Below are 72,089 nucleotides of genomic sequence, written 5' to 3' on the forward strand. Positions count from 1 at the left end.
GAAACATTTTGAATTGTGTGTGGTTCAAGTCCTGCAAAACCTTGGAACTTTTTCCATAGATCACCTTACAAAAGTTTGAGTTCATCCATGTGAAAGGTTAGGGTGTTGAGAGGGAGTACTACCCTCCCCGAGGGACGCCATATTACATGCCCCACTGTCAGGTGCGGCCTATCATGTGGCAGTGGGACATGAACAATCAAGTTCCTATTCTCTGTGCGTTTGCGTTGAAAGTAGAAAACAAGCAGAAAAACCTGTACACCTTTCTTGGGCTCTGCAGGGTTCGAGAAAGTAGACCATGGGGATCAGTTTGGGGATGAGGAGTTGTTGATTTTCATCCCAAAATTCACCTGCAAAATATCAAAGGATGACCCACATACTTCAAAGGTTGCTTTTGAGGTGTTTACACAGAAGTACTGATAAACTCCCTAGGAAGCCTGCTTAGCTAGTAGCACTGAAGCAATCTGTAAGACCTGCTTTCTAGCTCCTGTATAGATGTGGAGGGGACAACAATGGGAGCGTGTTCTGCTTAGAAAGGTCCATTTTGGGAAGTGTGCTGTAAAGCGAGAATTGGCCAGTCATTTGCATCTGTTGTATTCATCGTCAAAGCACTGGCAGAAACATGGTGACGAAAACAAATCTGTGTTTGTTAGTATGAATTTGTGCCCACTTTTAATGTGTTGCTGGCAACAATCTGTGGAGCTTTATTGTTCACACAAGTACACCTACGTCTAAGCAACTGTGTAGTCATTATAATCATATCCATCACACAGTTTCTCCCAGAGCCTGTACGGAGGAAGACAAGCAGATTTGACAACAGTATTGTCCTACAGTTAAACCATATGTTCCCCTTCTACAGCAGTTTTTCTTTTTTAGACAAGATGGAGATCACTGTGCCACTTGTTCTACTAACATTTGAACTGTTTCAAATTGACAATGACCATTGATCTCTTGTTTAACAATGAAATATGTGGAACTTGTCATATTAACATTGACAATGTAGGAAACATATCATTGGTTCCCTCCTCAGCACGTTTACTACAACGTGTAGAATTAGAAATCTCTACTAGCATCTAAATTTAAACTTAAATTGGTTTTGACCGAAGAGAACACACCAAAAAAGGACATTGAAGGTGGACCCATTGCTATCATCCATCCCACCCACTTGGCTGTCTACCTGTTCCAAGCTCAAATCATTTTTTAATCTATTTATTTCAATAGTTGTATAAAGAAAGAACCAGAGCCGGAAGGGGGTCAGAGTGCTGTACAAGGAAAGTGAAAACAATTTACAGAGAAGGGCTTCCAAGTTGATGATAACAACCATTGCCATTCCAAGTGCCTGACCCACCGCTCATGGCCCCCCATGACAGCCCCACATCCCTTCTGCTCCCAATTCTGCTACTTGTTTTGTTAAACATCTATCTCCCATCACTCCCAAATACTCCCATCAAAGGTGCACTCATTAATACCAGATCACTAATGGCACATGCCTTATATATTGCTGACCTTATCATTACTAATCAGCTTGACTTCCTGGCCGTAACAGAGACCTTGCTACATACATCAGCGGGACCTACACTTTCTCTGGTTCCATGACATTTCATCGCGGGATGTTTTTTCATGTTTTTTTTTACCACAAATGTTTTAATGAAAAAACCATAGAATGTTCTTTTTTTGGGGGGGTCTCACCCAAACCCCCATCCCCTTTCAATTTTTATCTATTCCCAAATACCCACATCCCATATATATAATTTTCTAACCCCCCAAAAAAATTAGATGGGTTTTTTCGTAAAAAGAATTTGCGGTAAAAAAAACAGCAAAAAAAGTCACGCGATGAAAGGACGTTGTACCATTTCTCTAACCATTCCAGACAATTACACCATTACCAGACTTGACAGAGAAGCTTCTAAAGGTAGAGGAATTGCTATCATCTCTAAGACTGACCTAGGCCTAAGAGCATTGCCACATATCCCTTTCCCATCAGCTGAACTATTATCCCTGAAACGTCCACTCTTAGAATCATGCACTCTAAAAAGTCACGACCTATACAGGCCTGCAGGTCCTATTCTAACCTTTGAGGACGAACTCCTCTCTACGAATATTAAACCAAGCTCACAAAACTTACTCCTTGGTGACTTCCACCTAGGTTTCTTAGATCCTAATGATAACTCCGCCACAACTATTGCCACATCTACTGCTGAACTAGGTTTCTCTCATCGCATAACCAAACCCACACATAATCAAGGCAGAATCCTAAATTGGATTGCCGACCTCAACTGCGAGATACATATTCTCACTTATCTCATCATGTGTTTGGTGCAACCACCACTTTGTCTCATTCACCCTACTTCTAGTACTAATCTAAACCGCTTTGCTGTTATAGCACCACAGGCACTAACTAGGAACAAAAAAAAATAACAGAGAATGTACTTCCTCTCATACGACCCATCCTTAACTACCCAACGACCAAGATCGACCCATCAACATTTGTAGACCTTTACAACTCTACCCTGATCCAAGTGATTGACACCTTAGCTCCTTTTAAACCACGCAAAGCCAAGCCTCAAGCACACCTCAATTCTTTGTTTACACTGAGTCTTAAAACTCTATGGAACAATAAATGAAAAGAAGAAAATGCCTGGAAAAACATCCTGTGAGCTAACAATAAAGACCTTTACGTTAATACTGCTAACTGCTACAAATCTGCCATCGTCCAAACAAAAAGTGACACTTACAACAGTAGAATTTCTAATGCCAAATCTGGCACCAGAGAACTGTTCACTATCCTCAGAGAACTTGAGTCACCTACACCCTCCTCTGAAACCTGCTCCAAAGAAAAGGCTTGCTGTACTAAGATCCAAGCTGCACTACTAGCTAAAATATCGATGCTACAATCCAAAATCGAAAAGAAAAAATCCAGTATCGCCTCTAATCTTCCCCCTCCCAAGCCTGACCTCTTATCTCCCAAATCTAATCGCCTATTTAACTTCACCCCTGTGTCCATTAAAGAGGTTGAAAACATAATATCAAACCTCAAACCCTCTCGTTGTCATAGCAACATCTGCCCAGCTAACATTATTAAAGACGCAGCCATAAAATTTGCACCACCCATTACCACCTTCATGAACACCTCTTTCGTAACAAGCACAGTCCCTTCCAATTTAGAGGATGCCTGGGTACTTCCGTTGCTAAAGAAATAAACCCTTGACCCCGACATCCCTACCAATTAAAGACCCATCACCAAGCTGAAAATATTCCTGTCTTTTTCTGCGCCCTGATACCCTTGGGTATGGTGCACATTGTAAATAATAAAAACAAACAAACAAACAAACTGTGCCTTTTTGTTGAAGATTCTAGATTGGGCTGCTTATTTACAATACAAGCACATGTACAAACCAAAAATCTCCTGGGCCTGCGTCAATCTGGGTTCAGGCCTACACATGGCACTGAAACTGCTGTATTAGACCTAAAAACTCAAATAGAGTACCAAACGAACAAAGACAATATATTGCTTCTCCATCTGCTAGCACTATCAGCCGCTTTTGACCTTGTAAGCCACAAAGTTCTCTGTAACCACCTTATCTCATCAGCCCACTTCTCAGACAAAGCTATGGCCTGGATTCAATCGTTCCTGGACAGTAGATCAATGCAATTTTTCTCCCCTACAGCTTTGGTGGATCCAGCACCAGTAACTTGTGGAGTCCCAGAAGGGTCTTGCATATCCCCAATGCAGTACAACATTTCTACTAAGCCTCTGTTTGATGATCTGGACCAATTGGGTGTGACCTACAATAACTATGTAGATGACACCCAAATCCCCTTACCTATCATGGAAAACTACGACCAGGTCATAAATCTACTAAATAAAATATACTTCCTCATTCAGGCATGGAAGGCCACTCATGGCCTCTGTCTCAATGGTGAGAAGACAGACCTACTTCACATTGGCTCCCAAGCTAAACTCAACAAACTAGATACCAGGTACAAATCCTTTATCATCAACAGCATTAACATCCCAGTACCGAAGGAAATTAAGACATTTAGGATTCTATCTTGACTCTACTTTAACATTGACCAAGCAAGTAAATGCAACTGCCTGCGCTACAGCCTACACTTGCAAGCTCATAAATCCCAGTAGGCGTTTCCTTTCAACAACAAGCTGCTCCATTCTAGCTGGGGCACTTATCCTATCTAAACTGGACTATTGTAACGCACTTTACATAGGTACCAACAAGCAAAACTTGAACAAATTTCAAGTATTGCAAAACAATGCATTGAAATCTGCCTATAATATCCCTAGATCACACCACATATCAGAAACTAGACGCAATGCCGGCTGGCTTGCGGTCAAGAATAGAATACATTTTAAAACTCTCACTCTTACTCACAAGTGCATGTCCAATTCAGCACCAAAATACCTGCCAGACAGATTCACCAAAAGCCAATCAGACTGCCCTACCAGAGCTGCCCAACTACACTGCCTTAGAGTCCCAAGATTTAATTAACAAAAATCTGGAGGCAGTAGCTTACCTGTCCTAGCCTCCAAACTATGGAACTCCCTACCCACAGTTCTAAGAACTGAACCTTCATTCTCCCTATTCAGGATGCAGGTAAAAAATTGGTTTAACTCTCAGGAGATCCGATAAATCTCATATCCTACTTAGGACCTCCAACTGCTCCTCACTGCTTACTCCTTTATATGTATAGTTCTGTAAATTGCTGCTGCCTTGATGTATTGCTCTGTATATAACTGATATCCCTGCCATTTCAGGGTGATTATCACCATCTCTGTACCCTTTATATATGTACAGCTTGTGTTTATTACTATTTCTGTAACCTTGTTATGTATCTAAAGTAATGCGCCGAGTTACCGGAGGGTCCGATGCGCTATACAAATAAACAATATAAATAAAACCAGCTTCTGCATAAGACACTGTACCAGGTGAGTACTTGGCTGAGTCTGTACTTGGATTGCCTACAGAGGTCTGGGGTTCTATATTATAATAGGCCAGGAATAATAGTCCAGACTCAAAATGAACCAGTAAAAAATGAAAAGTACAAATAAATATGTTTTACACTCAAAGTAATGTAAACAGTAAGAAACGTAAAAATAAAAATATGTTAAATGATAGATGTGAAAATAACTAATTGTATTATTTGGACTACTCAAAAATCAGGCTTCTGGAGTGCCAAAGTAGATTAATTTTATAGAGGAGACATGGGGCCTCATTCCGACTTTGGAGGTAACCACGCCTCTATTTGCGGCATGGCTGCCTCCAAAATCGTTCCGACTCCGCCCTGGTGAATGGAGTAATTTCCGGTCCATTCCAAGGTTGGAGGGACCGGTAATTCCCCATTCACCAGGGCCCTTCCCCATTCCCATTTGAGCCCACATAGGGCTCAATGGGAATGGGGAAGGCGCTAATAACGGTACCGTAAATTACGGTACCGTTATTAGCACTAAAGTCCCTTTGCATGCGTTAAGGAAGGACCCGCAAAGGGAACTCGTAGTAGGGCGGTAAGGGTTTAACGGCACCGGCCTTGTTACCGGTGACCGTTAACCCTATCGCCCTACTCGGAATGAGGCCCATGGTGTTACATTACATTTCACAGACAGAAGCACAGGGATGATTAGCTACACTCTTCAGTGCAGGATTATGGGGTCACCACATAGTAGAAAACTTGGTGCAGTGTGAAAGTAGCTTTTTAATGCATCTATTTTCGATTCACACTGATGCACCCAATATAGACCTTAAAATGGAAATACGACTTACTGCTATTGGTTATGGGGCTCATTATAAGGTCGTTTTATGCAGGCTTAACCTGCGGCATGTAGACGAACTGGATGTCCACAGGCAAGCGCTCATGGATGTGATAATGAGCCAGGTAGGACTTCCCAAGCTGCATATTTTTTATTTACTTCCCCATCACACTGCCCCCAGATTATCATATGACCCCATTATTTTCTATCACCTATTTCATGCCTTTAGGAATCAGTTCAAAATGGAGGGGCAGACCCATATTGCTGAAGGACATGACCATCCCTCCTTTGTCCTCCTCACTTGCACACAACCTCACTCAGGAATTCTTGGCTTGTTATGTTGATCTATTTTACATTTTTAAATTAAATATTAAAGTTGGGAACTTGTTGGTTTCTTCATTTTTACCATTCATTTTAGGTCATCATTATCTTTGCATGCCTTTTTCTAATCGTTCTACCAGATGTCTGTGCCTTGAGACTGTGCCCCAATTGACTCTTGCAGAAAGAAAGGGGCACAGCATGCATTTTTGGAATGAGCTGTCAAGTATCTTCAGTGGCACCCGCACAATTAAAAGGACAAAACGCTATTTTTTCCTGAAGGCCCAGGCTGCACCTGTGCGTTGATGCCACAGCCAAACAATAACAGGTAGTTGCACTCTTCTCCATTCTATCCATGATGCGTCCATAAACCACTACCATCCTCGGAAGTTCTTCTCATCAAAGAAGTCTTGTTTGTTGTGTGGGCGTGCATGCAAGTGTAATTGTATACCTACGTTGTCCTAAGGTGAAATGAGCTAAATAGAAATAGCCTTTCTATTTATTCGTTTTTTTAGGACATTATATTTTATAACTCTGAGTTATTTTGCTTAATATCCAGATTTTGTAATTTGATAAGAGTCCTTGGCGCGGGTGTGGTGCAACAGTTCAATTATGATGAGAACAGTTTACAATAAATTAATTTAAACATAGTCAATTCTTTGGTAATTTGTGATAACCAAGGGGTAGTGGCATAGCACAAAAGGTGGGCCAATCCTGCGAGCCATGCTGCGGGCCCACCCCCAAGCTCCTTAACAAAGCACAGGGCACGCCACATCCCAGGCCTGCCCAGACCACCACGGTGCGCAATTTCCATTATGATTATGCCACTGCAGGGGCATGCACTACTCCAAGTGAAAGAAGTAACTATGTTTTTTAATCAAAGATGAAATGTTTCGCCTAGCGTAGAAAGAAGGGGACTATGCCTGGTCTCCAAATCTACTAGCCACCAGTGTTGGTTGGTGAGTTGTTTTATTGTAGTGTGTAGATATTTGCCACAAATATGTGATTGCGACCAAGCGTGGTGAGGGAGCACACACTAACAAAAACAGGTTTGGGGGAATTGGGGGTGTTCTCCCCCCCCTTGAAAAAATGTTCTTAATAATGGGTTAAAATGGTGCATTACACAACACACTTTCTGCGAACATTTGGGAAAAAGGCCAGACAGTCTGCTGTCAGTTTTGGAGGGTTTAGGGTGATTCGTGAAAAAAGTGCAATAGATGCAAGTCACCAAAAGTGCACAGGTTGCATTTCCCAATGCCTTGTCATGCAGGTCCCTGCAATGTATGCCCGTATAAAAAAAAGAATATCATGCTGGCTGTGCCCATACATTTCCATGCTAGCTCCACCAATATATGCTAGTATTCCCATATAAGAACATACTCAAGTTTGCTTTGAGGTGTTTTTATAGTATCATCACTGGCAAAAGGCACAAAGTTGGCTCTGCCAATATATGCCAGTACTCATATGTAAGAACATACTCCTCTTGGTTTGGCCATTAAAAGTGACATGTCACAATAAGAAAACATGTCCAAACTGGTTCCAATGTAAGCCAGTCTAGACGCATAAGTACACACATCATGCATGCTTCATAGTATACGTTCATTTAATAAAAGGTCATACTACAGTAAGAAATATACAGGCGGCTACTCCAAAACGTCAGTCTAGCAAGGTAATACTACTTATCATGCTTACTTTATCAAAGATGTTAAGTGATAAATGACATGCCACAGTAAGCAATGGCTAGACTGGCTGCACCAAAATGCCACTCTAGCCTGGTAAAGACACACATGAACTTGGTTTTGCCCGAAAATACCTGTAAAACATGCAAAGTCAATAAAGGATGTGTCAAAAATGCTCTAGTGATCCCCAGTTTCCCAGAGCCTTACACACACAAACACACACACACACACACACACACACACACACACACATGCATCACTTTTCACCCACCAGTCACTCACCCATATATCTCCTCTCCTCACATTCATTCACAGTGCATTCACCCCACAGGCATGCACCCACCAGCACCCACCCAGAACAATCACACACACAATCACATTAATACCCATCACCCACCAGTCACTCACCGATTTAAATTCTCTCACATACACTCACACTGGCACATACCCAGAACATAAACACATACACACACATTCACATTCCTACTCACTGACCCACCATTCACTCACCCACCCATAAACCTCTCACGTCCACTTGAACTGCATTCTCCACACAGGCACAAACCCATCCACAACATTCAAACACACTATCACATGCATACCCATTCAGCCACCAGTCACTCATTCATACACCTTATCTCACATCCACTCAAACTGTATTATACACTCAAACTGTATGTACCCACCCAGAACATTCAAACTCACACTATCACATTCCGACTCATTCACCTACTAGTCATTCACCCATAAACCTTCTCTTGCATCCACTCACACTGCATTATACACACATGCATGTACCCACCCAGAACATTCAAACACACACTATCACATTCCGACTGATTCACCCACCAGTCACTCACTCATGCACCTTCTCTTACATCCACTCTCTCTGCATTCTCTACACATGCACACACACCCACCTACCCAGAACTTTCAAACACACACTATCACATTCCGACTCATTCACCCGCCAGTCACTCAATCATACACCTACTCTCACATCAACTCATACTGCAATCTCCACAAAGGCAGGCACCCGCCCAGAACATTCATACACACACTATCACATTCATAGTAACTCACCCTCAAATCACTCACTCACACACCTTCTCTTACATCCACTCTCACTGCATTATATACATAGACACATACCCAGAACATTCAAAAACACACTATCACATTCCTACTCATTTACCCAGCAGTCACTCTCTCATACACCTTCTCTTACATCCACTCTCAATGCATTATCTACAAAGGCACACACTCGCTCACCCACCCAGAACATTCAAACACACACTATCACATTCATACTCATTCACCCCCCCCATTCACTCACTCATACACCTACTCATACATCTACTATCACTACACTATCTACACAGGCACACACACACACACCCAGAACATTCATAAACACACTGTCACATTCCTATTCATTCACCCACCAGTCACTCACTCATACACCTTCTCTTACATCCATTCTGACTGTATTATCCACACAGACACACACCCACCCACCCAGTACATTCAAACATACACACACTATCACCTTTCTTCTTAGTCACCCTCTACTCACTGACCTATAGCACATGCATACAAATGGCATGCACTTCACACATGCAAAATACACATCACATTAAAAAACAAATCAAAGCCTTCTTACCTGTTTTTCCAGCTTCGGTCTGTCCCTCCAAACCACCATCAGCTCCTCTGTGCTGCTCACAAACAGGAACCAGGAAGCTGGAAGAGGTTCCTGCTTCCTGTATATGAGCCGCAAGAAAGCCGCAGGAGAAGGGGTTGGAGGTGAACATGTCCTGTGACATGTGCAACATGTCACAGTCAGCTCCAACCCCTACCTAGCACATCCTTCTCATGCTGCAAGCCCCAGCCATGCCTTCAAATTGATGGGTGAGGACTGAGCCGGGGTGCCCCTAGACCTGGTGTAATGCCCCCCACTGCAGGGGGTGCGAGGGCCCCCACTACGCCAGTGCCAAGCGGTAAAGACTCCCAGCCCTAATGCATCCTGACCACTTCCACAGCCTCTGGGACACAAGAACAGATAAGTATGGACTAACACATGCTCAGCAACGGATCTCTTTTACAGGCTGTCCACAGTGTGGGATCCCCACGTAGTTGAGCCTGTCATACACTAGTTTTGGGACTGCACTCCCAACACTCATGTATGCAAGGGGGCTGGGCAGCGCATCTTTTTGCTACTGTGCAACCCTCTTCAGAAATGCTCAGGTCACCTTTGAGAATAAGTTGACCTGAGAATTTTACCAATAAGTGCACATATAAGTAGTGCAACTTTCATTTGTGCTCATTTTTGAAAATCTGACCTCATGTTTTCAAAGCCTCTAAGTGTGAAGAATAATCTACTGTAATATTGTGCTGTGCATTCATTTCTACCACAGCTGTCAGATGAATGTAAAAAGCTTATAATATTAGGATGTATTTTAAAAAATATTTTACAATGTAAATGAAGGACAAAGCAATGGTTCTGTATTGGTTATGAATACAAGTTATATTCCTGTAAGGTTTATATTGTGCTGACTTTAAGTTTAGCCAGGTTTCACCTATGAATAAACTGGCCCCACCTTTGGGAGTCTTCAAAGGCATATTCTTATAAACAAAAAACGGAGCATGCCAAGAAAATGAAATCTACGGTCTTTACAATGAATTAAAATCTGGAGTGTCCTGATGGCCTGATTCATCACCAAACCTTAAAAGCAAATTCACCCGTTAGCTAGCATCTTTCTACCTTGCTCAACGATAAATAAATAAGCCATCTTTTGTGACTAATGCGAGCAGGACAAAGTGGACAGTCATAATTGTCTGATTAAACATTGACTAAAGGTTTCACAGAGCGTTCTCTGGAAAGATATTGCATGACTCGTCCTGGAAAGCACACGACCCTGTTTGGCTCATAACTGTGGAACCATTCCACACAGATATATGTGACTGATTTTGTTTCAAATCTTTAATTTAACACCAAATTCACAATGTATACAATTTGTAATAATTAATACAATTAATACTATTCATCGCAGACAATAATGTTTCATAAGCAGGTATGGGTCTACTATGACAGATTTCTGAAATTCATATCTCATTAATGTGGCAGGTTGCTACCAGTAATAATTCTGAAAGAAAAACAATGTATAATGCAAAGTCTTATAAGCAGATTGGGCCCTCAGCTTTGTTTAAATCACAAATATGGAAATTATAATTATTCAATGAAACTTTTGGGGGTAGTAAATGAGGTAGGCGAATAAATGAAAGGACCAATCGCTTAGTGTGACAGAATTTTGGCATAAGTATTTGAATATTGGACACTTTAAAAAGTGTAAGCAAGAGGGGATAGGACTCTGACATTAGAAAAAGCTGCAGGAAAGAACACCATCTGGGATTGTGATTCTGGATGGATGAATCAGAGAGAGAGACCCATTTAAGGGCTGCAGAAAGGAAGATTCTTTCTACATGGGATTATTTTTGTCAACAGGAATCTTAGGTCCTAATTTCATAGAAGCAGATCAGGAGGGGCCCTGCTGACTGGCAGATGTTCAAATCTAAATGGTACTGGCCGTTCATAGAACTGAAAGCATGTTTGCAATATGGAGCATGGAATTTCCCAAAAGAAATGATATATGCTCTCTATAACTATTGTCCTGCTAAGTCCCAGTAATGGGGTGTTTCGGAGGGTGTTATCAAAATGCCTTCATTGAAATGAAAAATAAACAGAACAACCTTACTGCATGTAAAATATATATATATATATATATATATATATATATATATATATATATATATATATATATATATATATATATATATTCAGTGAAAAAACTTTGTTTAAGGGACGTTATGGTTAAGTTGTGCTACTAAAAACCTATGAAATTCAGTGAAAAAACTTTGTTAAAGGGACGTTATGGTTCCAAGTAAAACCGAAAAACCCTTGAAATTCGCCAGTTATGGTAAGCTAAGCAACCATAACTCGCGCCACCACCGTGCACTGCTAAGACTAACACCCAGGACATCAAAGATGACATCACAAATGTCATTGACGACATTACTGCTTGAGTTTAAACTTAACCATAACGTCCCTTTAACAAAGTTTTTTTCACTGAATTTCATAGGTTTTTAGTAGCACAACTTAACCATAACGTCCCTTTTACAAAGTTTTTTTCACTGAATTTCATAGGTTTTTAGTAGCACAACTTAACCATAACGTCCCTTTTACAAAGTTTTTTTCACTGAATTTCATAGGTTTTTAGTAGCTCTAGTAGTAATATGGAACATACTGAACCACTTCTACTGAATGTAATGTCCACGAACATTTTTGATGTCCGCGGACAAATTCAGACAACAGTACCACTACCTAAAAAGTCTGGGGGGGGGGCATGTTTCATTGTTATATTACAACATAATAACATTAAAAAAATTCGCAGAGTAGTACACATACATATTATGAGGCCGATTCATGGAATAATTAGCGTGGCGCAAGTGGGCAAAAACGTGCGAATCGCAGTGGAATAGCGAAAATCGCAGTGCAAGTGCGAAAATCGCACCAAAAGCAGCGCACATCGATTCATGGAAGGCCGTGCGCGAGAAAACCAGCGGATGTGCGATAAAACAGTGCGCGGCGCACGTTGGCGCACAGGCCATCTAACAGCGTGCGCCAGGTCACAGCGAAAATCGCACAGGCCACAGCGAAATTCGCACATAGCGCGGAGCACGCAACAAAAGTAGGCGGAACACGGGCGTAACACTCGGAATGGGGAACAACTTTCCAAAACGTGGGCGTCACGGGGGAAGTACAGGGCACAAGTGCGCGGAACGCCCACACGCTCGCCTACAACACGTATTCATGGAATAGAATAGGGCAAAAAAGCGCACGCTCAAACCAGCGCACAGGCACAAACACGACCGCCACAAGAAAGCAGGCGGTAGCGTCTCTGCGGCTGTAAGAAATGTGCGCCAAAAGGTGCGCCAACAAATAGCACCTATATACTGCCATGATGAATGTCCTATACTGTGGCCCTCCAGGACAAATGACTTGCAAAGGGGTACCCACAAACACGGACACCCGCTGACAAAAAATACATGTGCGTGTATACCGGGGTGCGCGGGAAGTCTCACACGCGATTTCAGCAGGGTACGTGTATTTCAGGGGTGCGCGGGAAGTTACACACGCGATTTCAGCAGGGTACGTGTATTTCAGGGGTGCGCGGGAAGTTACACACGTGATTCCAGCAAGGTATGTGTATTTCAGGGGTGCGCGGGAAGTCACACACGCGATTTCAGCAGGGTACGTGTATTTCAGGGGTGCGCGGGAAGTTCCACACACGATTGGCCCAGTGCGAGCAGGATACGTGTATTTCAGGGGTGCGCGGGAAGTTACACACGCGATTCCAGCAAGGTATGTGTATTTCAGGGGTGCGCGGGAAGTTACACACGCGATTTCAGCAGGGTACGTGTATTTCAGGGGTGCGCGGGAAGTTCCACACACGATTGGCCCAGTGCGAGCAGGGTACGTGCATTTCAGGGGTGCGCGGGAAGTTACACACACGATTGGGCCAGTGCGAGCAGGGTACGTGCATTTCAGGGGTGCGCGGGAAGTTACACACGCGATTTCAGCAGGGTACGTGTATTTCAGGGGTGCGCGGGAAGTTCCACACACGATTGGCCCAGTGCGAGCAGGGTACGTGTATTTCAGGGGTGCGCGGGAAGTTACACACGCAATTCCAGCAAGGTATGTGTATTTCAGGGGTGCGCGGGAAGTCACACACGCGATTTCAGCAGGGTACGTGTATTTCAGGGGTGCGCGGGAAGTTCCACACACGATTGGCCCAGTGCGAGCAGGGTACGTGTATTTCAGGGGTGCGCGGGAAGTTACACACGCGATTCCAGCAAGGTATGTGTATTTCAGGGGTGCGCGGGAAGTTACACACGCAATTTCAGCAGGGTACGTGTATTTCAGGGGTGCGCGGGAAGTTCCACACACGATTGGCCCAGTGCGAGCAGGGTACGTGCATTTCAGGGGTGCGCGGGAAGTTACACACACGATTGGGCCAGTGCGAGCAGGGTACGTGCATTTCAGGGGTGCGCGGGAAGTTACACACGCGATTTCAGCAGGGTACGTGTATTTCAGGGGTCCGCGGGAAGTTCCACACACGATTGGCCCAGTGTGAGCAGGGTACGTGTATTTCAGGGGTGCGCGGGAAGTTACACACGCGATTTCAGCAGGGTACGTGTATTTCAGGGGTGCGCGGGAAGTTACACACGCAATTTCAGCAGGGTATGTGTATTTCAGGGGTGCGCGGGAAGTTCCACACACGATTGGCCCAGTGCGAGCAGGGTACGTGCATTTCAGGGGTGCGCGGGAAGTTACACACACGATTGGGCCAGTGCGAGCAGGGTACGTGCATTTCAGGGGTGCGCGGGAAGTTACACACGCGATTTCAGCAGGGTACGTGTATTTCAGGGGTGCGCGGGAAGTTACACACGCGATTTCAGCAGGGTACGTGTATTTCAGGGGTGCGCAGGAAGTTCCACACGCGATTTCAGCAGGGTATGTTTTTTTCAGGGGTTCTGGAGAGTACCACACGTGAATTGGCCGTGTGGGCCCTCCCAGGTGTACGCTCCACAACCTCCACGGACCCTGCAGCCAGCCCACACCACGGGGGACTACCCTGCACCCCTGCCCATGTCCCGCAGGCAGCCCATTCACCATGGGCATGCCCCCCAGCCAACCCACATGTCACCTTCCACTACTGATCAACAATGCATGTCTACCACCACCCCCACCCCCCAGCAGTGCAGGGGCAGCCTCCACCAGGCCCCCACTCATGTCCCCCTGCACCCCCACCCCCCAGCAGTGCAGGGGCAGCCTCCACCAGGCCCCCACTCATGTCTCCCACAACCCCCACCCCCCAGCCACCAGGGGCAGCCTCCACCAGGCCCCCACTCATGTCTCCCACCACCCCCACCCCCCTGCCACCATGGGCAGCCTCCACCAGGCCCCCACTCATGTCCCCCTGCACCCCCACCCCCCAGCAGTGCAGGGGCAGCCTCCACCAGGTCCCCACTCATGTCTCCCACCACCCCCACCCCCCAGCCACCAGGGGCAGCCTCCAGCAGGCCCCCACTCATGTCTCCCACCACCCCCACCCCCCTGCCACCATGGGCAGCCTCCAGCAGGCCCCCACTCATGTCCCCCTGCACCCCCACCCCCCAGCAGTGCAGGGGCAGCCTCCACCAGGCCCCCACTCATGTCCCCCTGCACCCCCACCCCCCAGCAGTGCAGGGGCAGCCTCCACCAGGTCCCCACTCATGTCTCCCACCACCCCCACCCCCCAGCCACCAGGGGCAGCCTCCAGCAGGCCCCCACTCATGTCCCCCTGCACCCCCACCCCCCAGCAGTGCAGGGGCAGCCTCCACCAGGCCCCCACTCATGTCTCCCACCACCCACACCCCCCAGCCACCAGGGGCAGCCTCCACCAGGCCCCCACTCATGTCTCCCACCACCCCCACCCCCCAGCAGTGCAGGGGCAGCCTCCAGCAGGCCCCCACTCATGTCCCCCTGCACCCCCACCCCCCAGCAGTGCAGGGGCAGCCTCCACCAGGCCCCCACTCATGTCTCCCACCACCCCCACCCCCCAGCAGTGCAGGGGCAGCCTCCAGCAGGCCCCCACTCATGTCTCCCACCACCCCCACCCCCCTGCCACCATGGGCAGCCTCGACCAGGCCCCCACTCATGTCTCCCACCACTCCCACCCCCCTGCCACCAGGGGCAGCCTCCAGCAGGCCCCCAAACATGTCCCCCTGCACCCCCACCCCCCAGCAGTGCAGGGGCAGCCTCCACCAGGCCCCCACTCATGTCCCCCTGCACCCCCACCCCCCAGCAGTGCAGGGGCAGCCTCCACCAGGCCCCCACTCATGTCCCCCTGCCCCCCCACCCCCCAGCAGTGCAGGGGCAGCCTCCAGCAGGCCCCCACTCATGTCCCCCTGCACCCCCAACCCCCAGCAGTGCAGGGGCAGCCTCCACCAGGCCCCCACTCATGTCCCCCTGCACCCCCACCCCCCAGCAGTGCAGGGGCAGCCTCCACCAGGCCCCCACTCATGTCTCCCACCACCCCCACCCCCCGGCAGTGCAGGGGCAGCCTCCAGCAGGCCCCCACTCATGTCCCCCTGCACCCCCACCCCCCAGCAGTGCAGGGGCAGCCTCCAGCAGGCCCCCACTCATGTCTCCCACCACCCCCACCCCCCTGCCACCATGGGCAGCCTCCACCAGGCCCCCACTCATGTCTCCCACCACTCCCACCCCCCTGCCACCAGGGGCAGCCTCCAGCAGGCCCCCAAACATGTCCCCCTGCACCCCCACCCCCCAGCAGTGCAGGGGCAGCCTCCACCAGGCCCCCACTCATGTCCCCCTGCACCCCCACCCCCCAGCAGTGCAGGGGCAGCCTCCACCAGGTGCTCATAATCCCCAATCATGTGCGTAATGGACAGCCTCCACAGCCAAAAAGCCCTACCAAGTAACCCATTCACCCACATGGAAATGGAAATCACATGTTACACCCCCAATGTTCATGAAGCTAATGAACCCATGTCCGTCACACACAATGGTTGCAATTGAATGAGAAAACACACAACATGACATGCATGAAACCAATGAGATGATACCACACAGTGAAGTATGCAAACAAAATTGTATTGAAAAAAATAAAGAATGCTAAAGAAAGAAAACAAACTACAATGTGAAAGAGAAAAAAAAAACATGCATGTCCGTATAAAAAACTACCAAGGCTCCATGAGCCCAACTGAACAAAGGAAACCTACTAAAAAACCTACCTAAAAATCAACTATATACAAAAAGTGGAGCAGTGTCCGTCGACTCCAAATCATAATAATAAAGAAAGGAAACCTAAAACTAAAGAACTATATACAAAGGCGGCGGCCTAGTCCAGCGGCTCACTCCGTGGTGTCCCGGGCCAGGGCATCATCGAACTCCTGTTCCATGTCCCGGAGGCGGTCCAGTTCCATGGCCCCGAGGGTCCGCAGGGACGACGCTGTGTCCTCCTCCAACCCCCTGCGGATTGCCTCGAGGCACTCGGCCCGCCTCAGGGCCCTCCGCATGGAGTTCTCCGCCCTGACCATTGTGAGCCGCGCCTCTTCCACCCGCCGCCGCTCCGCACCTATGGCGTGGCCCAACCGCTGCCACACGGAAGACACTCTCTGTCCTGGGTCCCCCTGCCCTCCGGCCGATGCCTGCCCCTCCGATGTCGAAAGCCCTGAGCCTGCATGTCTCCCACCATGTTGCTGCTGCTGCTGCTCTGCCTCTGCCCGTGCACTGCCTCCTGCTGCCTGCACATCCTCCGCCGGCTGGGGTGCACTTGTTGATGTGGCCACCCCTGCTGGACCTCCGACTCCCGACTGTGGCAGGGATGCCTCCTCCACCAGCCTGGCCGCACCGTCAGAGGCAGCTCCACAGGGCACCCAGGTGACTGATGGGTGGGAAGATGGCACAGAGGACGACTGGCGCGTAGGGGGTCCAGTTGAGGAGGGGGTCGGAGCAAGCCCCATCAGACGGAGGAATCCGGCCTGGGTGACCTGTCCCAGCAGGCTGACGTGGTCAACGAGCCATTCGAGATGACGTGCAGTCTCTCCATGAAAAGACTGCAGGTCACCTCGCATGGCCCGTTGACGCAACGCCACACCAGCCAGGACAGGCTCAACCCAGATCTGGATGGCCACGTCCGCAGGCAGAGGAAGGCCAGTTGATGTCAGCTCATCCCCTGCCTGAAAACGGGTCTGGACGTAGGCATCCCTGCTGGTGCAAGATGATGCAGGGACAGGATCGGGGACAGGATTGCACACAGGCACCTCCGCGGCCGCCTGTGCTGCCTCCTGTCCCTGGTCCTGCACTGCACCACTAGCACCAGTGGGATCCCCACCTCCAGACCCCGTCTCTGGTGCTTGCGCGGCCCCCTCCTCCACCAAACCCCCCACCAACCTGGATGACTCCGTGCCATCTTCCCCCGTTGGGCCCTGTGTGGTCCCAGCTGCCCCTTCTGCTGCCGAGGAGTCCAACTGCAACCTCCGCCTCTTGGACCTCCCCCCGGCAGCTGCGGCCTGGGACGCGGCACCGGACTCCTCACTCCCCAACGAGATGATAACACGGGAGGGGAGCCGGGCCTTGCGTCTCCGGCTGGCGGTCGGATCCCCGCCGCTGTGCTCCACAGCACCTTCTCCGCCCTCTTCATCAGTTGACGCTGCAGACAGGGAGAAACAAAACACAGGCATCAGGGCACTGTACAATGGACACATACACGCATGACAGTTGCACAGGAGTGGCATTGTCAAACCTCAGACATGTCATCACAATCCCCAACACACATGTCATTGCAACTGGCACACATGAGCCATACCACAGCCATATCGCAACTGCCACCACCATCCCTACACATACAACAGCATCAGCAGCCAAAGGGGAGCCAGACATCACATGCAACACAGGAAGTGCACCACACATGTACACACACCACCACACTTGCATGCATGTCTACACCTCTGCCAAGTGTCGCACTGTTCAGACGGGCATCCATGTCACATCTGCCAATCAGGCTTCCACATACCGCTGTCACATGCATCCATGTTGCATCACTTTTGCACCCTTGTCAAATACACACACATGCACATGTACACAGTGCTCATACATGCAGCCGAAAACAACATACATGCCTGACATCACGGACATGTCTACTTACATACACATTCATCCAAACATGTGTGCACGCACAACTGCATTTGCCATGCAAGCCCACACACACAAGCACCATCCATGTCTCACACATTACAGCCCTCGCATGTGTCAGCCCCATGGCCCTGTACACCCCCACCCATACTCGACCCCATACAAACAGATGTGCAACCGGCACAATGGCGAATGATCACCACACGCACTGCTCACAATCAGGATGCATGTACACTCACCGCTCGACTCCAGACGGGTCTGCTTCTCTAGGACCTGGACGTGGAGCGCTGGGGATATGCGTTCCAGGACCCCCATCTGTTCTTCCGACAAGTGGCCCCGGCGCCCCTTGGCATCCGCTGCCTTCAAGAGGCGCCGGGCCTTGTTCAGGGTCCTGGACCTGAAGTCCTCCCAGCGCTTCCTGACATGTTGTAAGTCCCGGACTGCCACCCCCTCCGCGTTGATGGCAGTCACGATGTCAGTCCAGATCCGAGTCCGTCCTTCCTTGTCGGCGCGGGAACTTCCAAAGAGGGCATCATACTGCCCCAGGACTTGCTCCACCAGGACACCAACTTCGGTGGCACTGAAGCTGGTGCCCCTCTGCCTCTCTGGCCGGGGGTTGTCAGTGGTCACAGATGGTGTTTGCCCCGACATGACAACCCCAGAGACAGGAGTGGGTGGGCAACTGGGGCTGGGCTGTGGAGCGATGGAATTCCAGTCGGGAGTCTTCGGTTCCAGCAGGGGTGGTCACAGCAACAGCACCCCTGGCTGATGTGCAGGCAGCAAATGGCAGTGCACGTGGGCAGCAGGCAGTCAGGCAGCAGCAGATGGCAGGTGGGAGCGTGCTCGGGGCTCTGGGGGGCAGTAGTTCGGCCTTCTGGGCAGGAGCGTGGTCTTCCGTGTGCTTACGCGTGGCCAGCTTGGTACGGAGTGATTTGGCACGTGAAAATCCTGCACGTCAGCGTGAAAACCGAGGAAAGGCCCTTAGCGCATAAGCGCGTCAGCACGCATACGCGAATCTATTGGACCAAAGGCCCTCAGCGCGTAAGCGCGTCTGTGACGTGAGCCGCACGGGTGTTTCCCACACAGCACGTGATGACAGAGCACACGTGGAAAGACTGCACGTCAGAGTCTCATCGCGTGTAATTGGACAGCACGTCAGAGTCTCATCGCGTGTAATTGGACAGCACGTCAGAGTCTCATCGCGTGTAATTGGACAAAAGTGCGCGTACACGCGATTGGGCTATGTACGTGTATATCAGGTGTGCGCGGACACTTACACACGCAAGTACGTCAGTGCACCTGTATCCCGGTGTGCGGGCAATTTCCACACGCTATTGGACTGTGCACTGGATTTCAGGGGTGCGCGGGTCACACGCTCGCCTACAACACGCGCAACGCATTAATTTGCGCGCTAACAAAATAACTAGCTCAGACCCAGGATGAACATACCGTTCCTAGCAGCAGTGGCCGTGGCCTACCAAAGGAGGAGGAGGAGGATAGTCAGGGCCAGAATATTCACACCCAGAACCAGCCTTTTCGGGATGCCTGATGACCAGGTGCATGGGAGGTACAGGTTTCCACCACACATCATACTGGACCTGGTGAGTGAGTGGGAGGACGACCTCACATCACCCACCCTGTGCTCCCAAGCACTCAGCCCCCTGGAGAAGGTCCTCAATGTACTGCACTTCTTAGCCACTGGATCATTTCAGCGGACAAGTGCCATTGTGGGTGGTGTATCACAGGCCACCCAGTCACGCTGCCTACACCAGGTCTTGAACATCATCACTGCCCGCCCATCAGTCCGCAGGCACATATACCTGCCCAGAACCCCTGCAGAAAGGCATGCTGCCGCCCTGGATTTTTACGCTGTGGCACGATTCCCCAAAGTGCTAGGTGCCATCGACTGCACCCATGTGGCTCTACGTCCCCCCAGGGCATCTGAGCACATCTATAGGAACCGCAAGCACTGGCATTCCATCAACGTGCAGGTAGTATGTAATGCCAAGGGAATCATCACCTCAGTATATGCCAACTATCCCGGGTCAACCCACGACAGCTTCATTTACCGAATGTCCACCCTAAGCCGGGACCTAGAAGCTGGCCGGCATGGCGATACATGTCTGCTTGGGGAGTATGAATGCCACTGCACATGCATGCATGTCAGATACTGAGCAAGGTCACAACCCCACCAATGATACCAATCACCACCTCCACAGGGGACAGTGCCTACCCTCTCAGCCCCCACATGATGACGCCAATTCGGAACCCCACCACGCCACCCCAGGTAAGATATAACGCTGCCCACATTACAACCCGGGGCATAGTGGAGCGCACATTCGGAGTGCTGAAGTCACGCTTTCGCTCCCTTGACCGTTCTGGCGGGCAGCTGTTGTACGCTCCCCCAGTAGTGTGCAGGATCATAGTGGCAGCATGTGTCCTGCACAACGTTGCAACACGCCGGGGCCTGGCCGTGGACATGGTGGTGCCCCCCCATCCCCAACCACATGCACAGCCGCTGCGCATGGGAGGGGAAAGGGCACGGGGGGAGGCAGCCCGTACACAGCTAGTGGCTAATTACTTCACATAGAAATCACACCCCTGTGGAGTGCACACTGCCCTGGCACATTCCATTAGACAATCAATGATGACTCAACCTGACACTGATCCTGAATGTCTGGAGAAAGAACCGTGAAAACCATATCAGCCTGAGATTGTTCACCTGGAAGTGTCACAATGTGTGCATCCCTACCCACACTGACACCACCAATGCAGTTTTGTGAAGTTACACATTCAAGCAGCTCAAATTAATACCCACTTGCAAAATGCAACAAGAGGACAGTGCCATGTCAGCCAACCCAACCCCAGCACCGCCACACGACACACCGTGCCATGTCATGCTATTTGCAGGTAAACAAAGTAATCCCCACAACATGACACTACTGTCACAATGTACAGTGTCCCTATTAGAAACTTGCAACACGTGAAATGCTCACAGTAATGGCGGACCAACAACAAACTTGAGCACGTACTACCATTAACTTGACATCACTAATGTTTAATATTAGTAGTCTCACCACCTGGAAATGCCTGCACTCCCACCACTACCAACTGTGCAGTGTTGGCGCCTGTAGAGTTGTAGGTGCACTGCTGCCAACATGGACCACATCTCCAGACTAGAGGTCCTTGTGTAGACATGAGGAAGGGACCTGCAAATTGGGAGGTAGACACAGAAGATGAGTTACACATCAATGCAACATGCAGTGTACAACACAACAGCAATATGCACTAGGAATGTATACACAGTATTGACTACAGACTGCCCACACAGCTCATGGGAGTCCAACGTCACTGTGTAATTCACTGTCACTTGGGCACACCCTTTGCAAGCCCATGGAAACGGGAAGCAGGAGGGGTGTGTGTGACTCAAACCCAAGCATCTGAACCAAAAACATTACAAGCCTGCATGTGCCCAGCCACAATGCAGCGTATGCCCACAGGAACCACGGAAGCCAACAAATCGTCCCAAAAAAATTGGGAATAAAAGAAATAAAAATAAAAACAAAAATAAAAATAAAAAAAAATAAAAAATGGCCATTGAAGGGCCCGGGGGGGTTGGGGAGGCCACCCAGGAGGTCCGAGGACAGGATGCACACCAGAACCCACCTGCGTGGATCCTGGGAAAAAAAAAACACCTCCATGGGCTCATGGCCCACACGGCTACCCTATTGTGGGAGTATCACTGCTGTCGCTATTATCACCCTGTGCAGCTGCATCGGGAGGTGGTTGCACTATGGGAGGCAGCCCACGCAAGGCCCTAGTCTGCTCCTCCATGGCTGCAAGCATGCGGGTGTGGTAGGTTTGGTTCTGGAGGATGAGTGTGCGGAGGTCCCCATGCAACAACTCACGGGATGCCCGGACCTCCGCCCTCGTTGCCTGCATCTCAGCTGAGAGCGTACGGGTGAGACGCTCCAGCTGCTGTTCTGTCCTTTGGTGTGTAGAAGCCTCAAGCTCAACAAGAGTCGTCCTGAGGTGAAGGAGTTCCTGCCTCAGGGCTTCCCTGTGGCCCTGGGACTCAATGGAGATGGCCTCCTGCAGAGTCGCCAGTGCCGCCCGCCTGTCCCTGTTGGACCCCAACATGTCCTCCCTGTGTGACTGGCAGATGGAGTCGGTTGCCTGCTCTAGTCGCTCCATCAGCCTTTCAGGGGGGACAATGGAAGTGGCCACCCTATCCATGGCCTGAGCCATCATCTCGGATGATGCTGCCTGTTGGGTTGCCATACCGTAAATGGATTGCTCCCATGCAGTATTGCCAGGTGGCGTACGGCCACCACGTCGGCGGGCACCACACCTGTCTGGGGCAAGGCGAACTGCGCCTTGCTGTGCCGGCACTGCCTGAGGCTGCAGGACTGCATTCCCCCTCTGATCTGCTGGCCCAGGAACAGGATCAGATGTCACAGAGTGTGACCCTGCATCCGTAACCACCAAAGGCGTAGCTGCCAACACTGACATCCCCATTGAGGGTTCTGACCCTGGTGCAGGTGGGTGAGACAGAACAGAATCCCTCCCTGGAACACTCACCTGCGACGGCACGTAGGTCTCATCCGAATCAACACCTGAGTACAGCTCGGGGGAGGTGCAGCCAGAGACACCCCTTGAGAGCACGCCCTGCAGCACTTGTGGGTTCTCACCCACCACCACACCACGTCCCTCACTGGTGGTTGGTCGGCCCTCGGACCCCTCCTGGGTCTGCACCATCTCCACAACCCCAGCAGTATCAGGTGCGTCTTCCCCTGCAAAGACATAAAAACAAAGAAATGGAAACAGGCATTAGCACCATGGCACACAATGAGGGCTGAGAAGCAAGAGAACCAGTACTTGTTTGACACATGTCCCACATGACTAAAACCCTCCCATGCATGCACCCTCACTGCGTATGAAGGGCAGGCAAATGGCACACACTGATGACACCAAGATTGAAGATGAACAAATTTTCTGCATGCTGCCTGGCAGTGGCATCACACATTGGCCTGTGATTGGCAGGTGAAACACACATGCCATCACACAGATGGCATGTACCATTGCTATTGAGTGAAGATGGAGAGGAGGGCAGCACCTATTCATTCTGTCCAGTTCCCGCATGTAATAGCTTTTCTAATTCAAACAGGTCAGATTCTTCACCTGGAGCTGCCAGTCCGAAATGGTCCAATTGCACAGGGACATGTTTGAACAAATGATATCCAGGTAACAAAGTCACTCCACTTTACCATAGCCATGTCAGACATGTGACTAGAGGACTGCGACATGCCTAGTAAAAGTGGTGGAATGTAAAAAATCTGACTAAATGAACAGTGGAAAATTTTGCAACAATGTTGTGGCAAGGTGACACTTCAAGGGCAACTGGCGTGCAGTTGGGCTAGATGTCTACTGTTGGCAGAAGGGATACAGCTATGGGCAAATGCAGCTGCGCAGGATGTATTGCATGAAGCACATGGCTGACCCATACGACTCAGGCGCACACACCCTCACCTGGCACACAAACAGAAGCCCTCACACACACCATGCACATGGATGACACACACATGCATGTGCACTCACCGGACAATGCCTCGTAATCAGCCAAATCTCCCACGCCTTGGATCTGTTCCTCCGTGACGTAGGTCCCAGCGACTGACTCATGTGGAGTGAGTTCCATGTCTACTACTGGAGACCCACCTCCAGTCACTAGAGTTGCGGCATGACTTGAGGCCAGCTTACTCTTTGCCCTGCGCTTTAGGTCATTCCAGCGCTTATAGCAATCATTGGCTGTGCGCCTCACGATTCCAAGGGCACTTACGATGTCCGCAACGGTCTGCCAGTGTGCCTGGCGTTGTGCAGGTGTGGTCTTGGATCCTGCAACAATGACCATCTCGTTGTCATGTGCGGACACATACTCGACAAGTGCATTCAGTTCGTCATCCGTGAAGCTGGGCTTCCTGGACGGGCCGGACTGTGTAGCCGTGTCTGGGGCATCAGCCTGTGCCGGACGAGCACTCTTCCTCTTCCGCTTGGAAGGTGGTGGTGATCCTGATTGTCCTGCGCCGCTCTGGACACTAGGGGCAGGAGCCCTGGTGGACTCTGAATCAGGAGTGTGGGATTGCACACTCAGCATGGGAGTTGGTGCAGGCATTGGCTCTAGTGTGATGGTGTCAGGGGGTATATCAGCAGCATGGACTAGGACCGACACTGTCCGGGCTGGGTGTGTGAGGGCTGGGGTGGATGGAGCCGCAGCTGCCCCTCCAGCCTCTCCGCCCTGCCTACTTGGTGCAGCAGATGACCTTGCTGCCACAGATGCACGTGGCATGGTGACATCAACGTGCACCAGCGCACGTGTCATAGGCCTGCTGACCTGGAAGTCAGCCATGGAGTCAGCCAGGTCTGGTGCCACAATGGGCTGGTCCAACAAGGGCTGAGCATGGATGGTGTCAGCCACATCAGCCTCAACGGGAGGGGGGGGGATTATGGGTGCCCTTGACTGGTCCTCCACACATGGGGGGACAGGCTCACCCTGCAAGTAACGACCACGTCCCCTACCGGATCCACCACGGCCACCACTTGTGGCTCTTCCACCTTTGCCACCCTTACGGAATCCTCGCCTCCCAGCCATGGCACTGATGTTAATGTGCGTATGGGAGTGGCAGTAAAATATAGTCCTGGGCAATTGGGGGTTAAAGGGGTTGGGTACCAGATGGTAATTGTACCCTAGTGCTCTTGCAAGGCTGATTGTAACCCCTGGGGAAAGATGACGGGTCACGCTACGCACAGGAGCCCCAAAAAAGGGAGATGACGTGCACGCAACCCCTCCTAGACCACGTGTGCAGAAAGAAAAACCTGCCCTATGCTGTGGCACCCAGTAACACAAGAATGAACGTATGCGTGTCACACGCAGCCTAGAATGACCTCTGAAGGGGTAGGCTACACACGGGGCAAGCACAGATGTTAGATACGTGCGTGACTCACCGTCTGCCAGGTAAAAGAGCGTGAAAAAGGAGCGTGTTTGGTTGGCAACACCCCCGCCAAAAGAAGATTTGTACGCTGTCTGAGGAGACAGGACAACAGTAGAAGGGAACACTGTTTGAGGGAACAGGCCCAGGTAAACCAGTAAAAGAGTAAAAGGAGAAAAATCTGTCAGAGGTAACAGGGAATACGAACTTGAAACTCTGTGAAGTAAATCGCGTGTGAACCGACAAGAAGTACAGAATTCACCCACTCGCTCTCCACGAAAAGCACATACAAGGAAATGGTGTTCTACGCGTACCTTTTATACAGGCCCACACGTCCAGCGTCACTTACGCGGCGTCTACGCGCTAGGGCCATTTCCACCAATTACACGCTTTGTGACTTATGCGTGCACGGCCATTTCCACCAATTACACGCTTTGTCACTTCTGCGTGTACGGCCATTTCCACCAATTACACGCTTTGTCACTTCTGCGTGTACGGCCATTTCCACCAATCACACGCGATGAGACTCTGACGTGCAGTCTTTCCACGTGTGCTCTGTCATCACGTGCTGTGTGGGAAACACCCGTGCGGCTCACGTCACAGACGTGCTTACGCGCTGAGGGCCTTTGGTCCAATAGATTCGCGTATGCGTGCTGACGCGCTTACGCGCTAAGGGCCTTTCCTCGGTTTTCACGCTGACGTGCAGGATTTTCACGTGCCAAATCACTCCGTACCAAGCTGGCCACGCGTAAGCACACGGAAGACCACGCTCCTGCCCAGAAGGCCGAACTACTGCCCCCCAGAGCCCCGAGCACGCTCCCACCTGCCATCTGCTGCTGCCTGACTGCCTGCTGCCCACGTGCACTGCCATTTGCTGCCTGCACATCAGCCAGGGGTGCTGTTGCTGTGACCACCCCTGCTGGAACCGAAGACTCCCGACTGGAATTCCATCGCTCCACAGCCCAGCCCCAGGACCCAGTTGCCCACCCACTCCTGTCTCTGGGGTTGTCATGTCGGGGCAAACACCATCTGTGACCACTGACAACCCCCGGCCAGAGAGGCAGAGGGGCACCAGCTTCAGTGCCACCGAAGTTGGTGTCCTGGTGGAGCAAGTCCTGGGGCAGTATGATGCCCTCTTTGGAAGTTCCCGCGCCGACAAGGAAGGACGGACTCGGATCTGGACTGACATCGTGACTGCCATCAATGCGGAGGGGGTGGCAGTCCGGGACTTACAACATGTCAGGAAGCGCTGGGAGGACTTCAGGTCCAGGACCCTGAACAAGGCCCGGCGCCTCTTGAAGGCAGCGGATGCCAAGGGGCGCCGGGGCCACTTGTCGGAAGAACAGATGGGGGTCCTGGAACGCATATCCCCAGCACTCCACGTCCAGGTCCTAGAGAAGCAGACCCGTCTGGAGTCGAGCGGTGAGTGTACATGCATCCTGATTGTGAGCAGTGCGTGTGGTGATCATTCGCCATTGTGCCGGTTGCACATCTGTTTGTATGGGGTCGAGTATGGGTGGGGGTGTACAGGGCCGTGGGGCTGACACATGCGAGGGCTGTAATGTGTGAGACATGGATGGTGCTTGTGTGTGTGGGCTTGCATGGCAAATGCAGTTGTGCGTGCACACATGTTTGGATGAATGTGTATGTAAGTAGACATGTCCGTGATGTCAGGCATGTATGTTGTTTTCGGCTGCATGTATGAGCACTGTGTACATGTGCATGTGTGTGTATTTGACAAGGGTGCAAAAGTGATGCAACATGGATGCATGTGACAGCGGTATGTGGAAGCCTGATTGGCAGATGTGACATGGATGCCCGTCTGAACAGTGCGACACTTGGCAGAGGTGTAGACATGCATGCAAGTGTGGTGGTGTGTGTACATGTGTGGTGCACTTCCTGTGTTGCATGTGATGTCTGGCTCCCCTTTGGCTGCTGATGCTGTTGTATGTGTAGGGATGGTGGGGGCAGTTGCGATATGGGTGTGGTATGGCTCATGTGTGCCAGTTGCAATGACATGTGTGTTGGGGATTGTGATGACATGTCTGAGGTTTGACAATGCCACTCCTGTGCAACTGTCATGTGTGTATGTGTCCATTGTAAAGTGCCCTGATGCCTGTGTTTTGTTTCTCCCTGTCTGCAGTGTCAACTGATGAAGAGGGCGGAGAAGGTGCTGTGGAGCACAGCGGCGGGGATCCGACCGCCAGCCGGAGACGCAAGGCCCGGCTCCCCTCCCGTGTTGTCATCTCGTCGGGGAGTGAGGAGTCCGGTGCCGCGTCCCAGGCCGCAGCTGCCGGGGGGAGGTCCAAGAGGCGGAGGTTGCAGTTGGACTCCTCGGCAGCAGAAGGGGCAGCTGGGACCCCACAGGGCCCAACGGGGGAAGATGGCACGGAGTCATCCAGGTTGGTGGGGGGTTTGGTGGAGGAGGGGGCCGCGCAAGCACCAGAGACGGGGTCTGGAGGTGGGGATCCCACTGGTGCTAGTGGTGCAGTGCAGGACCAGGGACAGGAGGCAGCACAGGCGGCCGCGGAGGTGCCTGTGTGCAATCCTGTCACCGATCCTGTCCCTGCATCATCTTGCACCAGCAGGGATGCCTACGTCCAGACCCGTTTTCAGGCAGGGGATGAGCTGACGTCAACTGGCCTTCCTCTGCCTGCGGACGTGGCCATCCAGGTCCGGGTTGAGCCTGTCCTGGCTGGTGTGGCGTTGCGTCAACGGGCCATGCGAGGTGACCTGCAGTCTTTTCATGGAGAGACTGCACGTCATCTCGAATGGCTCGTTGACCACGTCAGCCTGCTGGGACAGGTCACCCAGGCCGGATTCCGCTGTCTGATGGGGCTTACTCCGACCCCCTCCTCAACTGGACCCCCTACCCGCCAGTCGTCCTCTGTGCCATCTTCCCACCCATCAGTCACCTGGGTGCCCTGTGGAGCTGCCTCTGACGGTGCGGCCAAGCTGGTGGAGGAGGCATCCCTGCCACAGTCGGGAGTCGGAGGTCCAGCAGGGGTGGCCACATCAACAAGTGCACCCCAGCCGGCGGAGGATGTGCAGGCAGCAGGAGGCAGTGCACGGGCAGAGGCAGAGCAGCAGCAGCAGCAACATGGTGGGAGACATGAAGGCTCGGGGCTTTCGACATCGGAGGGGCAGGCATCGGCCGGAGGGCAGGGGGACCCAGGACAGAGAGTGTCTTCCGTGTGGCAGCGGTTGGGCCACGCCATAGGTGCGGAGCGGCGGCGGGCGGAAGAGGCGCGGCTCACAATGGTCAGGGCGGAGAACTCCATGCGGAGGGCCCTGAGGCGGGCCGAGTGCCTCGAGGCAATCCGCAGGGGGTTGGAGGAGGACACAGCGTCGTCCCTGCGGACCCTCGGGGCCATGGAACTGGACCGCCTCCGGGACATCGAACAGGAGTTCGATGATGCCCTGGCCCGGGACACCACGGAGTGAGCCGCTGGACTTGCCCGCCGCCTTTGTATATAGTTCTTTAGTTTTAGGTTTCCTTTCTTTCGTATTATGATTTGGAGTCGACGGACACTGCTCCACTTTTTGTATATAGTTGATTTTTAGGTAGGTTTTTTAGTAGGTTTCCTTTGTTCAGTTGGGCTCATGGACCCTTGTTATTTTTGTACATAGTTCTTTATTGCATGGAGATTTTTTTACATTTCACTTTGGACAACATTTTTTTCTATTTGGATTTCAAGTTTTTTTTTTTCATACGGACATGCAGCTTATTTTTTCGTATTCACATTGTAGTTTGTTTTCTTTCTTTAGCATTCTTTATTTTTTTCAATACAATTTTGTTTGCATACTTCACTGTGTGGTATCATCTCATTGGTTTCATGCATGTCATGTTGTGTGTTTTCCCATTCAATTGCAACAATTGTGTGTGACGGACATGGCTTCATTAGCTTCATGAACATTGGGGGTGTAACATGTGATTTCCATTTCCATGTGGGTGAATGGGTTACTTGGTAGGGCTTTTTGGCTGTGGAGGCTGACCATTACGCACATGATTGGGGATTGTGAGGACCTGGTGGGGGCTGCCCATGGTGGCAGGGGGGTGGGGGGTGGTGGGAGACATGAGTGGGGGCCTGGTGGAGGCTGCCCCTGCACTGCTGGGGGGTGGGGGTGGTGGGAGACATGAGTGGGGGCCTGGTGGAGGATGCCCATGGTGGCAGGGGGGTGGGGGTGGTGGGAGACATGAGTGGGGGCCTGGTGGAGGATGCCCATGGTGGCAGGGGGGTGGGGGTGGTGGGAGACATGAGTGGGGGCCTGGTGGAGGGTGACCCTGGATGCTGGGGGGTGGGGGTGGTGGGAGACATGAGTGGGGGCCTGGTGGAGGATGCCCATGGTGGCAGGGGGGTGGGGGTGGTGGGAGACATGAGTGGGGGCCTGGTGGAGGATGCCCATGGTGGCAGGGGGGTGGGGGTGGTGGGAGACATGAGTGGGGGCCTGGTGGAGGATGCCCATGGTGGCAGGGGGGTGGGGGTGGTGGGAGACATGAGTGGGGGCCTGGTGGAGGCTGCCCCTGCACTGCTGGGGGGTGGGGGTGCAGGGGGACATGAGTGGGGGCCTGGTGGAGGCTGCTCCTGCACTGCTGGGGGGTGGGGGTGCAGGGGGACATGAGTGGGGGCCTGGTGGAGGCTGCCCCTGGTGGCTGGGGGGTGGGGGTGGTGGGAGACATGAGTGGGGGCCTGGTGGAGAATGCCCATGGTGGCAGGGGGGTGGGGGTGGTGGGAGACATGAGTGGGGGCCTGGTGGAGGGTGACCCTGGATGCTGGGGGGTGGGGGTGGTGGGAGACATGATTGGGGGCCTGGTGGAGGATGCCCCTGGTGGCTGGGGGGTGGGGGTGGTGGGAGACATGAGTGGGGGCCTGGTGGAGGCTGCCCCTGAACTGCTGGGGGGTGGGGGTGCAGGGGGACATGAGTGGGGGCCTGGTGGAGGCTGCCCCTGCACTGCTGGGGGGTGGGGGTGCAGGGGGACATGAGTGGGGGCCTGGTGGAGGCTGCCCCTGTTGGCTGGGGGGTGGGGGTGGTGGGAGACATGAGTGGGGGCCTGGTGGAGGATGCCCCTGCACTGCTGGGGGGTGGGGGTGCAGGGGGACATGAGTGGGGGCCTGGTGGAGGCTGCCCCTGCACTGCTGGGGGGTGGGGGTGGTGGGAGACATGAGTGGGGGCCTGGTGGAGGATGCCCATGGTGGCAGGGGGGTGGGGGTGGTGGGAGACATGAGTGGGGGCCTGGTGGAGGGTGACCCTGGATGCATGGGGGTGGGGGTGCAGGGGGACATGAGTGGGGGCCTGGTGGAGGCTGCCCCTGCACTGCTGGGGGGTGGGGGTGGTGGGAGACATGAGTGGGGGCCTGGTGGAGGATGCCCATGGTTGCAGGGGGGTGGGGGTGGTGGGAGACATGAGTGGGGGCCTGGTGGAGGGTGACCCTGGATGCTGGGGGGTGGGGGTGGTGGGAGACATGATTGGGGGCCTGGTGGAGGATGCCCCTGGTGGCTGGGGGGTGGGGGTGGTGGGAGACATGAGTGGGGGCCTGGTGGAGGATGCCCATGGTGGCAGGGGGGTGGGGGTGGTGGGAGACATGAGTGGGGGCCTGGTGGAGGGTGACCCTGGATGCTGGGGGGTGGGGGTGGTGGGAGACATGATTGGGGGCCTGGTGGAGGATGCCCCTGGTGGCTGGGGGGTGGGGGTGGTGGGAGACATGGGTGGGGGCCTGGTGGAGGCTGCCCCTGCACTGTTGGGGGGTGGGGGTGCAGGGGGACATGAGTGGGGGCCTGGTGGAGGCTGCCCCTGCACTGCTGGGGGGTGGGGGTGGTGGGAGACATGAGTGGGGGCCTGGTGGAGGCTGCCCCTGCACTGCTGGGGGGTGGGGGTGCAGGGGGACATGAGTGGGGGCATGGTGGAGGCTGCCCCTGCACTGCTGGGGGGTGGGGGTGGTGACAGACATGATTGGGGGCCTGGTGGAGGATGCCCCTGGTGGCTGGGGGGTGGGGGTGGTGGGAGACTTGAGTGGGGGCCTGGTGTAGAGTGACCCAGGATGCTGGGGGGTGGGGGTGCAGGGGGACATGAGTGGGGGCCTGGTGGAGGCTGCCCCTGCACTGCTGGGGGGTGGGGGTGGTGGGAGACATGCATTGTTGATCAGTAGTGCAAGGTGACATGTGGGTTGGCTGGGGGGCATGCCCATGGTGAATGGGCTGCTTGCGGGACATGGGCAGGGGTGCAGGGTAGTCCCCCGTGGTGTGGGCTGCCTGCAGGGGCCGTGGAGGTTGTGGAGCGTACACCTGGGAGGACCCACGCGGCCAATTCACGTGTAGTACTCCCCAGAACCCCTGAAATACACATTCCCTGCTGGTATCGCGTGTGCAACTTCCCGCGCACCCCTGAAATACATGTACCCTGCTCGCACTGGCCCAATCGTGTGTGTGACTTCCCGCGCACCCCTGAAATACACGTACCCTGCTCGCACTGGGACAATCGCGTGTGCAACTTCCCGCGCACCCCTGAAATACACGTACCCTTCTCGCACTGGGACTATCGCGTGTGTAACTTCCCGCGCACCCCTGAAATACACGTACCCTGCTCGCACTGGGCCAATCGCGTGTGTAACTTCCCGCGCACCCCTGAAATACACGTACCCTGCTCGCACTGGGACAATCGCGTGTGCAACTTCCCGCGCACCCCTGAAATACACGTTCCCTGCTCGCACTGGGACTATCGCGTGTGGAACTTCCCGCGCACCCCTGAAATACACGTACCCTGCTCGCACTGGGACAATCGCGTGTGCAACTTCCCGCGCACCCCTGAAATACACATACCTTGCTAAAATCGCGTGTGGAACTTGCCGCGCACCCCTGAAATACACATACCTTGCTGAAATCGCGTGTGGAACTTGCCGCGCACCCCTGAAATACACGTACCCTGCTGCAATCGCGTATGCAACTTCCCGCGCACCCCTGAAATACACGTACCCTGCTCGCACTGGGACAATCGCGTGTGCAACTTCCCGCGCACCCCTGAAATACACATACCTTGCTGAAATCGCGTGTGGAACTTGCCGCGCACCCCTGAAATACACATACCTTGCTGAAATCGCGTGTGGAACTTGCCGCGCACCCCTGAAATACACATGCCTTGCTGAAATCGCGTGTGGAACTTGCCGCGCACCCCTGAAATACACATACCTTGCTGAAATCGCGTGTGGAACTTGCCGCGCACCCCTGAAATACACGTACCCTGCTGCAATCGCGTATGCAACTTCCCGCGCACCCCTGAAATACACGTTCCCCGCTTGGCGTTTGCTGTTTGGCAGCCCGGTGAACTGGTGTCATTATGTTATATATATTTAACATATATATTTCTTTTTGTATGGAGCACACCAAAATAGAAAATATGTCTGAAGAAACTGTTATGGAAAACACGCTTGACAGCTTAAAAGAAAAAATGGATTTATTATTGAGCAATTTTAATAATTTCAAAACTTTTGTTGAGGATTATTTTAAAACAAAAACCTCATGCCATTGTCCCACATGTACTTGTACCCCCTCACCATATCCCAGTCAATTATCCCCAAACCCTCTCCATAATCCAAAACGTTTTGATGAGACTTCCATCCCTTCTTCACCTGATATCAATCATGTTGAAACCCCTAATTCTCCTGTTTTTGTTTCTGTTTCTGCCTCACCTTCTCTGTCATAAATTATTAATATATGTGAAATAAAGTTAAATTTTTATATTGTGTTGTAATTACTTCCCATTTTTTATTTTTTTCAAAACAATGTAGATGTCCGCGGACAGCGCGGGTGTCCTGAAATTTTCATAAATAAACGAAAATGGAGGTGTCCTCATAAAGAACACTATACCTGTCCGTACTGTTCGCTACCAAGTTGGAACTGTTCTAAGAACACAAGCGGTGTCCTGAAATGTTCGTAAATAAACGAAAACGGAGGTGTCCTGAAGAACACTATACCTGTCCGTATTGTTCGCTAGAAAGTTGAAACTGTTCTAAGAACCCAATTGGTGTCCTGAAATGTTCGTAATTAAACGAAAATGGAGGTGTCCTAATTAAGAACACTATACCTGTCCGTACTGTTCGCTACCAAGTTGAAACTGTTCTAAGAACACAAGCGGTGTCCTGAAATGTTCGTAAATAAACAAAAATGGAGGTGTCCTAAAGAACACTATACCTGTCCGTACTATTCGCTAGCAAGTTGAAACTGTTCAAAGAACACAAGCGGTGTCCTGAAATGTTTGTAATTAAACAAAAATTGAGGTGTCCTAAAGAACACTATACCTGTCCGTACTGTTCGCTAGCAAGTTGAAACTGTTTTAAGAACACAAGCAGTGTCCTAAAATGTTCGTAATTAAACGAAAATGGAGGTGTCCTAAAGAACACTATACCTGTACGTAATGTTCGCTAGCAAGTTAAATGTTCTAAGAACACAATTGATGTCCTGAAAAGTTTGTAATCAAACGAAAATGGAAGTGTCCTAAAGAACACTATATCTGTCCGTAGTGTTCGCTAGCAAGTTTAAACTGTTCTAGAACATACGCGATGTCCAGAAATGTTCGTTTGATTTGTGACGCACTTTTAATTAAATCAGGACCTGAACACTGTCCATAGAACATAAACGCGCATGCGCAAACCAATGTCCGTGCATTTGGTGTCCTGCGGACAGGAGCTTCCTTCGCGGACCTGTTCGCGAAGGGATCATGTGACCGCGCCCATGCTGATTGCATGTTCTGAATGCGGACACTGTTCGTGTCCTCGAACAATTTAAAAGTACATTTTCGAGTAATCCACAATATTTTTCCATAAAAACTCATCATGGCACAAGTCCCACATAGTAATCCTGAGTTTCTACATATCTTTTGAAACTTTTTGAACCCTTTTTTGTGTTCGATCTGTCCACGGACAGCGCGTATGTCCACAAACCGCGTACAAGCACCCCTATGAAAGACCACGCCCTAGAGCTTATTCTCATTGTGTTTCTGGCTATTCTTCAGAGCACAGCTATTTCTCCAGCAACTTGCTGATTCCACCATCGAGATGGCATCCGTGGCTGCAGAACTGCCACCTGGTGCTGCACCTGCTTCAGCACCACCCCCACCCCCTCCACCACCACCACCTTCCCAAGGGCCTGAAGAGGGGAACAGGAGTGAGGATGCAGAGGAGGAAGAAGAGGATGACGAGAATGAGGTAGAGGAAATCCCTACTACTCGCACTAGACGTGAGTCTTGGGTGTGGCGGTTATTTTCTATTTATGGGAATGGTCCTAAGGCTCGTGCGAACCGTGTTATCTGCAATCAGTGCAAAATGATACTCAGTCACGGGAAGCACGGTTCGTACAGCTTTGGGACCACGACCATGAAGCAACACCTGAGGTCATTTCACTCTGGGCCTATTCGCAAGGTTGTACCTTGCGAAGAACGTAGTAGGTTGATTTCCTCTACTTCATCCTCTGTTTCTGATCCTGTCACCACAAGGACCACCTCTGTGGGACAGCGTCTTCCTCAAGCTGCCTCACAGGCCATACAGAATTCTGATGACCCTTACCTTTCGAGGGTCACAGTTGTATGTATGTACTGTGACACAGTACTCTGCAGGGGGGAGCGACTTCGGAGTGCTTTTGAGACTATCGTCTCAGAGCACGAGAAGACCTGCTCACTACCCAAATAAAACCCAATCTACATCTTCCTCTCTCCGCTCGCCCTTTCTTATCCTTGTGGTTGGTGAAATTAGAAAAATCAAAAAAAATAAGGCTCTTTTCAAAGCTACCTTTCACAGTTAAAAAATAGAAGTGAAGATAAATAAAGCAGGGCCCTTTGTATTTCTTAAAAGTCCGCGGACAGTTTGCGAACATTAAAAAAATTGGGGTGCCACCCTATTGTTAGCATTGCATTTTTCTCTGGGAGGAAGTGGTGGCTCTGAAAAGAGCTTTTGGGAGGTGTTTGTATGTCAAAAATTATAAATACTTAACACCTACTTCAAAATGGATGTTGTATTTCTAAAAAAGGTTGCAGTGCATTTTGAACTTTTCTCAGAAAAATCTGATTGCCAGCATAAGTAAGATGGACTCCATCTCTGCGAAAAATGTATGTACTACGAAACATAATATTTTCATTGTGAAAAGAGCACATGCCAAAATCTCTTAGAAATGCACAAACAACCTTATTAACATTGCGCCTTGCTTTTTCCATTTGTGGACCAAATGAAGAAGAACAAAGCCACATTTGTCTCTGCGCAATCCGTGAAAATATTACTTGAGAATTAGGAAACATGTCCTTGACTTTCCCAAGTCCTTCTTTCATAGCAAATTGCAAAGAAATTCCAGACACATGTCCTAAACTGTTCCCTCCACAATGAATCACAATTATGTCTGGATGTTGCTTTGTTTCCAAAGTAGCACAGAGAGGTAAGCAAGTCCAACTACTTCATTCCACGTGCTCCATGCCAGTGTACTTCCACATGTGGAAATGCAAGATCTACAGCTACTCCACAGCTTTGTGCATGCACCTTCAACCAATGTATCCACGAATCTCCCAAAATCCAAACAATCTGTTTTCTGAAACACACAGCCATAGCTATCTGTTGTTCTCTCAGCAAAAAGAGTATCTGAGAAACTCTCTCCTGGCACAACACACCCACTAAACTTTCCTGACCAATCCCTTTCACTGCTTATTCTCATTTGCATGACTTCTGAACCCAAAAATCCCCGGATGTAACTCCCGATGTCCGCGAACTACCGCCATGTCCGCGAACATATCGTAACATGAACAGCCCTTCTACCATTTCCACTTCACTCTCTGTGCCATTCCCTCATTGGATGTAGCTAAGAAATCACATGACCATGCACCAATCACATTCACGACCTCTACATCTAACTGCATCATCATAGATCAGCACTGCAAATGTACTGTGAATCTCTCTGAGTCATATCATTGGCAAGCACCATCTACAAGAAATACTGTACAAGTCTCCAAGATGTCTACTTGCAGCTCCCTGCATATCCATATGCATGAACACAAACTACAGGTATGTATATTTTCTGTACAGTACATGAACACATTTTCAAACTGACTTTTATCTTGTGTAATCTGTAAAATAAATCTACTGTCTTTTTTCGAATTTCCTAAAATCAACTATCACTTATAAACCTTTATACTATTTACTTCCTTAATACACACACTATCAAATCATGTTAAACTAACATTTTTTAAATGAATTTATAGACTACATATATTGAAACAAAATTGCATGCATGCACACTCTATGTTCCAATCTCAAAAAATATACAATTACATTTTTTATTTATTTATTTATTCATTTGATTACTTTAATTTAAGCATGACATTAAGGCACTATTACAGCTTAGTTACAGAAATGGTGGAATTCAGTGGTACATTATGAATTTCACAAGACATACTAAAGATATGTTGTATGTTGTTTGTTACAGTTACTCATTGGAATACAATTTGTTCATTAAGAACATATCATATGTATTGAACTGGTGTGACTTATCTTATGTGATTAAGATAGTTTTAATTGTTTTAAGGAAAGCGCTGAGGATTTCAATTAAAAAAAATCAATATCTAAATTAAAAACAATGCTATATACAAACAAAATTATTAATTTGTTTCTTTTACAATTGCAGTGAAGACCATTCTCCTGAAAAGAAGCAGCCGAATTTCAAGAACAAAGAAGAATTAAGAATTAAACTGCTCATTTTAGAAAAAAAAGTAAGTAGAATATCACCATAGTATTTGTATTATTACTCAAACATACTGTAAAGTTAATTCATGCTATTTCTGAGCCTAAAAATAGAGATTGTGCACTATTCTGTCCAAAAATCCCCATGTCTTAAACAGCGATTTACAGCCAGAATGGCACACAAATTCCTACTTTTGGACACACAAATTACCCAACTCAACCGCTAGAATTTTCATATTATAGAACAAACAAATGTTTTTATTGTATACATTAGATTTAATATTTGTACTTCTCCACACCACTAGCTTATTTTTTCTGTCATCTGAACCTGAGTTTAGTAACAAATTAATTGAAGAATGCACATCCCTACTAGTTGTAGTTCCCAATGCACAATCAGACACCATTACATACATCGGCCCTCATTACGACCCTGGCGGAAATCGAAAAACGATGGCGGAAATGCAATACCGCCATCGAATAGCGCTCGGTGCGATCATGACCCGTCACCGTAAAGTACGATGCCATTAGCGACACCGTAGTGAACGCCAACGCTAACTGCACCAAGTACGCGCACGCGCGCCATGCCAAACCGTAATTACCACCATGGCGTAATGGTACGCGAATTCCGATCCAAGCGGACATGTACCTAACGCCATCAAGCATGGCGGAATGTACCATTCCGCCATGGTGAGAAGTACGGCTTCGCGAATCAACCGTAAACGGCCCTACTGAGTGCCTGTACACCACTCCCTGGCCACATTGCACAACTCCTCGTAGGTGCAATGAAGACACAAATGCAACCAGTGAAATGTACAAGCCACCCATGCATGCCAACGAACAAATGAATCTAGGGGCTCCAAGTGCCTTGTGAGTGGCCATCCATTCATGCCATGGCACCATTGCCGCACTGATGCAGCACAGGCATGTGAAGGTTCAAGTACAGCAACATGAGCAGAAAAATGAGACAAACAAAAACAGGCCCCCCCATCGACTGACACCAGTGTAAGGCAACATACAAAGCAGTATCCTGAGGGAGACTGCACCAGCCCTGTACTCCTGCCAGTAAACCAACCAACCATCAGCATAAGCATGGACCACACAAGTTGGCAGAGTGACTGAGCAGCCAGGCACATCTCAAGAGGGGCCAATGGGAGCTGCAGGGCACAGATGGCACGAATACAGAAGCCATTCCAATGGACATGACCTCAGTCTCCCTCCAAGAAACGCACGCAAACACAGGCACCTGTGACCAGCCATATTCTGATAATCACATCATTCCACCAATCCACCTGGCTGACCGGCATCTGTTACACAAAAGCAAATCCCCCGCCCATGAGCAGGACATCATTAAAACAGTCACAACGGTAGCCCCTATCCCTGACCACACTGGGCTTCGTAGGCAAACGCGGCCAATACAGTACCACGCAACTATACTCAGAAGCCGGAACCCAATGCAGATCTTCTCACAAAACATCGCACCACAAATAGGAATATGCCACATTACTTGCAAAGAAGAACGCTACACGGTTAAAATCAGAATAGACATTTAATGCACCACAAAATCACCAAGCCCATGCAGCCATTAGGACATGAACCCCAAAATACATTTCATCATTGTGGGCTGCATCCGCAATAAATGACCAGCTTCTTCTTGTGTGACGCCCTGTTCCTTCATGGTACACAGGGGCTACATTCACGTTCAAAAAGGCAACATGGAAGCGCCTAGAACGGCAGGGCCGTACCATTAGGTAGGCACTAGTCCAGCTGAAAGCTCGAAATGTTGCTCCTAGCCACTAGTACTGCGTAAGGGCATGTGGCCCATTGGCGATCGTCCCATAAGATCGTAATGGTGCTCCACTGATTAACTCGAAGCAGCAGGTGCCGGGAGTAAAAGCCATCTGCAGGAGTGGCATACAGATGGCAGCGGCAAAAGGGGAGGAGATACCTGTCACCCAAATGAAATGAAAAAGAATAGTAGGCCATCAGAACTTGATTCGTATTACTCACTTCAATGATCACACTAAATCTACAGCCATATGCATGCTAGCCCACTCCAAAGGATTATTCCCACCCAAAAACCACTTGCGAATCACAACTATGAAAATCGAGCTGGAAACACTATTACACACGAGTGCTTGTGTGCATGCGTCTGTCTAAACAGAATCCATTCGATGGGATTAGTAACGTGCATAGACACAAGTGTATGAAGGCGCGTCGAGACAGGGAGGGTACAACAAGGGCAGATAGACGATGGTCCCACTATGGCAGCTCTGCATCACATAGCGCAGGGGAGGTGGATAGATTCCAAAAAGCCCTGTACATGGCCAACTCTCCATTAAATCATCTGTCCATGCATCCATACATCATTTCCTCATCCCTGTATGAAAACGCCTGATTATTTACTCACATCACATGTGAAATTTCCATTGAGTCTGTGCGTAATGCAGTCTGCAAAATCCACTGTGCTCCAGGCCGGGATTCCAGTGTTGTGAAGTAAGATGTATTTGGGAACGTCCTGCCTTATCGTCCACTACGCTATTGCGCATCCCATACTATTCATATCAATCATTGCATTCTCGCCATGGCCCCTGTCCCAAGGACACAAAACAATAGAACGTTATATTTGCAGTCAGACCTGTGGGCGTCTCCTCGCCGCTAGCTGAAGACCGAAAGCGCCGTCCTTCGAATACCTCATTTGCAACATCACGTCGGAAAGGCATCTGTGACCGCTCGAAATCACAAATTCATCCATGTAGTGCGGCATTGTGTGTAAATGCAAACTGGCTTCACTCACAAATGGGACGCCCCGCCCGTCGGTGAACCGCGGTACAGTGCTGCATGAGGGCCCACCGTTAATCGAGCACTACATTCCACTGACCCTTCACAAGTTTGTTCGCGACTGCAAAGATAGTATGTGAAACAATGGAACCATAGCAGAATGAACATATGAACCAATATCTCACTGCCATCGGGATGAAATACATGATTGTAATGGCAAGATGCCATGCGTCGAATTGCAGCGTTGTGTGCGGGACGTGCTCGCCCAAAGGGGATTGCAGCTTGCACAGGTGGAATGAATCACCACAGGTGGAGGCAATAGAGCTTGAAAACACATAAATTGCACACCCAACCCCCTCCCACACCCACACCAAAATGCTACCGGCAGGACTAGCGATGTTGGCCCTGGGGGACCTGATTGCACTGCAAGTACTCCAACTTCAAGAAGAAGACGAACAGCAACTACTACAACAACCGGCCACACAGAGGAGACGCAGGAGGAGGAGGAGGGCAAGGCAGGGCCACCAAGGCCCGCCAGCACAGCCACTACCGCCACGCAGGCAGCCCGCAATCCCACGCCTCCGAGCACATCCGTTCAACCTCACGGATGAGCAGATCCACACCCTCTACCGTTTGGACCGGGACACCATAACCGCCATTGTGGATATGACACAGGCTGACCTTGTCAGCATGATAGATAGCCCAACCGCCATCCCACCCCTACTGAAGGTGGTGTCTGTACTCCACTTCCTGGCCACAGGCACCTACCAGCACACAGTCGGACAGTTGCATGGCATTTCACAGCCAGTGTTCTCACGGACACTATTGCAAGTGCTCGATGCCCTCCTGAAGCACGCAGACGACTACATCTCTCTACCATGCTCGGAGCAGGAAATTACGAACACAAAAGTGGGATTCCATGCACTTGGCGGCATACCGGGTTGCATTGGTGCCATCGACTGCACCCATGTGGAATTGGTCGTCCCGCATGCCATGGAGGCCCAGTACCGCAACCGAAAACAATTTCATTCTCTGAATGTACAAATGGTGTGTGACTCCAACAGGATCATTACCCATTGTTGTGCCCGATTTCCTGGATCAACCCATGATTCTATGGTTTTGAGGAACTCTACAATACCACGCTACATGGAGCGACACGCAGGGAACAGATCCTGGCTACTCGGTGAGTCTCATTTCATGCATGATAATGTGGGGTATGTGATGCGGCAATGACCTGGCAGGAAGGGGGGGGGGCGTACGTAGCAATGTCATTCCACAAACATCCTTTATTGTCCACATACAGGTGATGCCGGGTATCCACTGAAGAGATGGCTCCTTACACCACTCCGGAACCCACAGAACCAGCCTGAGGAGGACTACAACCATGCCCACTCACGTACCCGTGTAGTCATAGAACAGGAATTCGGCCTACTGAAGACTCGTTTCCGCTGCCTCAGCAGGTCTGGCGGGGCACTCCTGTACCGCCATGTGAAGGTGGCAAAGATGGTCATGGCATGTGTCATGCTACACAACATGTGCGTACGTAGAAATGTGCCCATGCCCCCTGACGCAGAACTGCAAGCACCTGTAGATGGTCATGATGAGGGTGGGGATGTGGCAGCACCTCAAGGAGTCCGCGAGGCACAGGAGGGCCGAGACATTCGTCAGATTCTCATAGATTCATGCTTCTAGCACTCACGCCTGGTGGCTGATACATGGACACGGGACTTGTGGCACTGTGTGTGTCTGGAACATGCACAATATGGACTGTACGCCTATAATGGCCTCGTACACAAAGATCAATGTCCACACATCTCATTGGATGATAGTGAAATGTTTATCGCATATGTGAAATTATGTTACACACCCCATCTACCCGCCACCCAAGTGAGCCCAACATACCCCCTCCACCCTCCTACCTCCCCCCCGAACACCAGTGTCCAAAGGTGCTCATTGTCAGTGGGCAGACGCTATTGCAAGCCCCCTCTCCGGGTATCAGGGGCACCCCTGCCTGTGGAGCGCAGGTTCCTCCCAGATCTACGTTGGGGGCTGCCCTGGACGGAACTTGCAACGGATGATGTCTCTGCCTGCTCACGTCCATGCATGTCCCTGAGGGTTTGTGAGAGCTCAGTGAGCACACGGCGCACAGCGGCAAGTTCAGCACATACGTCTTTGGACGTCGCATGCAGTTCCCCCCTCAGGCTCTCGGTGCTTCTCTCCATTTGTACTCTCAGGCTCTCGGTGCTTCTCTCCATTTGTGCCCTTAGTGTCTCTGTACTTCTCTCCATTTCTGCCCTAAGTGTCTCAGTAGATGTTTCTATGGCTGACTTAGTACCCCCACATTCATCAGCATGGTCCTTGAGGAGCGTGGCCAGTTGATGCTGTTGCACGATCACCTGGTCGAGGGACTGTTGCCTCTGCTGGGCCATGGCCATTTGCGGTGGTGTCACAGAGGGGCTGGTGACCTCATGTTGCCTTGCCACAGGGCTTGTGGGGGATGGCCAGTCGTCGTCTTGTGGGTGCCCCTGCGTGGTATCCTCATGGTGTACGGGATGGAACAAACAGGGGGATTGAGACAGGTCATGGATGGATCTTACTTCGACATCCCCGTTTTCTGTGTCGGAGCATGCTGCCATTAATGCAGTGTCACGTATGGTGCTGCTGCCACCAGAAGCAGTGCCTTCTGTGGCATCCATTGGGGGGACCTGTGGTGGTGCTGTTGTGGGCATGCTGGCTGCTGGGGTGCCTGTTGAAGTTCCCTCCTGTGTGCTGTCACTTGATTTGTGCTGCTGCCGTGTCTTGATGCGTGCAGCTGAGGTGGAGGGTCTTTGGCCGTTGGTCTTGGCCCTCTTTGCAGGTGTGCTGGTAGGGGTGTCCTGGAGCTCGTCGTTTGAATCATACCCTGTGGTGGAGTAAAGGTGGGCGAGCGTTATTAATGGGTCTGTTGAAATTGGAATGGCAATGTATCACATGCATTGGGGTGGTACCTGAGGGTGATTTGGGTCGGGGCCTTGGAGGTGGTTTCATTTTTGTGTGGATTGAGGATGCAGTTGTTTTGCAGCCTGCAGTTAGGGTGTGCATGCTGCACGTGTAGAGGGTGTTTTTAGGGTTTTTAATTATTTATGTATTTATTGTGCGTTTTAAAGTGCGCTATCAGGCCAATGTATGTGGACGTTCTCATGGACATGTGTTACTATTGCACTATGTGGACATATGGTACTTCACATGATTGGACATTGTGGTTTTAGCATTGTTTTATTTGGCCCACCTACCTGATTCTTCGGATGTCTGCACTCCTTTCTCCATCCCTCCGACTCCCTCTATACTCTCCATTCCAATGGTGGAGGCACAGATTTCTTCCCAGGGGGTCAACTTGATGGGTGATTCCGATCCTCCCCTGGTGGCTGTGGCAATGTTTCGGTTGGCAGAAAGTATGCTCCGGACGCGTATCCGCAGGTCGTCCCATCGCTTTCTGCATTGCTGTGGGTTGCGGCGTGCGGTCCCCACCGCACTTACCCGCTGTGCCACCAGGGCCCGTATGGCCTTCTTGTTCGCAAGTGCCGTCCTGGTCATTTGCGTCGAGAAGACGACGGCAGCATTCTCCTGGAGGGTCTCTGTGAGCACGGTGAGTTCCTCAAGGGAGAAGTGGACCTGCCGCTTGCGGTCGCACGCTTTTTTCGCTACTTTTCCCATTGTTATTGTTTTCACTAGGGTGGATGACGGGTTGTGATGTGTCTCAGGGTAGTATTTTAATGGTTGTGTGGGAATTCTGATTTTATAGGTGTACGGCGTGCTGTTTCCCGTTCCGGGACCATGTTTTTACTTCCGTTTCCGTATATTTACGGTCACCGTACTTTCCGATTGCCGCTCATTACGGTGACCGCTAAAATGGGTGGCGGAATTGCACCTAGGGCGCCGTACGACGGCGGTGGGGGGCGTTTTGGGGACATTTCCGCCATCGCGGACATTGCACTTCCGCCATGGAGTAGTGCTCGTGCCCGATGGGTCGGAATTGGCCGCACTTTGCTCCGTCGTGCAATGGCGGAAACGCTATTTACGCTGTGGCGGTCCGGTCAGTCACTTTCCGCCAGGGTCGTAATGAGGGCCATCATCTTACTCAAACACTCATGCACACAGCACACATACATTGCAGAACACCCCAACCCATACCTCCTTTATTTTTTTCAACAGACCCTAAAGAATGCCTACCAAAAGTCAAGTCCGTAGAAAGCAACGCAGAAGTAGAGCAAATGAAAATAAAAGTGTCCAACATAAGCATCCATCTCTAGCAGAATTTGTAAAAAAAGTTCAAACAAAACAGCTAATACAGTCATTTGGTGAAACACAAGAAGTTTCAAGTACAAAAACATTGCCTTCTCTATCAAAATGTAAAACAAAACAAAAAACAATTAACAGAAAATCAGCTATCACTACAGATAAAACTACTTCTTTAAATTTTAATATAGTGCAAAGTAGGCATACGAAGAAAAGTATTTTAGCCAAAATGTTCCGTCACAAAGTCCTTCAAAATCTTATAAAAACAGGAGATAAATCAGGTTCAATGCTTAAAACCTATCGTAGGAAATTAATTTTAGAAGCATTGATAGATAGTGCAATTCTTCTCGAAAGAAAGTTATTTATTTTAGTGTTAAACACAATGAAACCACTAACAAAACTAATAACTAAATTACAAAAAAGACTTCTCAATAAACGAAATGTCAACAGAAAGAACTTCTTAAGTATCTGCGGAGGTGAATGGAGTCACACTACGAGCACAGAACCATACTTTAATGAAGAAAGGTACAAACAAAAACAAACAAATAGAATTGCCATACATAGCAGTGGTTGAGGTTATGAAAAAGTTAATAATACCATAATGGAACAAGAAGCACTCCTTACAAAAATATGCCCTGAAAATTTAGAATTACCCCTCCATTCAACTGAATCAGAACGTCTAGTGTACAAATGGCCATGCACGTCAATATGTAACATTCCTAAACAATTTTTCAAGTCTTTACGCCAATTCCTCAATCAATATGTAAAAAGCAAAGACAAAATCAAAATTAAACTACTGCAAAATATGGATACCTGTCCAGTGTGCAAATACACAGGACTACAAGGACATTCATTGGCCTGCAATACAGGACCTACTTGTAAAACCACCTTCCATGATATCAAAAGAATATAAACACACCATTCAACTATAAGAAATCTAGTCTATAAACTGTACTATGCTAAAAGTCCTGCTTTAGCACTAACAAATTTAAATAACATTCTTCTACATGGTACAGCAAAAGACCTACTTCAAGAAATTGACTATATCCCGAAAAAATATTTTGGAAGTGAAAGCCATTTACAGAATGAAATAGCTTTAAACCAAATTAGCAACAATTCTACACATGGCAACCTTTTGCTAAACACATACAAAAAAGAAATATTAAAATTTAAAAGTACATCAGCTGAAGTACCAAACCATGTATGTGTATGTTGATGCAGAACTTTTTATAAACGTAACACGAAAACTGTAGACCTATCATATAAAATAGAAGACAATGAAGATTCTAAATGGTTTGAATTAGCTCTCTACCTTGTAGCAGAAAACAAATACGAAATAAGTGACTCCTTAATACTTTGCAGTTACTGCGTTACAAAACTTGACAACAACCAAACTCCTTCACATGCTATCCAACTAATTTGGAATTATACCCACTACCAAAACCCCTATAACAACTTAATTTATATGAGAGCATCATAATTCAAACAGTACACACATTTCAAGCAATAATACGCCTTCAACCAAAAACAGTAAAATTACCTCCCTCTGAATTGCTAAAAGGCATTCGTGGAAAAGTAGTTTATTTACCATTAGATCTAAAAGAAAATGTGCATACTCTAGGAGTGCAACGTCCAATGCAGCAATCTTTAATTATCTTAGTAAATGGAGTACCTACAAAAGACAAAACAATATGGCAAAAGCTGGTAGATTTACATAAAGTTAGACAAGCCTTACAATGTCTTAAAGAGAATAATGAATATTACAAAGAAATTAATATTGAAGAAAACTTGAAAGATACAACTGAAATAATTCAAGAAACACAAGAAGCTGGTCAATTTGAGCCACTATATCCTGCTACAATATCAAATACTTTAGACCATTGTACAATTCATCCTTTGCGCTCTAATGACACTATAGAAGATGCACTGGAAACATACCAAATGCGTCAAACAAAAGGATCACCAATCAGCATATGGGAAAAAAGTATAGAAGCATGTGCTTTTCCTCTAATCTTTCCTACTGGCAAAGGAGGAATGTATGATGATAGACCTATTCAAATATCAGCTTCAGAATACCGCTCATTACGGATGTATTCTGAAGATCCCAGATTTAGACAAAATGTGGAATACATATTCCACCTACTCTTTGAAAGTGAATTAGCAACTTTATGTTACAGAGATGCACACATATTAAAATCAGGATCCCACTTTCAAAATATGACAGCTACACAATTATTGCAAAAAGTGCAACAAAAGGATGAGGTTTTACAATCAAATATTACAAATCTATTAGCAAATATGCGTGGTACTAAAGAGTACTGGTTTCGACGTCACGGAGATGTACGTTGTATGATCAGAAACCTTGGCCCACCCACTTGGTTTGTTACATTAAGTTGTGCAGAATATGCATGGGAAGATTTACATGATTTCCTACGCATATCAAATAAAAACAAAACAAACATAGATATACTAACACCAGGAGAACTTTGTTCTTTGGATCCTGTTAATGTTTCAAGATATTTTCACCATCGCTTCATTGCTATGTTACATTTTATTTGTAATAAAACTGTTCCTCCCCTTGGAGAAGTGCAACACTTCTTTTGGAGAAAAGAATACCAAGCCAGAGGAGCACCACATATCCACATGTTTTTTATAGATTAAAGATGCTCCTAAATTTGGTCAAGACAGTGATGCCACTGTTTTACAGTTTATTGAAAAATATGTCAGATGTGAAATTCCATCAGAATACACAAATAGTGATCTTCATGCACAAATTTTACAATTTCAAAGACATAAATGTGGCAAATATTGTCGTTGCAAATACAAAAACAAAGGGAAATACTACACCAAATGCCGATTTGGTTTCCCTAGACCAGTTACAAATACAGGTCAAGTGAACAACCTCATGTCTTCAGTTAGACATCGTGTTAAAGGTAAGTCACCTAAAAATACATAATACATAAAAAGAAAAGAAGAAGAAAAATATATCAATGATTATAATGCAATCATTGCCCACTTATGGAATGCAAACATAGATGTGCAGTACATTGCAGACAATTCTACTGCAGTTGCACGATATGTCACAGCATACTTAACCAAAGAAGAAAAGACAGAGCTCCAAGACCTCTGGAATGACCTGTCATCAGATAAAACAGTGACTCAGAAATTATACAGCTTGGGCATAAAAATGCTCTCCCGTAGAGAATGTGGATCATATGAAGCAGCTGATCGTTTAACTGGTACTGCATTGTATGGTAAATCTGAAAATATAGTATGGCTAAGTCTTGGTCCAGCTAAATCTACAAAAAGAGTTCTAAAAACATACGAAGATATAGAAGCAATAGCCAAACATGATCCCAACATCCAAGACATTTTAAAAACAATTTATTGGACACATACTATAGAAGTAATACTTTGGAAACCATGTGTCTATACCACATAACCCAAAACTACACATTCAAAAATAATATAAAACCTGATGAAAACAAAGGTAAATACAGAGTGACAAACTGTGAAGGCAGCTTAGTTAAACTCACTAAACCAAATTTGATTAATCATATCAAATTGTCATTGAAGACTCCTCAACATAAATAAATATATTACATGTCCCTGCTACAAGTCTTTAAGCCATGGAGAAAAGAAGAAGAAATACTAGAAAACTATGACTCATATGAAGATGCTTTCAAAGCAAATGAAAGCACTATAACTGATGTAAACTTTACACAATACAAAACAATGTTGCACAATGAACAGCAACACGAAGAAGAACTCCAGGCCCAACTAGATAAAGACACTCCTGACAGTAGTCAACCTTCTGTAACAGGAAGCCAAGAACCACTGGGAGAACCACTAATAATAAATGAGGCAGAATTAGCTATGATAGAAGTAGGAAACACCATGTGTCAGTATGAAGATAAAGAAGACTTAACTCTACTACAATCAAAACTAAACAACGAACAACGTAGCATTTTTGAAGAAGTAACAAAACAAATTGCACATGGTGTACAACACAAAAATAAAGAATGTTCCTGCCATAATAATAAACCTATACTACTGTACGTCAGTGGTGAAGCTGGTTCTGGCAAAACATTCCTAATCAAAATCATCAGTAAATTCCTTCAACAATTGACAAACAACAAACTGTCAGCTGTTGTCACTGCCCCCACAGGTTTAGCTGCCTATAACATAGGTGGTGTCACTTTACACCGATTACTGCTATTGCCAGTAGAACACCAGAACAAATTAGACTATTACAAACTTTCTGCAGAGGCTGCAATGGAACTACGCAGAGTATTGAAACAAATGAAAATGCTACTAATAGATGAAGTGAGCATGGTCTCCAACCTAATGTTGGCTTTGATTCACCTCAGATTACAAGAAGTACTGAAACCAAACTATGAAGAGCTCTTTCCAGGAAAACACATTATTGTTTTCGGAGATCTTCTTCAATTGACACCAGTAAAAGTTGAGCCTATTTTTAAAACATTAGGACACAAACTCTGCCTTAAAACTGTTGGCAACATTGGAAATGTCAACCTTTGGCAACATTTCCAATACAGAGAATTAACAGAAAACATGCGGCAATCTGCAGATCTCACTTATGCCAACATCTTAAAAAGTATCAGAGTTGGTATACTCTCTAAAGAAGCAGAAACAATATTGAAAACCTGGCAAATTAATGCATTTTATGGCGATAATGCATGTGCTACAGATGTTATAGAACAATTAGCCCACAAAAATGTCAATTGTATGGCCTTAATGCCAACTCTTGCAAGCTGTTTCAAATTCAATGAAATAATGTTAAGTAAAGAAATGCAACCAATAATGTAAATTAGCGCCACAGACAAACTAGATGTACATTGTATGACACTACCTATGTGTGACCAAGCCACAAGAAGACTAAATAGTTTAGAAAAATCAATCTCAAACACAGCAGGCTTAGAAAAGATATTAAAATTATCCTTAAATTGCAGAGTAATGCTTAAACGTAACCTTGACGTGGACCAAGGACTAGTTAATGGAGTACTGGGTACAGTTGTTGGCTTTCAAACATACCCACGTGACAACAAAATTCAGTTTGTCAATATACTCTTTGACAAACTTTCAGAAGTTAAAAGGATAAGACGCTCAACAGCTCGATTCCTTCTCTTCAAAGACATGTATGTATGCAGAGAACAATTTTCTCTAACTCTTGCATACGCAGTCACGATTGATAAATCACAAGGTCTTACCCTAGACAAAGCAATGATAGATATTGGTAACACAGTCTTTAAAGAAGGCATGAGCTATGTAGCACTATCACGCTTACGTACACTTGACGGTCTATTTCTAATCAACTTTGATGCAAGTAAAATAAACGCTGATATTCCTTGCATTTTAGAATACAATATACTTCGCTCACTATACACTCCCCATCTAAACACATATTCTGTTCCACAAAAAGTAAAACATTATAAAAGAAAAATAAATCAAACATAAAAGCAACAGGATGTCACTGCAAATCCTCCAAAGAGAGTAAAAGAAAGTAATACTTCATCAAGTACCACAAGCAAAAAAGAATCAATTAGGGAAAGTAAACCAGGTACTTCTTCAAACAAGGAAGACAAACTCCAAAAAAAGCAGTCAGATACAGAACTACCTGGTCCATTTAAACTCTCAAATATAGTTGGTGTAAATTGCTACGCAAATGTAGCAATGAATATTCTATTTCAATTACCACCAATTGTTGAGAACATTTACTTACACAGTACAGACCCATTGTGTTTGCAAATGTTAGTACTTCACAGAAATGCAGCAAACAATCCTGACAGCATGTATAGTGTTTATGGAATAAGACAACAATTGGACTACTGTGCTGGAATGGTGAAATTCACTATAAACTCACAGGAAGATCCACAAGCATTTCTAATGTACTTACTACAAGTACTGGAAAACAAAAACATACCTATAAATGAAATCTTCCAGATTTCATACATGTGGAATCATACATGCACTCTCTGCAACAATGTGACACAAGAAGAAATCCCCAATGAACGCTTTGTATGTATATCAATACCTAATTGTGAATCCATTCCATTTCAGCAACTTGTACAAAATGCAAACCAAGGTAGATTATGTTCTACCTGCAATTCAGCTAATCGCTCCACGTTAGTAATACAAACACATAGTAAATACGTAATACTAATGCTTCTACGTTACAATGCAGATGGTACCAAAAACAACTGCAAGCTGACTGGATTCACACATGGTCAAATATCACTTGGTAAGAAAACCTTCACAACAATAGGTATAATCTACCACGCAGGAGCCACAGCCAATTCAGGGCACTACACTGCATATATAAAAACAAAATGTGGATGGTTTCAATTTAATGATAATACCATTACTCTGAAACAGAGATTACCAGCAAATCTTACAAACGCTTATTTAATGTTCTTAAAACCAAAATTTGATAACAAAACTGTACTTAAACCTCAAGTAAACTTGTAGTAAAAAATATAAACTGTTAGAATATTCCAAAAGCTATCTAACTGCCCAAAGATTCTACAACAATTAATCACATAAATGAATACCACTAAATTAGAGCAACAAATTGACAATTAGAATACGCCAATTGGTATCTAACTGCCCCAAAATTTAACAATATCCAAACAGATAAATCAATACCACTAAAATATATCAAAAAATAGATAGTTAGAATACACCTACTGGTATCTAACTGCTCCAAAATTTCATAATATCCAAACAAATAAATAATATTACTCCAAAAAAAATGCAACAACCCAATGCATAAAGCATTAGCCAGAAACAACCAATGAACACTGAAAACAAACAAACAAATAAACTGTAGCATAACAGAAAAAGTTTTTTTTTTAAATCCAACATGGATTTTTTTTTATCCCACAGACCCAATGATTTTAGCAACGGACACAGAAACTGAGCAAATTGCACTGTACTCTGGTTTGTAATCTACTAAATATGAGGGTCCAAAAAAAATGTTGATTATACGATGTAAAAAGTCATTACAAAATACTAATACTAACATGCTATTTTCTTTTATCACAGAAATTAACAAGAAATACATGTACTCCAGTTACTAAACCAAACAGTAAGTATATTACACACTCTATGCCCTGGCCACAACCATCACAGCATATCACACCCATATTATCTTATAACTTTGTTCCTTATAAATTTGTTTTTGACCCAAAGTTATAAGCAACTATAAATGTGATATGCTGCGGTGGTTGTGGCCAGGGCATAGAGTGTTGGGTGCATGCCCAAATGGCCATGCACCCAACACTCTATGCCCTGGCCACAACCACCGCAGCATATCACACCCATAGAGTAAAACATTTCAACTATGGCCTATGGAAACTTTTAATGTCCGCGGACATTACCAGTGTTCTTAGAACACTTTCAATTTGCCAGCGAACAATACGGACAGCGTCTTCAGAACATCCCCTACGAACATTTCAGGACAACGTGAAAGTTCTTAGAACACTTTCAACTCGACAACGAACAATACGGACAGCGTCCTCAGGACACCCCCATGCACATTTCAGGACAACGCGTGTGTTCTTAGAACACACCCCCATTTTGTTTATGTGCGAACATTTCAGGACAACGAGAGAGTTCTTAGAACACTTTCAACTTGACAACGAACAATACGGACAGCGTCCTCAGACCACCCCCATTTTGTTTATTTGCGAACATTTCAGGACACCCCGAGTGTTCTTAGAGCACTTTCAACTTGCCATCGAACAATACGGACAGCATCTTCAGTACACCCCCTGCGAACATTTCAGGACACCACAAGAGTTCTTAGAACACTTTCAACTCGACAACGAACAATACGGACAGCGTCCTCAGGACACCCCCTACGAACATTTCAGGACAACGCGTGTGTTCTTAGAACACACCCCCATTTTGTTTATTTGCGAACATTTCAGGACAGCGAAACAGTTCTTAGAACACTTTCAACTTGCCATCGAACAATACGGACAGCATCTTCAGGACAACCCCTACGAACATTTCAGGACAATGCGTGAGTTCTTAGAACACACCCCCATTTTGTTTATTTACGAACATTTCAGGACACCGAGACAGTTCTTAGAACACTTTCAACTTGCCACTGAACAAAACGGACAGCGTCCTCAGGACACCCCCTAGGAACATTTCAGGACACCGCAAGAGTTCGTAGAACACTTCAGGACAACGGGTGTGTTCTTAGAACACACCCCCATTTTGTTTATGTGCGAACATTTCAGGACAACGCGAGAGTTCTTAGAACACTTTCAACTTGACAATGAACAATATGGACAGCGTCCTCCGAACACCCCCATTTTGTTTATTTGCGAACATTTCAGGACACCCCGAGTGTTCTTAGAACACTTTCAACTTGCCATCGAACAATACGGACAGCGTCTTCAGGACAACACCTGCGAACATTTCAGGACACCGAGACAGTTCTTAGAACACTTTCAACTTGCCATCGAACAATACGGACAGCGTCTTCAGGACACCCCCTACGAACATTTCAGGACAACGCAAGAGTTCTTAGAACACTTTCAACTTGACAACGAACAATACGGACAGCGTCCTCAGAACACCCCCATTTTGTTTATTTGCGAACAGTTCAGGACACCCAGAGTGTTCTTAGAACACTTTCAACTTGCCATCGAACAATATGGACAGCATCTTCAGGACACCCCCTGCGAACATTTCAGGACACCGAGACAGTTCTTAGAACACTTTCAACTTGCCATCGAACAATACGGACAGCATCTTCAGGACACCCCCTGCGAACATTTCAGGACAACGCGAGAGTTCTTAGAACACTTTCAACTTGACAACGAACATTACGGACAGCGTCATCAGAACACCCCCATTTTGTTTATTTGCAAACATTTCAGGACTCCCCGAGTGTTCTTAAAACACATTCAACTTGCCACAGAACAATACGGACAGCGTCCCCAGAACACCCCCATTTTGTTTATTTGCGAACATTTCAGGACACCCCGAGTGTTCTTAGAACACATTCAAGTTGCCACAGAACAATACGGACAGCGTCCCCAGAACACCCCCATTTTGTTTATTTGCGAACATTTCAGGACACCGTGAGTGTTCTTAGAACAGTTTCAGCTTACTTGCGAACAAAACGGACACATATTGAGTCCTCAGAATACCCCCCATTCAGTTTATTTAGAACATTTCAGAACACCTCTGATGTCCGCAGACAAATCAAACACAAAAAGAACGTCTACCACATAAAAAAGCATAACATTTAACCTATCTCATACCCTTCCATCCTCCCCAAACACTCCTACACACCAACACACTCTACTAAATACACATTTAGAAAAAAAACTTTCACTGCGCTGTCCGCGGACATCCGCGAATCCAAGATGGCGGGCGCTACCGAAAATCTGACGCGCTTCACGCTTAACACAGTCCAATCAGCGAACACGTCGCATGTTCGCGGACATCACGCAAGCCGATTGGCCAAACAGGACACTGTCCGCGGAGCGAACAGGGAAGTGTGTCCGCGGACCGATCACAGATATCACTAATTTTTTTTACCTACTTTTTGGTCATTTAAAAAAAAACTACTGGCTAGATTTTCACCAAATTTACAAAAGCACACTTTCAGGACCAAGCCGCTGCTCCTGTGTGGGCCATATACTTTTTTTGCAAAGTTTGGTGAGGATTCGTCCAGGGGGAGCGAAGTTATAAGCCGCCCAAAAAGTGCTCTTCCTATGGAAACAGCAACTTAACCATAACTACATGGCCACTCCCGTGACCATGTAATATATATGTATATATATATATATATATATATATATATATATATATATATATATATATATATATATATATATATATTTATATATTTTTTTTTCTTTTTCCACAGTGATACAGATAACACTTCTCTGTATTGTATTTTGTGCGTACATCTTTGTGTTTTCACAGCATTATGTTGTGATATGAAGATGCCTACAACCGAGCATAATGAGAATATATATTTGTTAATGTGTGTTCAGTGAAGGCCATAGTTATCTGATAAGGAATTGAAAAGGGGAGTAAGTTTAATTATGTCATTCCTATTCCCATAAAAATGATGCAAATGCAAATGTCATGCAATACCATCACTCTTGAATACATAGCACAGAAAATAAAATCTCACACTAGTCAGACTTAATCTGTGAAATGAAAGGAACTTGACACTTATACATGTTTAATTAAATCCTAAAACCAGTTTGGGTGGGTGAATCAAAATTCTGTACATTCTGAATTCCCATCGCAAAACCTGAAGAATTCTAATGCAAGCTATGTTTGAAACTGCACACATGTTAGCAGCCTGCAGCACCATATTTACATGGGAAGTATGAGACATGAAACAGTTCTTTGAGTCTAGCATGTATGGGTGTTTTTGGGGAAAGCAACGTTCCTTGTATCATTTGTAAATATTTATTAATTATATGTTTATTTCAACTGTGAAGTTACAGCCATAAAAAAGACAAAAAAACAACCACAATACATAGTATTAAAACATCTCATGTCCAAATCTATATACATTTGGTTTGTGCTGGTCCAAGTTTATAATATCCATTTTCCACAGAACACAATTCATGTTCAATTAAATATTGCAGTCAAATCCAACAAAATATCAGTGCTAACTTGTGACAAATAAAATAGTCTGTATGATAATGATTAGGATGGGTGCAATTGTATGTAATTTTGTCTGAATTTGAGGTTGTGTCTCAAATAAGTTAGTAGTGCCCATCCAATATGAACTGACTCCTCCTTTCATATGAAACAGAGTGCCGGCTGACATTGTCAGAGACCTGTCTCTTTCAAAATTAAAATCAAAGTTCTCCACCTTACGGCCACATTGGCTGGGCAAAAAAAACACAAAATTCAAGAGATCTTCCATGGGTGCCCAGAAAAGAAGGCAACTGCTCAAGCTTTTGTGCCCCAATCAAGATGTCATTACTGCCCTTAAAGGTAAACAGTTAAACCTCACCTTCATGATTATGCACCTATCACACAAATAATTATTGCAAGTTAAATATCCATGTAAAGAATTCAATATTAATGTGACATAGCTACAATTCAATGGTTGTGTTAGCTCTTTCGATTCACAATGAGTTTGGAAAAACAGTTAAGGCACACTTTTAAAATATAAAAACGTGCTTGCTCCGTAGCGGCTGGATTACTAAAGTGGCTATGTGCATTAATCTTTAGTATGTGAGTGCTTACGTGGCAATGCCATGGGACAAGATTGTGTCTGTTAACTAAATTCTATTTAGTTATTAGGGCCTTAATCATACAAAGCATTATAGCAGCCTTATTATTTTTCCGTGTATTTATATCAAATGAATCTTAGGTTCTAGAAAATGGTAATCTTCAAGAAATCTTAAATTCTATTTTCAGTGTGTAGCAAAATGAGATTAAGAGTGTGAAAGGCCCAGGAGTTCCTTTACAAAGTTGTTCTCTACAATTTGTAGAGGTGCAAAATCTGAAAACCTCCAAAGATTAGAGCCAAATTTTGGTACAGCTAATGTTTTTAACTTATGGGCCACATCATGTCCTTCGCAGTATCCCAGCGGTAATTCCACCGGGATACCACCAATGCAAATCGCGTTACCGTTACTTGGTCCAGGCAAATTTCTGCCAGATCATTAGTAGTGGTAAGGCTGTAATTCCCCATTTCTTTAAGAGTCCATAGGACCCTAAGCGGATTTTCGGCGTTAATAGCGCTGGCGGTAATAGTGTCGAAAACGGACAGAAAGCTGCATATTTACCTCCAGCAAAAAGCTGGAGATAAAACTCCAAACTTTCTGACCAACTGATGATTGGGCCAGCCCATAAATGTGGCAGTAATAGCATTACCGCTGCATTTAAGGGCAACCGCCCAACTTGTGATGAGACCCATAGACCTTTAAGGCCATAGTTACAGGTTAGACTTTGCACATTGTCATGAAACAGAATACTCTGCCTAGGGCCTGTTGCATTTTGACTGTTTGCTTAAGAAAAGTGGCCTTGTCAACCTTGATCTGTAGATCAATGGAATTCATAAAAATTGTATATACCGTTATAAGCTGTTGGAAAGCATGAGGCGTTTGTGCCAATATGACGGTATCATCAGCATATACCAATGCCAGAATGAACCTGTTACCAATTTTGGGAGCGTCACCACCAATTCAGAGCAGGGCAGTGTACAAACCATTGATGTCAAGCGAAAACAGAAGTGGGGCAAGAACACAGCCTTGCCAGACTCCAAAGTCCACAGGAAAATGATGGAGTGCAATGGTTGTTAGTTGCACTGTTGCCAAGTGCTCTATTGCCCTGATATAGGTGTATATGTATAATTTACTAATCTACAGGGCAATTCATATTTCTATGGATCTGTTATAATATCATGTGTAATCTGGAAATATTTTGATGCAGAGGAACTGTTGACATGTTGGCAAATAATCAGCATAAGTGAAATTAGAAGGCCCATTGTAAGTTAAAACATACATTATTGACTATGCAAAGGGATCTTGTGTGGGAGAAACTGTGAGAGGACAAGCTATTTGTGATTGTGTAATATTCTGGTGACTTTGCCTAGATAAAGCTTGGGGGGCACCTTTAATTCATTTAGTTTAGATGAATTTGAGTTTTGATCAGACTTCCTGTTTCTTACCCAGAATTCTGAGTGGGATTGTATATTAGGGGTAATTATAGTGGGGTGCCCACTTAAAAAGCTACCAAAATCTCAACATATTAATCCAAATATATTTTACAGAAATGGGGGCTCGTGCTGGGAAGTTAGGTTGATGACATTCCTAATGTCGAAGCAGCCATGAATTGAGCAACGCAAAATATGCTCAACATCACAGATGTGTGTGGAAGTTTCATTAGTGCATGGAATTAGATGGAACCTGTTCTAGTTTTTCCTTAAGGTACACAGGTTGTGATTGCAAACTGGCAATTGTGGACTTATTGGATGAAAAATAGTGGATGTGGAAGTGAGAAAAATTATTTGGGTGGATTGTTTATATGATTCGGGGTTAGTGTTTGCTTACACCAATGGCTTATTAGATGACATGATGAATATAAAAAAACAACTGAAAGAGAGTAGAGGTTTCGCTGAGAAACTTGTGAAGGTTGCGAAATATATTGCTCCCCAGGCTGAATTTGATCCGCTATAGAACGATTCAAATATTATTAACAAGCAAAGGACTCGGCACAGGTAAAAGGCACTGTAACCAGCGAAATACATCAGCTCACCTTTACAGTTGACAAAGGCACACTCATGACCGGTACGGTAAGCTTGCTGGTACCGTTGTTACCGGACTTGCAAACTACGAGTTCTGCTCGCAGGTGTTTTCCCGCCCGCCAGATCTGACCTGGCGGGCGTACCAGCACCAGCGAACAGAGCATGTCGGATGCACCGGCACCATATTGAATGGTGCCAGTGCATACGCCCTCCCCATTCCCATTGAGCAGTATGGGTCTCAAATGGGAATGGGGAGCATTTTTTTCCGATGCCCGTAAACAGGCAATTACCGGGTCTGGTGGGGCCGTAATGACCCGGTAATTGCACATTCGCGGGTGCCGTAAAAAATCACAAGTTTGGAGGCAGCCTGACGGTTTTACCGGCAAGGCTACTGCAAAACTTGTAATGAGGCCCATACACAGTAATCAAAATAATAGGACTGCAAAAGAGCTGATGCAAAGAATGGATGAGACTAACATTGAAAGAGAAGTCAAAAACATTAATGAAAGTTCTTGATGACGCAATATCAGAGATTGAGCACCTGAAAACAGACTTAGCTATCTGGCAGACTATCGGCCAAGAGTTAGTAGAAGTTACAATTATGTATCACAAAGAAACGGGTTCTTTGCAGAAAGACATCAATTTCCTATTCCCAACCTCACCAGGATTTACAGGAAGATTTGATATCCCTTTAATATACAGAGGAAAACCATGAATTTAAAGTGAGGAGAGAGGGGTGGCACACCAAGTATGCCAGGAGTGGACACGATCACAACCAAACAGAGAATTAGTGAATCTAGATATGAAAAGGAGTTAAGGGAACATGAATTTCACCATATGTTTCAACAATTGTTCCTGTTTCTCTGACAATGAGAGACAGAATATGCAACAACAATTTTAAAACCCTTATCTATGGCACAGATTATTGGGATACCCAAGAACCCTTGGGTAGTTGGGGAAACATTGATTCAAAGCAATCAGTGATGACAGACCCTTCTATCCAGCCGCTCAGAAAAGGTGTAAGCCCCCTAACATAGAAGTACAATGAGGCGAGAAGTGAGAGGTCACCTGTACCATACACATAGGAAGCAGGGACCTCTTTTGGTGGTATCTAGGGTTTATAATTGGGACCTCTGGCAACTCCTGTGAGACCCCTGCACTGCTTCTATGACCCCTGGTAAAGGTTTGCAGAGGCAGGGAGAGGGCTCAGGCGAGAGCCCTCTTTACATTAATTTCTTTGTGAAGTCACTCTGATCATTTCTTAAGTCTGAGAGTCTGAGCCCCCTTTCCCTCCCCTGGGCAGAACTGGTTTCTTGCATGTGTGGAGCATGAGAGCCAGAAAGGCCTACCTGCAGAGGAGTTTCTCGGAGCAACAACAGATTTGGGAAAAGGAAAGAACAAGTTTTTGTGTAAATGTGTAAGGGTGTGGGTGTGGATATGTATATTATGTAATGTGTACAATTGCATGATGCCCAAACCCCAGCACAGACAGCAGATAAGCATGCACCACCATCATCAGGCAACGCCAACGTCCACTTTTCCGGTGCTCGGGTGAGGACAGGTGCTCCATGGCACAGTAAGTTGTGCATTTGTAAAAGTTATATTCTCACGCTGCAGCATGTGTGTATGGTTCACTCACAGCAGCGCCTACCTGACTGCGTAGTCACACCCTATCACGTGCCTTGCGCCCCCTCTTCTCCAGCCTCCTGCACCCATGCGCCGCCTTTGCTCTTCCTCATTGACTGCCCTTTTTGGCATCTGTTGCTTTGTGTTCTGCTGCATTCTTCCTTCTTCTAGGTTTACATTTGTCGACTGCTTTGTTCTTTTGTGTATTGTTCTGTGTTCTGCTGTGCTCCACCCTCCTCTAGGTTATTATTTTAATGACTGCTCTGTTCCTGATGCCCTGGTCACCTGATTTGCTTACCGGACTGCCTTATTTTCTGCCTGCTCTTCCATCTGAGTTCTTGTCTACTTAGTCAATTGTCCACTATTGTCTTGTCCCTTTCTGTCTCGTCTGCTTGCACCTCTCCTTGTGTCCTCCCCTAGTGTCTCACCGCACATTTCCCCTCCATCTCTTTTCCTCTCTCCTCTTCCCCCACCTACTCAATGGTGCTCTCTGTTTCTCCTATCTTTTCAAACTGCTCCTCTATCGACTATCCTGCTCTCCTTACTAAGTCTTGTAGAAAGAAGTTCAAAAAGGATATCATGGTCTTTAACCAAGGCCTCCCTATTGCTGACACATATACCAGTGCTTCCTCCAGGCAGACCCTCACTGACATCCTCTTTGTCATTCCCTCACCATACCCATGTATTCTTCTTATGGTCTCTGTGCTCTCTCTTTTCTCTTCTTCTCCCATTAATGGTGGCACCCAGTGGGAGGCCCTCCTGGCCCCCTTCCTCTCCTCTAAGGTCATCATTAATGTTTACCTGAATGGCACCGTCTTGGTCCAAGGCCCTCAGGCCAACCTTCTCTTCTTTGATAGATGCTTCCAGTGCCTCATCAATTTCCTTTCGTCTCCTGCTGTCCCTTCTCTCCCTTCTCCAGCTTCCTTGCCTCCCAACTCTGCCTCCTCCTTGGCTACCTTGCCCTCTCCTCCTTCCTCTTCTGCCCCTTGTAGGCTTCTTCTACACCTCCGCAGGGCATACCTCTAGTTTGTAGCCCACCCCGGAAGTCTTTCAAGGTTGACAACATTCTCCATATTGCCACTCTCAACTCTCGCTCAGCGGCCAAACACTATGCTGACATCTGCTGCCTCCTGGAAGAACTTGATCTCAATGTCCTCGGTCTCTCTGAGACATGGTTCACGGCGAGCTCTGTCACAAGCTTTAACACTCTCCTCCATGATGGCTACAAGATACTCTCTGTGCCCAGATCCAACCCTTCCGGAGGGGATGTAGCCTTGATCTTCCCGGAGTGGATTCCTGTCTGTGTCATTCCTATGCAAACCTACTCCTCTTTCGAATTTCTTGTCTGCAGGCTATCTCTCTCTCCGGGCCACTCACTTACTGTGGCTACTATCTATCGCTTACCTGGACAGATGACCTCCTTCCTCTCTGAGTGGGCGGACCTCTCCTCCTCCCTCTTGGCCTCGACCAGTCAACCCCCCCTTCTTGGAGACTTTAACATCCACCTGGATGCTTCTTGTTCAACCTCTGGACTCTTTTGTGACCTCTGCAACCCTCTCTCTCTTTCTATTCTTCCCTCTGACCCGACTCACTCTGCAGGGCACACTCTGGATGTTCTGATCTCGTCAGACCTCCCACTCCCTATTCCCCTCACCACTCCTCTCTCCTGGAGTGATCACTTTCTCCTTTCCTCCCACCTCTCCCTCTCTGCCCCTCAGACGAAGCCAACTCCAGCACTGCCACCTACCTTTTCAGTCATCCGACCCATGAAGCATGTGTCAGTTGAGGCTTTCGACGCCACTTTCTCTCCCCCTCCTCATCCTCTGGCTGACTCACATCCTGACACAGCCCTTTCCACGCTCCACTCTTCTATCTCTTATATTCTTGATGTTCTTGCCTCTTTCAAGGGGATCCACTTGAAGCCCAAAGCTAAGAGCAAATCCTGGTATGACTCTGACCTCATCACCCTTAAACGCAAGTGCAGGTTGGCTGAGAGGAAATGGCTAGCTTCTTGTGCATCCTCAGACAAACTGGCCTGCCGCCTGCTCTAAAGGAAATACCGGCCCTCTGTTTGCACTAAGAAGAGAGCCCACATCCAAGCCCGCGTCTCTGCAGCATCTAACAACTCGGCCAAACTCTTTTAAATCTGCAAGGAGCTGGCCAATCCTGCTGCAGTCTCTACCTCTCCTGTCCCCTCCCAGGCCCTCTGCACGGCCCTGGCTTCTCATTTCATCTCTATAACCCAAGACATCAGGTCCACCCTCTCATCCTCTCCACCTCCTCCCTCTACTCTCTCCTCTACCTCTGGCCCCCATGTGTCCACCTTTCCTTCCTCTTTCTCTTCCTTTCCTCTGTTCTCCCCTGACGAGGTTTCTAGACAAGTTTGATCTGTGAAAGTCTCATCAAAACAGGTTCCTCCCTGTTCTTCCAAAACCTTCAAGGACCACATTGACACCATCGCTCCTGCCCTGCTGACTTTTTCAACCACTCCTTTGCCACTGGAGCCTTCCCTTTCCCCTGAAGTACTCTCTTGTGCACCATCTTCTCAAGAAACCCTCAGCCGACCCCTCCTGCCTGGCTAATTATCGCTCGATCTCCATCCCTCCTTTCCTGGGCAAACTCCTGGAAAAGCTGGTCATCTCCGAGCTTTATCTTCACAATGAATCTGTTGGTGGTCTCCATGACCATCAGTCTTCCTTCAGAGCAGCCAGAAGCATGGAAACTGCTCTCCTGAGAATCCATGTACACCTTCTCTCTAACCTTGATTCCAATCTCCCATCTGTCCTCATCTTACTCGATCTCTTTTCTGACTTTGACACGGCCAACCATGCCATCCTGCTCAATCGTCTCTGTGATGACCTGGGTATCACCAATCAGGCCCTGGCCTGGCTGAACTCGATCATCTCTGATCGACCTTGCCAGGTCCAACTTGGGTCCTTTCTTTACACTTTGTTGGGAGAAAACCCCAACACTGAGGTAACAACTCCACAGTCAAATGACGTGGAACTCTTAACCCAAAAAAAGAAAAAACTTATACGTACTGAATCTCACGGGCAACTAATGTTGTAACGCTCACCTGATTCTCGCAGAGGCACCGGTCTTGACTGGGCGACTACCGTATCTTCAAAAGTGATGTGCACCACCCGGTTGGCTCTTTGGGCTGGACCTCTGTGCACTGTATGCCTGACTCGAAGAGTAAGATGTCTGCAGATAGAAAATATGGGATTAATGAACTGGGGTTATTGGGGTGTCGCTATCTCTTTCCTTTTCTCCTCTCCTGTAGAACCCCAAAGGTTAACACTCTCACCTTAGGTAAACGCCGAGCTCTCCATCTGCCTCGGGGCAGGGTGCTGTAACCAGTTTCTTCACTGGATAGGTAGCGCAGGCCTCTTGACTTCAGAGGACTGCTGTCCGTCGTTTACTTCACGAACGGTGAGTTCCGAATATTTCAAATGTCTTTAAAAGTCTTTTGTAATGCTGTCTCTTATTTTGCAGGGTTCCGGCGATGGCGGTTGACTGGTTGAAGTGAGTTGAGGATGGACCCGTATGCGGAATAGAAGCGCCTGGAAGCGCGTAAGTAAGCTTTACGATGCGCACTAACTGTCCTTTTATTTTGCAGGTACCAGTTCGGAGCTGCTGAAGGATGCCGGAATGCCCACTGAGTTCGGCGTGGATGGAGTAATGGCACGTGAGTATTGAACGTTACCCAATGTCTTTAAACGCACCTTCTTTTGTCTTACAGATGCGGGATGCAGCGCCGAAGGCCTCCGGAGCGTGCGAAGAGTTGGTAAGCTTTTGTCTTTCAGATGCCGGAATGCAGTGCGATGACCTCCGGAGCACGTGAAGAGTAGGTAAGCCTTTGTCTTTCAGATGCAGGAATGCTGCCCGAGGCGTTGATGACAGCCGATGGACCAGGTAAGAGATGCGCTGTCACTGAAGACCGTAGTGCTAACCTGTTCTTTCTTGTCTTTATAGATGTTGCTGAAGACTGGATTCAGGATGGTAAGCCTTTTTCCTTTAGGCCCAGGATCAGATGCAGAAGACACGATGAGCGTTCTGCTGCAGAGGATGCAGAATAACGCAAAGCAAGATTCATCCATCGGGTGTGGTTTAAATAGCCTCCTGTAGTGCTTAGGTGTCTCCTTCCACAGCCACGCCTAGGTAAGAAAAGAGTTCCTGCTTTCCAGAAGAGTTCCAGTGTTCTGAACCTAGAGAGTGGCTCCTGCCCCACCCAACAGGAAAAGTAGTCCCAAACAGAAGAGGATCAGGGGTTCAACTGGCAGGTAAGTAAGCAGCATGGTCTGCTGCAGGTAAGTCCACCCAAGCATTATGAGCCCGGCGCTTGCAGCGCTGGGACTGGGCATATTTATGAGCCTGGCGCCACTGGCGCCAGGACAGGGTCCAAAAGGTCCCAATTGGGACTGGCTGGCACTCGGAACCTGGGTTATGGGTCTGCTTCCAAGGGAGTTGGGTAAGTCCTGGCCTTTTGGAAGCAGAAATCATGACAGTACCCCCCCTCAAGGCCCCTCCCAAACCGGGCTTCCCCAGGGGTTTTGGCTTGTCAGGAAATGTTTGATGAAATCTTTTGATTAGACGAGGAGCGTGGACATATTCTGCAGGTTCCCAGGATCTTTCTTGAGGGCCGTAGCCTTTCCAGTCAATTAGTTAAATAGCTTAGATTTGGAGATCTTGGAGTCCAGGATGCTTTTGACTTCAAACTTGAGTTCTCCATCAACTAGGATAGGTTTTGGGGATTTAGTTACTCGGGTTTGAGGTTGCACGGGTTTTAAAAGAGAGACGTGGAAGACCGGATGTATCTTCATGTGAGGGGGCAAGTCCAACTTGACCGCTACTGGGTTTACTATGGTAGTGATGGAATAGGGACCAAGGTATCTTGGGTTGAATGTGCGTGGTCCTTTTAGAGGTAGATATTTGGTGGATAACCAGACTTGATCTCCTACTTGATATTGGGGGGCTTCCTTCCGATGTTGATCTGCTCCTTTCTTGTATTGTTCCTTAGCCCTTTGAAGGTGAGAAACGGCTTCCGTAAAAGCTTGGGTGATTGTAGAGTGCAGGTAGTCTACTGCTGGTGTTCCAAGATCTTGGGGTGGATCCAACTCTGAGGTTCGAGGGTGACAGCCGTATAAAAGAAAAAACGGGGTTTTCCCAGTTCCTGAGTGGACAGAGTTGTTGTAGGCATATTCGGCTATCCAAAGGATATCTTTCCAAGTTTTTTCAGTTTGTTGCAGCATGCAGCGTAAATACTGTTCCAGAGTTTGATTGGTCCTCTCGGTTTGTCCGTCGGTTTGAGGGTGGTGACTGGTCGATAATCTCACATCAATTTGAGCCGACCGACAACAACTTCGCCAAAAATGAGAAATAAATTGACTACCTCGATCCGAAATTAGCGCTTAAGGAAAACCGTGCAGTCGGACAATGTTTTCGAGAAATTCTCGGGCCAGAGTTGTTGCTGTTGGCAAGCCTTTGAGTGGAATGAAATGCGCCATCTTGGAGAATAAGTCCACGATTACCAGGATCGTATTGTATCCGGAGCATGGAGGTAGGTCGGTGATGAAGTCCATAGAAAGCGTATGCCAAGGGCGAGGTGGGATGTCAATAGGGCGTAAGAGGCCGGCTGGTCTTTCCTTTTGACTCTTGTTTTGGGCGCATACTCCACAGGACATTATAAAGTCTCTGGTAGCGCTTGATCTTTTCTGAGGTTTTGGCCATACCGGGATGTCCTTCCATTAGAGACTCGTGATAACAAGAGATCACCTTTGTCTGTAAATCTGTGCTGGGCAGGTATAATCGTTCTTGGAAATACAATAAGTTGTCCTTTACTGCAAAGTCCTTTCCCTGTAGATGCCAATTCTGTATTTCTGCTGGAGTTATAAGTTGCCTGGTTTTATCCTTAATTTCCTCTATGGATTGTGTGGTTATTACACCCAGAATTCTTTGTTCGGGAATGATAGGTACAGGTTTAGGGTTGGTCAAGTGTTCCTCCACTCCCATCCGAGAAAGGGCATCAGCTTTACCGTTTTTTGTACCAGGTCGATAGGTAATTATGAAGTCAAACTCGGCAAAGAATAGTGCCCAACGGAGTTGTCTAGAGGATTGGGCTTTTGCGGTTTTCAAATATTGCAGGTTTCGGTGATCCGTAATCACAGTAACGGTGTGTCGGGCCCCCAGAAGATAATGCCGCCAAGCCTTAAAGGCAGACTTGATAGCCAGAAGTTCCTTATCAGTAATAGTGTAATTGATCTCAGGAGGCGAGAATTTGCGAGACCAGAATGCCACGGGATGTAACTGATTGGTTACTGGGTCCTTCTGTGATAGAACTGGCCCCATGGCAAGGCTCGAAGCATCAGTTTCAACGATGTAGGGGAGTTCGGGGCGAGGATGTTTTAGAATTGGTGCAGAGATAAATTTTGTCTTCAAATTCTGGAAAGCTTGTTCCGCCTCTGTAGACCATTCAAAACGTTTGTTTTTCTTTAACAAGGCGGTGATGGGCTGGACTATTCGAGAGAATTCGGGGATAAACCTGCGGTAAAAGTTGGCGAAGCCTAACATGCTTTGAACCCCTTTTACAGAGGATGGTGATGGCCATTTGAGAATTGCATCGACCTTCCTTGAATCCATACGCACTCCGCTAGGTGATAATATGAATCCCAAGAATTCAACTTCAGTCACGTTGAAAACACATTTTTCCATCTTAGCGAAAAGTCTGTGTTGACGCAACCTCTCGAGGACCATTTTCACGTGTTTCCGATGTTCAGATTCCGATGAAGAATAAACGAGGATGTCGTCAATGTAAACGACAACACATACATCTATGAGTTCTCTGAGGACATCGTTCATAAAATATTGAAAGGCGGCCGGGGCATTGCAAAGCCCGAAGGGCATGACCTGATATTCAAATAGCCCATACTTGGTGCGGAAGGCCGTCTTCCATTCATCGCCCTCTTTTACTCGTACCAAGTGGTAGGCTCCTCTAAGATCCAGCTTTGTATATATGCATGCTCTTCTGACTTGGTCCAGGAGTTCAGGGATTAAAGGTAACGGATATCTATTCTTAACGGTGATCTGGTTCAGGGCGCGGTAATCTATACAAGTTCTAAGGTCCCCTTCTTTTTTTGGAACGAAGAACAAAGCTGAAGAAGCAGGGGACTTAGAAGGACGAATAAACCCATTTGCTAGGTATTGATCCAGGTATTGTCGGAGGTGAAGGTTCTCAGGCTCGGTGAGGGCATAAATTCTGCTACACGGAGGAGTAGATCCAGGTATCAGGTCTATCTGGCAGTCATAGGACCTATGAGGAGGTAGAGAGTTAGCCTGATCCTTCCGGAAAACATCTTGGAATTCTAGGTATTCGGGAGGTAACTGGGGAGTCTCCGAAGAAATTGCTGCTAGAGCAACACCAGGTGGAGGGTGACAAGTAGAGACACATTCTGGGAACTGAACCGTTCTTGCTCGCCAATCGATCCGAGGATTGTGTTTCTCTAACCAAGGTATCCCTAGAATAATCTGGAACTGAGGGGCCTTGATCACATCGAACACGATCTTCTCATGGTGTCCATCTTGACTTACTAGCGTCACTTCTTGAATGGTATGCGTTACTGGTCCGGAGGCTATCTCCGTAACATCCACCGTAGTAATGACGTCCTTTACAGCCTTGGGACAAAGAGTTAGATTCATCCTCAAAACCATTTCCTGATCCACATAATTGCCGATGGCACCGCTGTCGACGTAAGCTTCAATCGCATGTAATCGATCTGGATGATCAGGGCTAATGAGGACCATAGGTATCACGAAATGCGAGGTCACGGAACTGGTTTTAACGCTCGGCAAGAGGACCTCTATTCTTGTCGGGCGAGGTCGTTTCCCTGCTCAGAGTTTGTGACCTTGGTAACTGCAGCTCCTACCGCCTTCTTGGCTGGTTTCACCGGACAGTCTCGAAGAAAGTGCCCTGAGTTTCCGCAATAGAGGCATAATTGCAGCTGTTTTCTCCTTTCCCGCTCCTTTTGTGTTAGTGGTCCTTTCAGGCCCCTTATTTGCATGGGTTCCCCGGAGTCTACTCCTTTGGAAGGAGTTGGTGGTTTGGAAAATACTCGAGCATCAAACTTGGAACGATCGGCCTTCCTGTTCTGCAGTCTGTGATCTATTTGAACGACTAAGTCTATATAATCCGAACAGTCTTGTGGGGGATTCACTACTTGGGCTAAAACGTCTTTGAGCTCTCCACGTAGACCTCTATAAAACAGCGTAATCCTTTTGTCCTCAGGCCATTGAGTTTCCACTATTAGTCTGTTGAAAGATGCAATATAAGCCAAAAGGTCTTGATTACCCTGTCGCAACGAAAGAAGCTCATTGTCCAAGGCCTGCCCCTGTGAATGTCTTGCGAACAGTTTTTCCATACTAAGCTGAAAGGCTTGAAAATCATGGAGAACCGGATCATCTTGATTAACTAGAGGGATCGACCAGTCTGCCGCATTGCCACTAAGGTACGAAAGCACAAAAGCTACTTTAGCTTGATCAGTTGGAAAGGCTGCTGGCCGGCATAAAAAATGCAACCGGCACTGATTGATAAATACTGCAAACCTCTTTGGGTCACCAGAAAATCGTTCAGGCGGAGCCAGAGGTACATTCCCAGGTAGGTTGATCTGCACTGGATTCATAGGGGATGTTGAAGGAAGATTTGCCCCTGATGCGGGTAACGGGGTCTGTCCGGCTTGTGACTGTAGCAATTGTCTAGCAAGATCATCTGTTCGCTCCTTGGAAATAATTAGTTCCCTTCTTAGAGCATTTGTTTCCTGACGAGCTGCATGCACTTCTGCCCTTAGTTCCCCAAGTAACCGAGCTAGGTGGTCGGTATCCGAGGTTTACATAGCGCCTGGGCGAGAGTTTTGCGGTAGGCTTTGCGTTCTGTAACGCTCACCTGATTCTCGCAGAGGCGCCGGTCTTGACTGGGCAACTACCGTATCTTCAAAAGTGATGTGCACCACCCGGTTGGCTCTTTGGGCTGGACCTCTGTGCACTGTATGCCTGACTCGAAGAGTAAGATGTCTGCAGATAGAAAATATGGGATTAATGAACTGGGGTTATTGGGGTCTCCCTATCTCTTTCCTTTTCTCCTCTCCTGTAGAACCCCAAAGGTTAACGCTCTCACCTCAGGTAAGTGAACGCCGAGCTCTCCATCTGCCTCGGGGCAGGGTGCTGTAACCAGTTTCTTCACTGGATAGGTAGCGCAGGCCTCTTGACTTCAGAGGACTGCTGTCCGTCGTTTACTTCACGAACGGTGAGTTCTGAATATTTCAAATGTCTTTAAAAGTCTTTTGTAATGCTGTCTCTTATTTTGCAGGGTTTCGGCGATGGCGGTTGACTGGTTGAAGTGGGTTGAGGATGGACCCATATGCGGAATAGAAGCGCCTGGAAGCGCGTAAGTAAGCGCTTGTTGCTTGCTTTACGATGCGCACTAACTGTCCTTTTATTTTGCAGGTACCAGTTTGGAGCTACTGAAGGATGCCGGAATGCCCACTGAGTTCGGCGTGGATGGAGTAATGGCACGTGAGTATTGAACGTAACCCAATGTCTTTAAACGCACCTTCTTTTGTCTTACAGATGCGGGATGCAGCGCCGAAGGCCTCCGGAGCGTGCGAAGAGTTGGTAAGCTTTTGTCTTTCAGATGCCGGAATGCAGTGCGATGACCTCCGGAGCGCGTGAAGAGTAGGTAAGCCTTTGTCTTTCAGATGCAGGAATGCTGCGCGAGGCGTTGATGACAGCCGATGGACCAGGTAAGAGGTGCGCTGTCACTGAAGACCGTAGTGCTAACCTGTTCTTTCTTGTCTTTATAGATGTTGCTGAAGACTGGATTCAGGATGGTAAGCCTTTTTCCTTTAGGTCCAGGATCAGATGCAGAAGACACGATGAGCGTTCTGCTGCAGAGGATGCAGAATAACGCAAAGCAAGATTCATCCATCGGGTGTGGTTTAAATAGCCTCCTGTAGTGCTTAGGTGTCTCCTTCCACAGCCACGCCTAGGTAAGAAAAGAGTTCCTGCTTTCCAGAAGAGTTCCAGTGTTCTGAACCTAGGGAGTGGCTCCTGCCCCACCCAACAGGAAAAGTAGTCCCAAACAGAAGAGGATCAGGGGTTAAACTGGCAGGTAAGTAAGCAGCATGGTCTGCTGCAGGTAAGTCCACCCAAGCATTATGAGCCCGGCGCTTGCAGCGCTGGGACTGGGCATATTTATGAGCCTGGCGCCACTGGCGCCAGGACAGGGTCCAAAAGGTCCCAATTGGGACTGGCTGGCACTCGGAACCTGGGCTATGGGTCTGCTTCCAAGGGAGTTGGGTAAGTCCTGGCCTTTTGGAAGCAGAGATCATGACAATGTTGGCTTATCTCAAAGCCGGCACAATACCAGACGGCCTTCAGATAAAAAATATCCCTAGAGTTTTCACTAATAACACCAAGTTTAAAGGAAAATTCAGTGGTGTGAGTAACAAATGTCCCAGAGACTTACTCATTCTAATCATTGATACCTCTGAGGAAGAAGCGACCATACAGAAGGCGGAAATAGCAACTCTAGAGGCTAAAATAAAAAATGATAATACGATGAAAGACATTAAAGAGACCTTGGACAAAATAGAAGACGAAATGGTCAAATTCAAAAAAGTCACCTTAGACAAAAAGATCTGGAAATTAAGAAAGGACGTGGAGCAATACAAAGAAATTCGCACATACCCATATCTTGTGGAACCATATTATGACGATCTACAAAAAGCTAGCCAAATGAGACCTTATAACAAGGGCAATAGGAGACGACCATATGTGAGCTTTTCTAATTCCTCTAACGCATCAACAAGTAGTGGATCTGATGCGGGCCAACAGAGCTCCTCTGGGCACCCACCCCCCCCCAACAGTTTTTTCGGGGCAATGGTCCTCGCGGTCGCAACAAACAACAAGGCCCACCACGAATGCACACAAGAAACTGGCAGGGTCCCCCCCAATCTGGTAATACCAATATATAATTTGACCTCTTACGTCCTTTCTCCAACAGAGACCAGTGTCTTATCCAAAGGGCTATCCTTCGTTCCTACATCTAAAGCCAGGTCCTTTGAGACCGAAGTAGAACTTCAAAAGTTCTACAGGCTGATACGCCTTAAATATTTCTTTAGAAATCCATCCACATCCAGGAAAGAAACCACAACTACGGGCTTAAAAACTCCCTCGAAATTTACACCCACAAACACTATGGTGAGTCCTGCGATAGTAGCGTTTGAACAGAGAATCTCCCGAGAAATCCAAGAAGTGATAAAAAATAAAAACATCTCGACCAACAACTTGACAAAAGCAGAAAGGTTAGCCCTGAATACACTAAAAGTGAACGACAATTTCGTAATCAAACCAGCTGACAAGGAAGGTGGTATCGTCCTGTGGGAAAAATCCGCATACGACACCGAGGTCATGAAACACCTTAATGATACATCCTCTTATAGGGAACTCCCCGGTGACACGACCCCACGCTTACAAGACAAAATATTGAGTCTTATGAATTATGCAGTAGAAGAAGGGTGGATAGATTTAGAAGAGAAAGAATTTTTGATTAATGTTCATCCCACTATTCCAGCTTTCTATATACTACCCAAAATTCATAAGAATGACACCTGTCCACCTGGTAGACCAATTGTGGCCGCAATCGACTCTGTCCTGGAGCCCTTATCTGTATACTCTGATTGGTTTCTGAGACCCTTTGTACCCCAAATGTTATCATATGTAAAAGACACGACTAGCATGATAAAAAAATTGGAAAAAATTTGTTTGAATCCGCCAGACATTCTGGTCACCCTAGATGTGGTTAGTTTGTACACCAGCATTCCCCAGGGTGATTGCCTTAGAGTGATGGCCAAATACTTAGACAGCCGTACCACCACACTACACCGAGTTCCAACAGCTTTTATCGTAGAATGTATTAGGCTAGCCCTAACCGAAAACTTTTTTCTATATAAAGATCGGTTCTACAATCAGCTAAAAGGGACAAGTATGGGGGCCACCTTTGCCCCTGATTTAGCAAATCTTTATATGGACGACATAGAACAAGAATTCATATATAGTCCTCTGAACCCTTTTGCCGCCTGTATCAAAAAGTGGTTACGGTATATAGATGACATCTGCCTAATATGGAGTGGGACCTTCGATCAGTTAACAGACTTCCACAGTTGGTTGAATCTCCAAAACCCTCATATTCAATTCACGATGCACACGGATCAAAATAGGATCCCTTTTCTAGACTTAGAGATACAAAAAACAAGAAGTGGTGACATAGAAACCGTGCTCTACAGAAAACCCACAGATAGAAACACACTTTTGAACTACGAGAGTTTTCACCCTCTAAGCTTGAAGGAAGGCCTTCCATATGGTCAATTTCTCCGTATTCGGAGAAACTGTACAGACATTGAAATGTATAAACAACACGGCACTAATTTGAAAAGTCGACTAAGAGAGAGAGGCTACCCAAAAACAACAATACATAGGGCATACAAACGAGCGCTACACATGAATCGGGCCCTCACCCTAGAACCAACTCAACGTCACCAAGATGAAGATAAAATCACTTGTGTAAGCACATACAGTCCAATCAGTAATAACCTTAGGAAAATTATCCGTAAGAATTGGAAAATGCTATACACTGAAGACTTTAGTCCATCAATTCCCAGATTTGCCTTCAAACGTCAGCAAAATATCAAAGACCATTTAGTACACACCTATCAGCAAAAGACACAGGCTAAGAACCCAGAGCCACCCCTTTGGGGGCTCCCTCCTGTAGTGGGTCACCATCGTTGTGGACACTGCTCGATCTGTGCACAAACAACAACCATGAAAGAAATTACCTTGAGAGATACGGTTATCCGTTTAAAAGACTTTACCAACTGTCTTACCACATGG

Source organism: Ambystoma mexicanum, chromosome 2q (assembly GCF_040938575.1).
Source record: "Ambystoma mexicanum isolate Mex_15411 chromosome 2q, UKY_AmexF1_1, whole genome shotgun sequence".
In the NCBI taxonomy this organism is placed as follows: Eukaryota; Metazoa; Chordata; class Amphibia; order Caudata; family Ambystomatidae; genus Ambystoma; species Ambystoma mexicanum.